Genomic DNA, 60,948 nt, shown 5'->3' with positions numbered 1-60,948 from the left:
CCCTGAGAGAGACAAAAGGCGGGACTCCATGACCCAACCCCCTTGCCTGAATCCGCCACTCTGGCCATGGACACGCTAGCAGGGAGTGCGGGGGATGCAGCACAGTGTGCTTTTCCATGTGCACACAAGGAGGCAATTCCTTTTAAAAGAAGTAACGGAGCAGCCTTGCCTTGGAAATAAAATGCCACCATGGATCAGTCTTTTGCTGCTCGTGGTCAAGGCGCTTGACATGAAAATCGGTCTTCTGCTGTGAGCATCATCTGTTCATTGAAAGCGTGCCATATCCGTGAAGCTACAAAGGAAAGATTAAACCGGGTGGGTTTTTTCACTTGCCCCTTCACACATGGTACCAGCTTCATATTCTGTCAGCTTCATAATGTCAATGCTGTATTCTGACTGTCCAACTGCAAGTTCAGCCGATGGAAGGATGTTCCTTTAATCCAGAGAGAATGACTTTCTAGAATAAAATTGTTACCCACCCACAATGTGATCTTTTCGGTACCTTTGGGATTAGGACCAGTCCTTTGCAGATGTTGCATCTCTGCCAAAGTTATGTTTAATGAAACATTAATGTTCAAATGAATTATAATAATAAATCGGTATTGTCAGACTTTGACTGACAGTTCAACAAATTTCCTGCACTCACGTCTCTTGGGCTAAATGAAATGCCCCCTGTAACTAGGTTGAAACTCAGCATTACCCTTTGTCTAATTTGCCCCATGTGGACTTTCAGAGTCCATTGCATGTGGGCTGCTGCCCCGGACAGAGATCTCATCTTGGCAAGTGTGCCTTATTTGCAAAAATGAGCCTGCTGCTTGAGTCCCTCAACTATTTTGCATTTGCCTGCAGTGGCGCACACGCACATGCAACCCTGGGAGCAGAAGAAGGGGTGTTTGGTGGGATATGGAAAGGAACAGGTGGAGCCCCTCACTCAGCAGGGATCACTGGCTATAATGTGTGCTGGAATGTTATGGGGATTCTCTGGTGACAGGCAAACAATGTAGAGCCTCTGCCAATCTCTGCCTGACTGTACGAGCAGGATATTTCTCTACGAGTTCTTCACTGCTGGCCAGACAAGCTTCTGCTTGCCAGTTGCTTGGGACTGACAGCCCCTGGGTGGGATTAAGAATCACCACCCTCTTCCTTTCCACGCAGTCTTTGCCATTAGCTCCTGGAAGCTCCAATCTCTAGCAGCACCTCCTGGTTCAGAGCAGCACACAACTCTTTCGCCATGGCCATAGACAAGGTAAAAGGGTTCTGGACTGATGCCGAGGTGGACCGGCGCATCGTCACAGGCTTACTTTGTGGTTCGGTCACTGCCATCTTGGTGCTAAGATGGATGAAGCAAAGACAGGTCCAGAAGAAACTCGAGGAGGCCAAGAGGAGACGGGAGCTTGGCTTTCAACGGATGGAGAAGGCAGCGAGGCAGTTCCAACAGCAAGTAAGGCTCTCTTGCAGATTGCGTGCCACCATAAAGGAGGCAGCTTTTCTTCTTTGTTGTCTTCTTCTTTAGCTGTAGCAACAGCTGAGGCATGTTCATGTCAGACGTTTAGTGGGTCAATCCTGCAGTCTCTGCAATATGTTCTCTGTATTCTGCCTACAGCATTTCTCCCTGCACCTGCCCTTCAAGGCGTTAGCATTGTGAAATACTGCCGTTCTTTCCAGGTGATGACTGTAGACCCCGTTCCCCAAACATGGCCTTAACTTTTTAAAAAGCCTTTGAGGGCACTGCTTTGCTACAAATCTAGTAGGGCAGTACAATTTGTATCATCTAAGCCAAGATTATTTTGGAAGATTCCTCCTTTGCAGCTTTGCAGCCTAGTAACCAGCTTTAGGTGCTTGTTGACTTTGAGGCATACTTTGTGTCATGGGAAGAAAGAAAGTATAAAGTTGCTTTCTTCCCTTCAGCTGCATTTCACTGGCAATCTGAAGGCAGCTGTCTCTGCCCAAGGGATCAGCTGGCTAGTGACAAATCATCAGGGTTCAGAGATGAGATATCTGAGCTTACACTTCTCTGGCAATGCTGCAGTTTGATGCTGGATCTGGTCATCTGCATGAAAGGCCCAACCCCTCCATCTTTTCTCTTTCTTGAGTGCAGCATGCTCCCAGCAAGAACTTTCAATATCCGTTGCTCAGCTTGCCAGGCTTTGAGAGAACAGCCAGAGCCCTTCCAGGTGCTGCAAGAACTCAATTCTTCCATCCTCTAGAGTCCAGTGTAAACAAGATCCTAATTCTTGCTGAAGAATGCAGAAACAATTACTCCCTGGAAACAGTCTTTGTGGTATAGAATTGTTTCAGAAGGCAGGGCACTTCAGTGTATGGCAGAATAGGGATGAGTGTGTTTGGGGAAAGAGTGTGCAATGTGCAATTGACTGAGACGTCCACACTGCACACCTTGAAGTTTAACTGAATCTCCATCTCCATCTTTAAATCTCAAGTGTTCTTGTTTGAGGGCATCTGGTCAAAGTCATCCAGTGAGAACCATGGCTGAGTGGGGGGTAGAGCTTGCACCCCCCAGGTCCCAGCCCAACACTCCAACCACCTGGCCACACTGGCTCTCATAAACAGTTAAATATAAAATGGTTATATCAGCTTTCGGAAACATGCACACAGATCAGATGGTGAAAGCAAATATAGCCAGGGATTCATGAGTCGTGCAAACTGGGCATTTTCAGTGTTCAGGGCAAATGCTTGAAGTATAATACAAAAGTAGTGGGGGCTGGCTGGCTGGCTTGCATTGAAAATCCAATCTGATCATGGGGAAAGCCAAGCACTGCCCTGCTTAGGACGGCTACTTATGCAGTGGCAGAAAAAAGGACAAAATTTTGCAGAAAAAATGGAAGCTGCTATTTTAAATGCCTAAATACAAGTTAGAAACAATATGTCTAATTTAAATAGAAGTAAAGTGCAGCATTTGTAATGGGAAAGTTTGGGACAGGAGCATATGTGTCTGTCCAGGTGCTAAGTGCTGCTGGACTCAAGGCTCCTTCCTGCTCTCCTTTCTTAGGGCTTTAAAAGTCTTTCATCCTGACTTACTGAGCAGCTCTGCAAGGACTCTTCTCTGTGAAGAAGGACAACCTTGGCCGCCTTCCTGGCAGCCCCCTCGAAATGCAGCTTATTCCCCAACTTTGCCACTCCCCAACCATCTCTGCCAGTATTCTCACCTTTCCAAAGGAAAAAAAAATCTTACCTTGTTAAGGTGGAAGGGAAAGCTGTAATGGAGGGCTCCCCTGAGCAAAAGAGAGGCTGCAAACTACGGAGGAGGCACCTGTGATGACCAAAGATCTCGGAGCCAGGCCTCTCCTGTATCTCCTGCTTTTTACACCCATTTTCCCTGCTTGAGAAGGGATGTGTGTATTTTGGGACTGGCAGGGATGACAGAGCAGTTAGTTGGGGTGTAATGTGAGCCTCATTTCAAGTCAGTTCCAACTCAAATTAGACTGTACCTGTCTTGAAGCAGGGTAGTTTGCCTGCTCTTTGAGCTGTGTGCTTTAAAAAATTTCTTCCACACCTGAACACCACCTTACAGAGCAGCCTTTCCCAACCTGGTGCCCTCCAGCAAGCATGGTTAATGGTCCAGAATGCTGGGCTTTGTAATCCAAAGCCTCTGATGGGCATATTAGGTTGGGGAAGGTTGCTGTAGGCTGATCCAGAAACTGTGTTTTCTCTGAAGAGAGAAGGTGTAGGAGGCTGGAAATCAGAGATGGCCGTATCTGTGCAGTATGTTAAAAACATATTCATACATCAACGGGAAGCTTTTTATGGAACATACATGCCAGTATCACTTCATTATTTCTCACATCTTTACAGAGACTATTATAGTGACTACTGCACTTACAGCAGCCCAACCTTGAAATAACGGTGTGTGAAACTGCCCTGAAACTAGCGCTTGGGTGAGCCTCACAATAGAGCCAAGCCTCTGCTGCACATAATCTGGAAGCCCTAGGTTCTCCCACACAAAGTAGGGTGGAGATCAAGTTTGCTGCTAAAATCTAGAGCCTCTGTCTGTTTCTGCCCAACACCAAACTGTCGTTCTGCCACTGATCAACTATATAGCTGCTGAAGTCCCATGTGATGCTGCTTTGGTGTTGCTTCTGTCATGGCATGGCTGTAGCCTGCTTTGCATGTGTGAAAGTGTGTTGTGTCTGCAATGCAGAACAGATCAACATGACCTAACAGGAAGTACACGTCATGCAGTACCACGACAGCCCTGTGTTTGCTCCTTGCTGCAGAATCCAGGAGTGAAAGCTGCTCCAATCCTATCTCTTCCTCTTGTGGAACTGATTGGCAAGTTGAAAGATGGTTCCTTGACTCCAGAAAGTGTCCTGTACACCTACATGGAAAAGGTAAATCAACCTGCACTTTTAACTACTTATTTAAGGCATGCATTGTTTGTATGGGTCAGGCTCTTCTTCCCTGCAAACCTAAAAGCACTTTACACAATACAAAGCAGGGATACCTCACACTGTAGGTGTGCTCCCTGAAGGGAGTTGATATGGAAGCCAAACCATGGACAAAAGCTTTGTTGCGGGAAGGGCCTGAACAACACCAAACACTTAAGCACAGCTAGTAAGATATATGAAAATCAAGGTTATTTGATTTATTGTATACTTATAAATAAATAATATTTAAGTTTAAAGAAAAACCTGAAACTTAAATATTTAGTTGGGAATAAAACTCATGTCAAATCCCAAAGTCCTTGAATACTCTGTGTCACCCTTTTTCAACATGGTGCCCTCTCCATTTGTTGGGTTACAATTCCCATATTCCCCAGCCTGTATAAAAGGCGCCAGACAGGAAAAGGGACAGAGAGAGATTGTATTAAATCTCTCTCTCCCCCTCTCTCTCATTACAATTCTGCTCCAAAACACCCCGCTGCCCCAAGTTCTTCTGCCAGCACTCACACTCACACTTATCACGGTTACAGGGTTAATGGGAGTTTGACATCCTCTCCCTGCAGCCAGGGCATGCCGTGGACTTGGACCTTTCATGCACCATGTGGCCTGAAGAGTTATTTTAAGATGTGATAGATTTATTATGGCTTCTAACGGCTAAGCTACAAGGGATTTCCATTTTTGGAGCTGCTTGCATTTAAGACGTACAAGGAGGGGTGTTGGGGTTTGCTAGGGGACATGAGGAGCAAATGCAATGCTTACTTAAGATGCAGGCTTAAGTGTGCAAAAGTAAATGTGATTTTACTGATGCTGGGTTTAGGAAGGAGGCTCATTCACAGTAAAGAAGGTGGGTGGTGGGGAGGGAGGGAGGGAGGGAGGGAGGCTGGCCAATGATAATGTGATAAGGTCATGGTCTTCATCGTTCTCACTAAGGGAATCCTCCACTGGAATTCTGCCTTCATTTGGAACCTATCCATTCAACCAATTCACTTATAGACACAGTAAGCGTCTTTATTCACGCCTTATGTCACACAGTGCTAAGTGATGACACAAGCTGGTCCCTCCAAGAATTTGGAAGTCATTTGCAAAACTGGAAGAAAGCTCCCAGCTTTAATTCACAATCGTTAATAGTAATTGGACCCACCCAATGATCTCTCCAAATGATTTTTTTGTTTTTGTTTCACTGTTATGCGCTACAAGTGGTAAATATTGATGTATTTACTTAGGCTACCGAATTTGCACCCATGGCTTGCAAATTGCTTCTTGATAACCATTAGCCAAGGAGCCTGTTCAACTTTCTGCAGTCTAGGTTGACACACAGTGAACTGATAGATGGCCACAGAAATAGACCTTACATATCTTCCAACTGGGAGCCTCTAAGTATTTGTCTCGCATGTTTATCACAAGCGAACTCTAATACGTACTGTGTGGTATAGAGACCTCGGCAGTGTCCACACTGTTACAATGCTTTGAAATTCTTTCCAGTGGAGGCTGGAGTCTTCAGTATCAGGAGGATTGTGTATGCATTCTGGACTTCTGAAGTGCTATCTGTGGTGCCATTCTGGAGATAGGGTTCAGTGCTTTTAAAAAGTTTGGGATAAAATCTGGAGTGCATCTGCAGCTCCACGAACATTGGAGCCATCAGCCCACAGTGGTTCTTTGACCAACTCACCCTTCCTCCTCTGTTTTGTTTTTTGTTTTTTTGCATACACAAAAGGCCTTAGAAGTAACCCAGCAAATCAACTGTGTGACAGACTTCCTCCCAGAGTGTGAGGAACAGCTCTGCGAAGTGAAAAAAAGGGAGAAAGGATTGCTTTATGGAGTCCCTGTCAGCATCAAGGAAGATGTTGCTTGCAAGGTAATTTTTGCATTATTTCTGAATAACTGGGCTAGAGGAATGGGGATTGGATTATACAGTAAAGTGTATGAATTTAAAGCCAAGAAAAGAGGATATTTTATTTTAATATTTGTGTTTATTTAGATCAAATTCCTCCCATTTGTTCTCCTCCAGACTGGGGTGGCCCAACACATGGCCTGCAGGCTACAGGTGGTAGCCAAGGCCTTGTTCTGTGGCCTTCTGGCCACTTGGAGCCCCATGTGGCTCCTCCAGTCCAGACCCACGGATGGCACATGCATGGTTGTGATGGGTTCTCCTGAGGCCGCCAGCCCATCCTGCTCAGGAGGCTCAGGAATCACTCTTGTGAGGCTGTTGGCCTGACCCACTTGCTTCCTGAACCTTTCTGCAGAGATCACAGGCCCACAAAGCGTACTTTCTCATTCCATTAGTCCTACATTCCAAAAATCATCTTAAAATTAAGCAGCTGCCCCTGATCCTAACTCTGAGACCTCATATCGGTTTTCTCCTTCATTTACAGGTTAACTCAGTATATTAATTTTGTATATTAGATAAATATATTGCAAACACTTTATTATATGGAATTGTAATTAATTATGTGGCCCTCATTCTGTGTCGAAGTCCTAATGCAGCCCTTGAAGCATGAACAGTTGGACTGCCCTGCTCCAGCTGTTTTGGACTAACTCCCATTATGCCTGGCTATTGTTTTTACTGACTGAGGCTGATGGGAATAATAGTCCAAAACCGAAATGAAACGAAATGAAACGAGAGGAGACGAGACGAGATGAAATGAGACAAAACAAAACTGGGGTGCACCACATTGCGGAAGGATGGCTTAGACGATATGATGAAATTATAACTTTTGGGAGGACTGTTGCCCAGCCATCCCTGCATGCAATGACACTGCTCTCCTCTATAACCAGGCTTTCCCTTTCAGAGGGATTTCCCATGGAGAAGGACAATCATTAGACGTTGGCAAAAAGGAAGCCCAGGGACCTGGCCCTTGGTGTCAGATGGCAGAATAAAGTGGGGGGGGGGGTTGGCATCCACACATTTTAGTATGAGGTAGCAGGGATGGGTTGGGAATATAGAAGTTACCTGTATAAACACACACAATTTCCAGTGGGCTTTGACCTAATTACCTGTTAATAGATGGCTGGGCAACTTGATATGAAATTTAATATACTGTGATGAGGACTTTTTATTTTTCCTGCTGCAATAAAATTCTTCCCTATTTCTTATTCTAATGCCTTGGGTGGTTTTGTGAAAAATGAGAAACATTTCAAAAGCAAGGTGTCTCACTGACTTATTCACTTCTTTTAGGGTTACCCAAATACACTTGGCTTGGTGAAATTTCTGGACCACCCTGAGCATGATGACTCTGTAATAGTCAAGGTTTTAAAGAAACAAGGAGCAATTCCATTTGTAAGGACCAACATTTCACAGGCCATATTAAAGTAGGTGCTTGTTCCCTTATTTAAGACATTTCCTTTGTGCAGTTTTTGAAGGCAAAAACTGACTCGTGTCCATCCAAGGAGCTTTGCCATTTTGGGTGGCTCAGTTTTTGTACCCTTAATAGTAAACTGACATAAAGTAGGGAGGAGATAAAGTTTATGGGCAGTTTCCAATATTATTTGTTCTGCCGCACCTGTAGAACTTTAGTGTGCTTCAAATGTTAATGTGAACTTAGCTAATTCGCACTTTTCAAACCAATATGAAAACTGCAGTGCAGTTAAATTTTCATCTTTGCAATCTCCTAAATTTTGCAATGTACTCAACCATTTTAAAAATAAAACAAAATGGGTCTACTGGGGAAACAGGCTCACCAAATGCACACATTTATGGAAATAACATGAAAAAACATAAAACACATAATATTATGGTAAATTGCTTGAAAATTGCATATATGTAGAAAGTGTGTGAAAACAAGCAGACATTTTCATGCAATTTTTTAAAAAATGACAAACCAGTGTGTATCCACAACAAAATAAACTGAAGGGTGATTTGAGTGAAGCTGAATTTGACAGTCATCCAACCCTAGCAAAGATACATTTCATCAGTGAAAATCTGAGACTTGATCATTTTAAAGTATGCCATTCATTTTAGATTTAACTTCAAATGGCTAACACGCTAACTGCAAAGGGCGAGCATCTTGTGGTTCTCTATTTGTTTTGACCTACAGACTCCTATCAGCCTAGACTGCACAGCAAATGGTTAGGGATGATGGGAGCTGTAGGCCGCAGATTGCTCACCCCTGTTCTAGTAGGATGCAAGGACATTCCAACACTAGCCACCCAATCTATATTTTGCCATATGTTTGATCCACTATGGGGTTAGAAAAACCCTTGATGCAGTCCTTAATATCTATAAAGTTGATCACTTACTGTTCCTCCCTGAAGCTGATTCAACCAACTGCATACCTGACCTTCGTCCACACTTTACTGGTAAGATTTCAGTGCCTGCAGGCTTAACTTAGTAGTTGTTTTCCATCCATCTCAGCATTGACTGTGGCAATACTCTCTTCGGACAAACCTTGAATCCCTTCAACCACAAGAAAACCTCTGGAGGCTCCAGCGGAGGGGAAGCAGCCCTTATTGGAGGAGGAGGATCGATTCTGGGGATTGGGACAGATGTGGCTGCGAGTATTCGGGTGCCATGTGGCTTTTGTGGGATCTGTGGGTTCAAACCAACTGGCTATAGGCTGAGGTAAGTTTCACAGGTTGGAAACAAATTGCCAGCCATATATCATGAATACAAAGGCTAGTGAAGTGGCTAGTAGCTGCTTAAAAACAAACCTCATGCATTCAGAATTCTGAATGCAGAAATAATAGTTTCAGGAAGCCATAGAATTGTGGATGGATAGTACCCCTTCTACTTAGCATGACTGGGCATTTGCCGAGGCCCAGAAGGCATTAAGGCAAAGACAAAGAAGCTTTTAAAAGTCAAGGGCTCCATATCTTTGGCCTGGTTTGCAACCTGTTCCTCAGAGAGGTGTGTCTTGCACTGATGCTTTATTCATTTAGGTTCCAGGCTCAACCCTTTTTATTTCCCCTATGTTTTAATTTTAAAGGCAAGGGAGAAAGAGAAAGATACAAACAATTGAATGCAGAATTCCAGAGAATAGCTAGAAGAGATAAGAATGCCTTCTTAAATGAGCAGTGCAAAGAAATAGAAGAAAACAATAGAATAGGGAGGACCAGAGATCTATTCAAGAAAATTGGAGATATGAAGGGAACGTGTCATGCAAAGATGGGCATGATGAAGGACCAAAATGGCAGGGACCTAACAGAGGCAGAAGAAATTAAGAAGAGGTGGCAAGATTACACAGAAGAACTGTACAAGAAAGAGCTTAATGTCCCTGATAACCACGATGGCGTGGTCACTGACCTTGAGCCAGACATCCTGGAATGTGAAGTCAAATGGGCCTTAGGAAGTCTGAGCAACAACAAAGCTAGTGGAGGTGACAGTATTCCAGATGAGCTATTCAAAATCTTAAAAGACGATGCAGTAAAAGTACTACACTCAATATGCCAGCAAATCTGGAAAACTCAACAGTGGCTGCAGGATTGGAAAAGGTCAGTTTACATTCCGATCCCAAAGAAGGGCAATGCCAAAGAATGTTCAAGCTACCGCACCATTGCACTCATTTCACATGCAAGCAAAGTTATGCTCAGAATCCTACAAGCTAGGCTCCAGCAGTATGTGGACCGAGAACTACCAGAAGTACAGGCAGGATTTCGAAGAGGGAGAGGGACTAGAGATCAAATTGCCAATATATGCTGGATCATGGAGAAAGCTAGGGAGTTCCAGAAAAACATCTACTTCTGCTTCATTGACTATGCTAAAGCCTTTGATTGTGGGGATCACAACCAATTGTGGCAAGTTCTTAAAGAGATGGGAGTACCAGACCACCTTATTTGTCTCTTGAGAAACCTATATGCGGGTCAAGAAGCAACAGTGAGAACTTGGCATGGAACCACTGATTGGTTCAAAATTGAGAAAGGAGTTTGGCAAGGCTGCATACTGTCGCCCTGCCTATTTAACTTATATGCAGAGCACATCATGAGAAAGGTGGGGCTGGATGAATCACCAGTTGGAATTAAGATTGCTGGGAGAAATATCAACAACCTCAGATATGCAGATGATACCACTCTAATGGCAGAAAGTGAAGATGAACTAAAGAGCCTCTTGATGTGGGTGAAGGAGGAGAGGGCAAAAGTTGGCTTGAAACTCAACATTAAGAAAACTAAGATCATGGCATCTGGTCCTCTCACTTCCTGGCAAATAGATGGGGAAGAAATGGAGGTAGTGACAGATTTTATTTTCCTGGGCTCCAAGATCACCGCAGATGGGGACTGCAGCCAAGAAATTAAAAGACGCTTGCTCTTTGGGAGGAAAGCTATGGCAAATCTAGACAGCATACTAAAAAGCAGAGACATCACTCTGCCAACAAAAGTGCGTATAGTCAAGGCTATGGTTTTCCCAGTTGCAATGTATGGCTGTGAAAGCTGGACCATAAGGAAGGCTGAGTGCCAAAGGATTGAGGCCTTTGAATTGTGGTGCTGGAGGAGACTCCTGCGAGTCCCTTGGACCGCAAGGTGATCAAACCAGTCAGTCCTAGAGGAGATCAACCCTGACTGCTCTTTAGAAGGCCAGATACTGAAGATGAAACTCAAATACTTTGGCCACCAGATGAGAAGGAAGGACTCACTGGAGAACAGCCTAATGCTGGGAACAATAGAGGGCAAAAGAAGAAGGGGACGGCAGAGGATGAGGTGGCTAGATGGAGTCACTGAAACAGTTGGTGTGAGCTTAAGTGGACTTTGGGGGATGGTGGAGGACAGGAAGGCCGGGAGGAATGTTGTCCATGGGGTTGCGATGGGTCGGACACGACTTCGCAAGTAACAACAACAATGTTTTCATTCTTATTGCTAATTTTAGAATTGGGTTTTACTGTCCTATATTTCATTGTATGTTGCTGCTTTGTTTGGTTTTGTATTGCCATCCTGACACGCCTATAAAGGATGAGATAAAAATGCTATAAATAGATGATAGATAGATAGATAAATATCTCCCTCTCGCCTCCTCCCCACTCCTCTCTCCTCCTCCCTCCCTCTTTCATTTTGCTCAGTGAAACTGATGGTCACCATGAGGAGAATATGACTGAGGGAGCAGGAAGCCAGTGAGCAGATAAACATGAACTCAGAGACCCAAGTGCAGTGCCTAAAGCAATCTTCTGAAGGTTGCTGTGTTGTTCTAGTCTTCATCCTGCAAGGCTGTTCCTCCTTGCTCTGTCTCTGTCTCTGTCTTATGGCAGCTATGACTTCTGCTGTGGAGAATAAGAGAGGGAGAGGAAGACAGGCCCAGTCCTCTTCAACATGTGTATTAATAATTTGGATGAGGAGGTGCAGGGAATGCTCAACAAATTTGCAGATGGCACATAATTGGGTGGGAGAGCCAATACCCTAGAAAACAGGAACAAAATCCGTAGGTATTCTTGATAGGTTGGAGCACTGGACTGAAAACAGCAGCATGAAAATGGATAGGAATGAATCCCAAGTGCTCTTCCTAGGAAAAGGAAACCCAGTGGGAGATACTTGGCTCAACAATACAACAACTGAGAAGGGCTTTGGAATTGTTGTAGCTCACAAGCTGAATATGAGCTAACAATGTGATGTGCTACAAAAATGCAAATGCTATTTTGGGCTGTATTAATAGAATTATCACGTCCAAATCATGTGAAGTAGTAACCCACCTCTGCTTAGCACTGGATAGGCCTCATCTTAAGTACTGCATCCAGTTCTGGGCACTGCAATTTAAGCAAGATGCAGATGAATTGGAAAAGGTTCAGAGGAGGGCAACAAAGATGATCTGGGGACTGGAAACAAATCCCTGTGAGGAGAGACTGAAATAATTGGGCATGCTTAGCCTTAAGAGGAGAAGACTGAGGGGAGATATGATAGCACTCTTCAGGTACTTGAAAGGTTGTCACACAGAAGACGAAGATCTGTTCTTGAGCATCCCAGAATCACATGGAATAATGGGCACAAGTTACAGGAAGCCAGATTCTGGCTGAACATCTGGAAGAACTTCCTGATTGTTAGAACAATATGACAATGGATCCCGCTGTCTAGGGAGGTCATGAGATCTCCCACACTGGAGGCATTCAAGATGCAGCCACACAGGCCTCTGTTAGGGATGCTTTGGCTTGAATTCCTGCATGAAGCAGGCTGTTAGACCTGATGGCCTTCTTGGCCTTTTCCAATTCTACTTTTCACTGATACTGTGCCTCTTTAGGGAATGGGGCTTAGGTTGACAGAGGAGATGCTTACTGGGACAGATGCAAAGACTTACTGGATTGTGCACTGTCCAAAGTCTGGGTTCTCCAGATCTCTGTAACTAGAACCAACTGGGGAAGAAATAGTAGCTGAGTTTCTAAAAGAAACATACTGCTTTAGCAGAAAGGAAAGGAAAGGAAAGGAAAGGAAAGGAAAGGAAAGGAAAGGAAAGCCCCCCTTTTTTGAAAAAGCAAGAGACAGTGTTGCCCAAGATTGGCAACCTGCCAGTAGAGCCTCCAAAGTCAAGAGCCATTTGGGATCATCTCTAGATTGATTGTTCAATTCACTTACAACATGGTTGTGTTTAGTTACCTAATTCATTGGATGCGGATTGTGCATGCTCAGAAGCCTACTTGGGCATTCCGTGCACCCTCTCCTGCCCAGGTCCAATCATAAAAGAGGAAGAGTGGGGCTGCTCTTGCGGGTCAGCTCCTCTGTCACATGCCCAGACATGTTGCTTAGGAAAGACAGCTGCTCTGCATCATTGACAGTTTGGGACCCCAATTGGCTGGGGTTATAAATCACATGGGGAGTCTATGTGGAATCTCCACTGTAGACTTTCCCTTTCAAGTTACAGGACTGGACAAGGATGATGAAAAGAGGGGGAAGGCAACTGAGTGCATCGCTGCCCGCTCCCTAATTGTATATATCACTAACCATACAAACAAGACTAGGCATTCAACAAATGTTGCTCCTGCATGGAACTAGTGTTACTCCATCTTTCTTTATTAAGAAGCTATTTCCCTCCAAATCCTGCTGCATATGTGCTGTATGAAGGAGAACTGTAGTTTCTCATTTTCAAAGAAATGCATTACAGGTTTGTGTTCTGCCATTAAACACAGATCATCATCGCATTGCTGAGCCCTGTCTTAGATTTTTAGATCCAAACTCTACTCCACAAATAGAGTACAGTAAGTGTTGCTTGGCCATTTTTGTCTGAGCAAAGTTGAGTTATTAGAAAGTAATGCTAGCCCTGTATGAGTAAGAAGTTCTTTTATAGTCAGCTAAACTTTCCAAGTATTTGAGAACATCAATCTTCCAGGAAATCTGAGTATAAATCTGGAAGAAGATGTGTATGTGGGTGTGCGCATGTGAGTGTGTAGAACTGTATTAGTAGCATAACTCCTAACTTCTGGACTAAAAATGTGGGCTGTGCCAGTGAAAGTATTAAACACGGGGAAGGTCCAGAGCCTGTTTTCACTTAAAGCTGAAATCTCTCTGCAAATTGTTGTTAGTTCTGGTCTAAATTCTAAGAAGGGAAGTGAAATTGTTTGAATCCACAGTGTATGCAAGCTGCATAGTTAAAATATCCATGATCTGCTTCAGTGAGGGGTGGATGTCAGAAAGCTCACTTCTACAGGTAGATTTGCAAAGGCTAGCAAGTTAATTAGAGATAATCAAAGATGCCTGTAATATTTCTCTATCAAGGGGGGAAAACCCTGAAGAGGTTCTGTGCAGAATTTCCAATGGATTTCCAATAGCTTGGCGCTATTAGTAACATCCTTTGACACATGTCACTTGCATTTCATGGCTTGGGTCTGTTTGGCTCTCTCTGTCATTTGGCTTTTCTCCATCATTAATTTACTTTTCTCGTTTGCTCTTGTGTAGCGTCAAAGGTGCTACCACTCCTGTAGCTGGAATGAACTCAGGTGAGCCAGTCTATCACTGATAAAATATAAGCTAGAGTTTAAACCATTACTCAGCTCTTGGGGAAATTCAAAACAAGCACAAGCCTTTTGAGGAATACAGTGGTCTTTTGATAAGCAATCACCCATCCAAAACTGGGCTCAATATCATTAAAAAAAATCAAGGGTCCTTTTATCAGATGGCCAGCTGTCTGTCTCATTCTCTCTGTGATTTCTAATATTCTAATGAAAGTCTGACCCATTTTTAAAGCATTCAGTAGCCATGAAGATTTTGCAGGCTGGGTGGAAGCGGGGAAAAGCTGCTTCATTTATAGAGAAACTTAAGTATGCAGAGCACTTGAAAAGTTTGGTCTCATTTGTGCTGGAACTGCAAGCAGGTAAATCACTGAAATTTGCAAGATTCTGTGATGGAGTTAGAAAACAAGATCAAAGGATGTATGCCGGGTGTGCTTGCATATGCTAACACTTTAGCAAAGAGAGGTTAATATTAGGTATTACTATACCACTTTCCCCATATGTTCATGTTCATTAGTGGTTATTTCAGGACTTTTGCAGCAGCCCTCAAAGTCGTCCAGTATTATATGGGTCAGAGGCATGAGTGGGACTCACTAGGAGACCTCCTCACATACCTATGGCTACCTAGTGAGTTTAGATTTTTACTGTGGAATTTGAGGCCGGACCTCAAATTAATTTGTGGCCATTAACATTTATAGTGCAACACTCATGTTGTAAATACAAAGGAGTTCAGATGTTGAAGAAATGGAGCTTACAAGCACAGAATTAGGGATGAAGACCCCACCTTTGGAGTGACATATGAATATTGTTATAAAATATGTTGTTCAGTTCAGATGTAACACTAAAACATAATTATGCACCCCTTCCCCTTTGGCAAGCCAGTGGAGGATGATTACATTTTTGTTTGTTGTTGTGAACAAGTTCCCATTATATATACATTTGGTAAAGTCAGGATCAAAATATGGTTTACTACCCTGATTTGTGAACCAAATATAGTTGAACAAACCACAGTGTCCACTATTTAGACATTGGGAAACAGATCTGTTCCCCATGGAAAGAGAGTTAAATCTCCTTTCCTAAAGGGGGGACATGCAATCTCGAGGTCACATCTGGTTATCTTTGTACTGATGAACTGGTTATCTTAATACAAGGATTCAGTGGGTATGCTGCCACTTCCTTCACTATGTTCAGAGGTCTTCCTCCTTTGTTCCAGTCATCTCTGTGACAGGCCCCATGGCCAGAGATGTGGACAGTCTGGCTCTGTGCATGAGGGCTCTCCTGTGTGACGAGATGTTCAATCTGGATCTGGCTGTGCCCCCCCTTCCCTTCAATGAGGAGGTAACAGAACTGGGTTTTGGGATCGACTCATGCATGGGAGAGGTGCTTTGGCTGAGGATGCTTCTTCGGTCCTTTATATACACAGACACACACACAGACACAAATGGCCCAGCTGTGAGCAGGAGGGTACAATTTGTGTCAATGCTGAATTGTCCTGAGTGTGGCAAAATGTAAGCAGGGATCTACGGGGGCTGCATTGGGACTTTATGTTCTAATGCAGCTTCATTTCTGGCCTAGAGTGGGACTATCCAGAAAGAATCATTCTCAAAGTCTGGAGTCAAAATGGAGGCTCAAAGTCTGGAGCCAAAATGGAGGCTCAAAGCAAAACCTTTTTGACAATGTAATCCGAAATCCACTCAGAAGAAAAAAAAGAAAAAGACTAGCTCTCAGTTCCCCTGACAGACTTCAGAAATCTGAATTCAAATCCTCTGTCCAAGTCATGTTAATATCCATTTCCAAGAAAAATAAAATGAAACAGGAAGCTTTTGTAACTCCAGAACAACTAAGCACATTTCCACCTAGTGACTAAACTTTACAATGACATAATCCGTAGAACGACTGAGTGAAGAGACTTGGGTAAAAACGGGACAGGGCAGGAATGTGATAGTTTTAGACTAGATGAAAAGATTAAGGCAGAATCTGAATTGCTTGCTCTTCAGGTATTAGCTAAGCCCGTTGTTCGTCAGGATGTCATTTTCAGTCTCAAGAGTGCTTCATAGAAGCATCATTTGAATCAAAGTCACTCCTCCTTGCCCCTGGCAGTTGGAACACCCAGCTGCCTACCTGGGATACTAACAGAATGCACTGATATGCAAGCGCTTCAGTGTACATGTTGCTATGATAACTGATGTGGCCATGTCCGATGGCCAATCAATCAAACAAATAAAATAATAAAATAGGTTGGCTGCACAAATTACATCTTCTTGGAAATTTCAGGCTATTTCAGGAAGTGAAGCATGATTGCATGTGTGCGCAAACCAAGAAAGTACATTAAATCTTTGAATCGAGTCTTGATTCATTTTGTTGAATACTAGTGAACAGACCCAGGTGGATAGCCCTTATTTTGATCCTCCAAAGCTTTCAAGTACACTTGTGAGCTATCCAGGTTAAGCAGATTGGGCTCACCTGCTGTGAGTGCGGGTGTGTCTACTGGTACCCCATGGCATGGACACGGCTGTGATGGGAGGAGTCTGTTTGCACCACTTGTTGGTGGGGGAAGTGCCCCCAGCAGGCGAGGTGGCAAGTGTATAATTCTGTCTCTCGGCTTATTACTTTCTCCTGGTTTCAGATGGTATTTCCTGTGAAGCTGTATACTGTTTAGGGAATTCTGCCCCTACTGGTTGAAAATGTCACTGCAGGCTTCCAGAACATGGACACAGTTAAGGGCCAATGCACTGGCTGAGGAATGCTGGGAGTTGTAGGACTTTTTTTTGTCTCAGCAGGCATAGGATTGTGACCTTAAATGAATTAAATTGATGCACTTATAAACCAAAACAGGATAACCCCAAGATGTACACTGCTAGGGACCCCTTAGTGTGCATCTCCAATCTCAGGTGTCTTGGTGCTTGGAACTGATGGATGGACAGGCCAACAGGTACATAGACATGCACACACTTTTGCTATTAGCAGAAATGAAAATTAAGTAGGTGGGTTGTTACAGATGACAGATCCTATAATATAAGGTTTACTTGACCATCAGGCCGGTAGAGTATCCTCCACCTCTTTCCTTATTTCAGCTATGGCCTCACTGAGCCTATTTGTACTCAACCTTTTTGAGCATTAAAAATATCACTTAAGTTCACATGGGAAGGAACCTATATGGTCATGGAATTATTTAACTTACTTTCCCCCTGTAGGTTTGCTTATTATTTTTTTGTGGGCAGAAGGAGTTATATTCTGCCTTTCAAATGAATCTCCAGAGAGATTTACAAAAGTTAAGAAATAAATAAAATGAAAGACATGCCAACCATATACTAAAAGCAAGAAATCTAAGCAAAGGAAATCTAAACAAAAATAAAAGAACTGGGAAAACAGGAAGTTCTCTCTTGGGTGCCAAAGAGCTATCAAGGGAGGTATCAGGCTAGCTTTCCTAAAGAAAGCATTCCGGAATGGTGGGGTGTGTGGATGGAGAGGCATATGGGGGGACCCGTCAACTGTTTAGGATGCTGGATTGAAACTTACCCTTACCTGAGCTGTGAAACATCAGTTCATCTCAGGAATTTTTCATCTAAATAAAGTTTTATCTCTTTGCAGATTTACTCTAGTTCCAGACCCCTTAGGATTGGATACTATGATGATGATGGTTATTTCCAGCCATCTCCCAGCATGAAACGGGCTGTGCAGGAAACCAGAAAACTCCTACAGGATGCTGGGCATACAGTAAGCTCTGTGCTCTTGGAGAGAACTTTTCTCATATTACCTTATTTTTAATATATGAATGAATTTATTTAATTGAATCATATTGCTTTAATATCACTGGGGTTTTCTAGATTGTGTGCAACAGATAAATAGTAAGAAGCAGTGAATGTCATTTACAAACAATTGCATATTACTAGCAAGGATACTGGCTCTTGATCCTTGTAAATTATACTCTAAATTATACTCTAAAGAATTTAGAAGTAAAAGTTAAAATGGGAATAATACAAGAAAGATATAATGAAAAAATGAGGGGAAAATCAGGATAGAAAAGAATTAAATGACTGAAAATGCGCACTGAGAATTTGGGTAATATAGAATATAATTCTGCAGCCATGCTTGGCATGTCTGCACACCAGTGCAGTTTAACATTCATATATTTAATTTTGTAACATTAGATTCATTGCCACTACCGGATCTCTGCTTACCCAGAGCTTTCAGGTACTTGCTCAAGCTGGTTTTTGCATCTGCAGGTAGAAGACTGGGCTGCAGGATAAATTTTTAGGCAGAAATAGAATGCTGTGGAGATCAGATAAAAATGTTTTCCATCATAGATGGATTGCTAGTCCTTTCTGATCTGAGCTTTAGAATCTTTATATCAGTTAATTTGGTACAAACTATTTGTGTCAGTTTATTTGTCCAAAGAGATCTTTGGTGCTATAGTCAGACATCTGTTAAATGAACATTGAACAAAATGTAAAAAATAGTCAGGAAAAATGTATCACCAGACCATACATTTTAATTGGTTCAATGAAGAAATATACATATAAGGTCATAATTACATATGTCAATTTGTAACATATAATCTGAGTTGTCTTTATATATTGACTTTTATTTTTTCCACCTAGCTTATACCCTTTACTCCTCCTCGAATTGATTTTCTGGTAGATGAGCTGTTTACCAAAGGTCTCTATGCTGATGGAAGTTCCACTTTAGTGGAAAAGTTGTAAGTAGATATCAAAACTGTGGCTTGATTATATTTACATTAAGAATGGACAGTTCTTCTAGCTCTCTCTATCTTCTTACTGACTAAGGGCACAATCCTATACAAGTTCAGACAGGGGGGGGAAATCCTACAACTTCCAGCATTCCTCAGCCAGCTTATGTGTTTGTCCCTCAGATCCTAACAGCAGTAAGTTACAATGACCACCACTCCAAAATAGTTTTGGCAGACCTGAACACTGAAGAGAAATCATCTGCTTTTTTCCCCTCTTTCTACTTTCCCCCTTTATGCAATCATAAAACAGGAAGGAACAAAGGTCAGTAAAGTTAAAAGCAGGACCTTCAGCTGTAGGGGACCTGGTGGTTTTTCCTCCAACCTTCCATAAAACCCATATTTAAGCTGTTCTGAAAATCAGAAACTTTTTTTCATGGTAGCTGTTGCATGACAGACCTCAAAACATGCCTTTTCAATCCTCTGTGTATTTGCAATGCCAGTTGCTTAAATTATTCTCAAATATCTGATTATTAATGTAGTACACTATGATGTGAGCATTGAAACACAGCTTGGCTTATGGGTTAATCAAGGAATTGAAATACATTCATTAAATAGGACATTTCAGTTGCTTGGAATTCAAACATATATAGAAGGAATTTTTAACTATGGTTTAAAAAAGTGGTCCTAAGATAGCAGACAAGGCATGTATGCATGCATTTTTAAGGCTGCAATATTACATTTGTTTGCCTGGCTGGGGAGATATTCACTGAACAATTGGGCAGACATGCATAAAATAGTTCAAACTGTGCAAGTTAGAAGTCTACTTTTAGATCGAGGTTCTGCAGCCTGGAAGGGTCCAGAGTCTTCCTGAATGACAAAAAAGACACGCCCAGGAGAAGATGAAGTAGCAAGTTGCCTGTACTTTGATTTGGGTAGAGATAGGGGCAGTCAGGTGGAGAGGGGAGCACCTCTGAAGAAAGCAGAGCACAGGCTCACCACTGAGCACAAGCAAGCATGTTGAGCTTGTGCTCATGTTTGCTGTCCTTACATTTGCATGCAAAGACAGAATAAAACTATTTTACATCAGTAACTCAAGCAAAGAGGAAGGGGGCTGACCTCATCACAGCAACCTCCAAATGGTGGTTCCAAAACTGAACTGAATTCAAGCCTGAATCGTCTGAGCTTTAGAATTGGCTCTATTATTAACAGTGAGAACTTGCTGTTACGAGGGCAAAGGGTGTCCACCTCCTACTGTCCCAGAGCGAGGAGATGAGCTGATTGCCATGCAGTCAGAGTCTCTGTGGGATGACTGGCTTTCTTTTTCTTTCCTCCATGCCAGTGATGGAGAGCTGGTGGATGCCACTTGGACAAACCAGATACGCTGTTGCCGCATGCCAAACCTACTGAAGAGGATCTTGGCTCTCATTTTAATGCCTGTGGTGAGTCTCCTAGACATGTAAGGAAGTTCAGAGATAGACATTCTTCATGTATACCATGATCACAAGCAAAAGGTGCCACAACTTGGAAGTGCCACATGACTATTTCTCTCTTTCATTTTCCATACTAGGGGCAACTCAAGATAGCTGGCTTTCAGCTGTGCCAAAAACAAACCAAGTTAAATCTGCCTCTGTGTGGTGCTTATGTGCTCTTTCTCTGCCTAAAATCATCATCATTGGCTCTAGATTAAAGGAGATCAACAATAGGATGGTTCTGACCCAGCTCCTACTTCAAGGGATATACTTTCTAGTCCCTCCTCTGGAAAAATGTAGCAGAGTATGACAGAGAACAATTTAGAAATACTGTATCTGGCAATGCGCTTGCATGTGAGGCATTTTCACTAGTTTGTGTGACTGTGGAAAAATCACAGATGCTGTCGGATAGCTGAAAAGAGTTTGCAATAATCTCTGTCCGCTGAATCTCTGAAGTTTAGTTTCTTTGCTTAGGCAATCTTTGAGAGTAGTCTTACTACATAAGGTGATGTAGCAAAGTAGTCACTGGCTATCTCAGCACTGAGTCGTATTCTTTATATCCAAATATGTGATTTTGACCTGATGAAGAGAGAGGATCAAGATTCATGAGCTGAGAGTAACTCATTAGAGGCAAGAGGTGAGGAAGGTGTCTGACAAGCCTCATGACTAGGAATGCAAACTTAGACACATTTAATGGGAGGGGTAAGTTCTGTTAAACTCAATGGGACTTCCTCTGGGATAGAACTCAATAGGTTGTACTGTAGGTGGGATAGGGAGGGAGAGGACTAGACCAAGGATTTTCAAGATCCAATGCAGAAAAAGACACTATTTTAATATTTCAGCCAGTATTCCAAAATGCCTAAGCATTTAGACACATTGGTGTCGAGGGCTAAATCTGCAAGGCTGCTCCTTGGAAATATGCTGAAGCCTTTGTTGTGCATCTGAAAATGAGATTGCTCACACATTGCCGTAACTGTATGTTCTCACAGGAAGCTTATAGCTTTCTATTTGCATTGATTGCTACTGATATATTTAAATCAGAAAGTAGCTCTGGATCTTTAGAGAAAACCATGTTCCATTTTCTTTTGAGCCAAAGCTGAATTGTAATGTAAACTTGTATATTTGATTATTTCCCTTATGCGCTGTCTCAAAATGACTGTTTCATTTAGAGCTCGGTCACAGTCAATCTTGTTACCAGTCGCAGGTTTTCATATGCTGCTTTTTGATGATCCCATTCATGGCAAAATGATGGTGTTGGAAAGCAAAGTGGAGGCATGGGGGAAATAGTATTGCTACAGATCTTAATCTTCCGTACAACAACTTTGCAGGACTGTTTCATCCTAGAGTTAGCCCCATCCTATCTGCCAAATATAGTACAAACTCAAAACATATCCTTTAAAAAATCGTAAGAACTCACTATTAATAAGAATCCTTGACAGTGAGTAAAAAAAGGCACTCTCTAGCTATAGTCACAAACTTTCAAGCCCCATTGATTTCATTGAGAGAATTAAGTACATATATTAATCTCTTTTTCTGGAATCAGTGAAAGCATATACATTTTTTCCTGGGTTGAGGCCAGCTGTTTTGAATGGATCTCTATGAATGTCACAAAACGTGACAAAATCCAGTCTTAGAAATGAGTTACCATAAGACGAGCTTAACATAAGAAGAGCCCTGCTGGATCAGACCAAAGGTCAGCATTTTGTCCACACAGCAGCCGAGCGGATGGCCATGGAAGGTCCATGGACCTGAGTGCAAGAGCTTCCTCTCACAAGGGCTTCCCAGCAAGCAGCATACAGAGGAGTACAGAGGTTATATGTAGCCATCAAGATTAGCAGTCGTTGTCCTCAATGTTATGATGAAGAGTGGAATGGAATAGCAGAGAATATGGGAGAAGGCCAGCCTAGGATATTTTTCTGCCTGAGGAAAGGATGAGGGAGCCCACTGGATTGGCTGAGGAATCTTACTTTCATTCTGGTCATGGAGCAGCTACCTCCAGCACTCCTGAAAGCAAGGGACTTACTTATGGGCCCAGATCAAAGGGTGGGTGGCACATCCTGTTCGTCATTCAGTCACTCACTGCCACTCACTTATTGCTTTTCCAAGCAGCTGCTCGTATTCACCACTGGCACAAGCAGCAGCAGCAGCAGCACCTGTGCGACTCAAGGGAGCAAAGCCACGCACTGAGTGTTTGACAGTATGAGTGACCTGTGCTGACTGCCTCTTGGCCTTCTTGCTGATTTTGGCTGGGATCTCACCTAATGGTGCAGCCTGTGATGTCTTGGGAGAAGGTGACCAGACAGGACAGCCAGGAGGCGAAGCCAAGGAGACATCTCCACTTCCAGGGTCCTGGTTCAGGACAATGTGAACACTGGAAGGGGGAGAAGCTCAGATGGAAGATCCAGGGTGGCACTGCCACCTCCATTTATGGAAGCTGCTGCCGGTGTGACCTACTCATTGGGCCCTTCTCTCAACGACTACCCAACACTTCTTATGACTCCAACAGCCTCTCTGTGGTGTTCTCACCTCTTCTTTTTCTTCCTCCTCACTAAAAGCTGGAAGGTGCAATGGGGATCCACAAAAACATGGCTACCATCATGCCCAGCCAAGGAGAGGAAAAACATAGGAAAAAAGCGAGTCAGAAGGGCCTCCTGGGCTATCTAGTCTGACCCCCAGTTCCAACTGTCTCCACTCATGCAATCCCCCACACGTGCTTGTTCAAGGAATAGGAAGAGAGGGAGGAGGCTAAAGGAAACCTGCACCATAATTAAAACTTCCTTGAAAAATTGGTTTATTTCTATTGAAAAAAAAATCATTCTTTATATAATGTGACCTGGTGTTAGTTAGTGTGATAGCCAGAAAATCGCACCCTGGCAGCTTAAAGGAGGAAACTGGAATTTGAGGATGTACACTCTCAAGCCCAACTTTCTCCCCACTTCCCATGGAGTGTGTGTGTGTGTGAAATTACAAAATGGATCTGCACCTTTTAGTCTTAGTTCCAGCACTAAGTCGCTCCTTTCTAATAGACTGCACTTGCCCCTTCTCTTTCTCTTGAGAGGGGGAGAAAGGTGAGTGATTGTCATCCATCACCTATGCATTCGTGGGTCATCTTAGCTCCCACCGATACACTTCTACTGCGATCTTTCCTTTGTAAGGTCTTAAGAGGCATTCCTGCAGGATATTTACCTGGATGGCTCTTCTGACAGGAGTCTTGGAGTCAACAATTATAGAACTGCAAGTTATTCTCAATCTCTTCACACTCAGTGGCACTGCACTATAAGGGATTGGTGTCCTGCAACAGCAGGGGGTTGGACCTGATGGCCTTCTTGATCCCTTCCAACTCTACTATTCTACGATTCTATGATTTGGAGAAGGCATTCAGATTAACCCCAAACCAAACTCGATAAAAATCTGCATCTAAATACTATATTATTAATATGTTATTTTGTTTCAGCTTCCACGAATCTCCCGACATTTGCATGCCCTCCTTGGTGTAGGGTAAGTTGCTTTGATACGACTGATAATGAACTCATCATGCAGGCCTAAGTGTAACCATGATTGGGTTCAGAAGAGTATCAGTAATGTTATAACTTCAGGGCAATAGTCACGAACCTTTAAGAATGCATTGAGTAACAGGGCAGGGAGTAGCCACAAGATACTCCAGATCAACCTACTTCCATGTGGCACATCCCAGTTAGACTACTACATGGCCAATGTTCATGACGGCTGGGGAGGTGGGAGTTGTAGACCAAAGCACTGGCGCAGGTTGGGGGAGCTTGCTTTAAAGTCTGTCTATTCACAAAACTGTGAACTGTTCACTAAAATATCCGTGAAATGTGCTCTATGTTATGAAACCATATGTCACAACATATCTGTTTTTAAGTTTCTGTAAGAGTCTTTAAAAGTTTTTGGTAGGTGTTCACACTTTAGAGTAAAAGAACGGTTATGTTACAATGCATCCAGCAGGGGGCAGCAATAGCTTGACCAAATAATACATTTTTGCAGGACAGGGAAATATATTTGTAATATTTGTAATTGAACAATTGAGATGTTTTGATTTACAGAGGATTTAACTGGCATATTGCCATCATGTGTGTGTCTGGGGGTACAATTCTAGTGATCTGGAAAACTTAATTCAGATGCCATTGTCTGATCATCATGGTTGTGACACTGGGGCAGGTTCCATTTCATGGTTAACATCTTTGTTGAAGAGAGACAAACAGGGTTGAGAATATGAAGAGAGACATTTAAATGACCTGATTGTAAGAACAATACCTTCTCCGACATTCTGATAGACCTTTTAGCAGTATCCCATATTTAGGATGTGCTGTTAGGAGTCTCTGATGAAGAATCCAGGATAGAATTGTGTTTGACAGTTTATACAGACATGTTCCCATGATTATATGACTATAGCTATGCTGACGTGACTAATCATGTGGACATATAACCAAAATGACTGTTTTGATCAATTTTCTTTTTTTAAAAATAGCATTATTAATACTAAGTTGGATGTGTTCACCTAGGTCAGTGAAAAACTTCTGGAAGAACAATGTTGACCGAAGGGTAATTCTTTATTTTTTTTTCTCATTATGAGGCACAGAAAAGTAGCTAGGGATTCCTGCTCTACTTCAGTTCCGTCTCACCAGCAGAGTGACCTGGTTATAAACATCTGTTTCTTGGGAAACTTTGCACATGGTCTTCATATTTGGTTATATCATTAACCTGAGGGAAGTGCAAAGAAAATTAGGAACATGCCTAGCATTTCACAAACCTTTGATTTGATTTGATTTGATTTGGGACATGAATTCCAATCAAGAGTTTACACAGATGGCAACTCCAGTATCAGCCAGGACAGTGATGAGGATTCAGATTCCATGGATCTGTGGCACTTCACCATCTAATAGATGGTGCCAACACAGGCAAACAGTTGATTTGGAAGTGGCCAGAAGAGATGGCCAAGAGGTATTGGATTATTGATGGGGGCAGCTGCAATGGCTAGTACTGCTTGGTTTTATTCATACACCCTCTTACCAGACTGGGTGCATTAACCACAGGAAGTGCCCTATATTGAAACCGATTGGGCCCATCTAGCCAGGGGTTTGGACTGGCCTGTTTGCTGGCCCTGCCTGGAGACTGCAGAGGTTGAACCTAAGGGCTTACCATGCAAAGCAGGTGCTCTGCCACTGGTCTACAGGTCAGTTCCAGGCTGGCTGAGGCAGGAGCGGGGCCTCGCAGCTTGGAGGCTGTTTCTAAAGCAAGAGCTTGGTGTGCGTAGCTGCTGCATTGTTCCTGTAATGCAGTGGCACAGACTTTCATAGCAATCTAATCTCGCCTGACTTCTTCTTTCCCCACTACCCTTTTCATACCCTTTTGAGCTATAATAGGATTACAAAGAACTCAGCCTCTGCCTTCATTATGATATTATTCTGATCGTGTGCAAAGTTGCTTAAGTAAGCAGAAATAAACATGCCACTTAAATCACATTACTGCATCCTGAAGTTGGTTGGCTTTAAGTTTTCAGTGAAATACCCATGACCAGCTTTCCCTCAACCTGGCTTGGCCATGCTGGCTGGGAATGATGGGAGTTGCACTCCAACTCATCTGGAAGGCAGCAGGCTGGGGAAGGCAGCTCAAAATGTTCTTTATGCCCATTTTGGCACCAGACAAAGACCTTTTTATTTCAATGGTATTTTAATTGTTAGTTTGTTTTTAATGACATTTTAACAATGGGGGTATGCCTTTTAATGAAATTACTAGTTCTGTCAGTGGGTGCATTTTAATTTTATATATTTTATTGATCTAATGTTTTATTGTAAATGGTGGTTATGTTTTTCTATTGCATGTATGGGTTTATTGTCATAACCTGCTCAGGTAGCTCTGTGGCAAATGAGGTGGGTTAGAAATCCATTAAATAAATAAATATTTCTTCATTAACCCCTTAATAGACTATATAGTACTTGTAAATACCAAATGGGTAGATCCTGATCCATTTGCATCTGCCAAAAGCCAACATCTTTTCAATTTAGTCACTCACTCACCATCTCAGCCTTCTAGTTTCATTCCCCGCATCTCGTATTATTAGAGTCAGAGCCAGGCTGCTGAAGCAAGCAGCTTCACATCCAACTTCAGGCATGTTACTTTCTCTCTCACCCTTACCTTAGTTGACAAGTAGCCCTACAGACAGAACCTGTATGATAACATTTATGCTCCTGGAAACTACTCTGTTTAAAGCATGGCATGCCTATCTTGCTATGGACTTCCCCGATCTTGGGCCCTCCACATGTACTGGATTCAAAGTCTGTAATCACTTTGAGCTGGTCAAGTCATTATGAATATGACAGCTATTAGCATCTCTTTTTATTTATCTCCAGGCTTACTGTGATGAATTCATTGCTGAATGGAGGAAGCTGAAGCTGGATGTTGTGCTTTGCCCTGCCTTGGGACCAGCCTTTAATCTAGGATACGCAGGCAAACTATTTGGTACCAGTTGATCATTCCATTGGTTTCTGGCTTTGTGCTCACCCTGCTCTTGCACTGTTGCAGAATGGGATGGGTTGCCTGGGTGAGAAGGAAGTGTCTTTCCTCTTCCTTTCTTCTCTGCCACTGCCCTTCTGCTCATCTTAGCTTTGGGGTTGCAGGGAGCCCCCAAACCCACAGAGTCCCCTTACTGGGGACAAGGACACTTGTAGCTGAACTCCCAAATGTCACCAAGTGTTTCCTAGACCTCCCAAAGCATGTGGTATAAACCGAGTACTCAGCAGTGTGGGAGAATATTCCTTGAGGGATTGATGTATGGAGTTGGAAACACAGGCCATCACTGTGGGGAAAACCAGTCATTGTTGCTTCCTCTCCCTCATCTTTCCTTCCAAGTCTTACAGGAGGCAAATGGTAGTTTAGACTCTATGCATTCACTCCTTGATCATTCTAAAAGTATTCTGCATGGAGACTTACTTTAAACTTTATATGAGTGAACCAGTATGAAATTAAAAACAACAAAAATGATTATTAATAGTAAACCAAAACAAGTAGGCTGGATAATCAGGGCTATCTTGTCTTAGAAATGTTGAGGAAAGAAGAGTCTTGAAGTTTGCCTTGAGGGCAAAAAATCTCCAATAGTTGCTTGTACAGAATGTGTTTGCATGCATATCCCCATGCATATTTTGGTGATAATGAAAGCACCCGAAGTAAGTAGCTTTTAAAAATGCCATTTTAGATTACTTGATAGTGCAATATGACCCATTCTTTCGGCAAAGCCCTGTCATTTCATTCATCCATTAAAATATGCTCCTCCCACCCCAAACAGAGCGTGGTTGTCCTTTCTTTACTTGGAAATCCCATGTTTCAAAGCTGCAGAGTCTTTCCCTGCTAGAGTCATGCCCCTGAAGCAAAGTTCTCAGTCCCATTACTTCAATAAAAACCATCATGGGGTACTGTATAGAGAAAGCCTTGGTTCTGCTCATCTAATGAGTTCTGCCCCATGTTTGTCATTCTGTGACTCTTCAGATTAAAATGGGCACATGTTGCATTTGTACAGGTGTGTGTTGTTTTCTAATAACATTTGCCTGTTGGTTGTCACACAAAGATTTAATATACCGAAGTCAGTAATATCATGTGCTGCACATGGTCTCTTTCAGTTGCCACAACTTATACCCATCTGTACAACGTCTTGAATTTTCCTGCTGGAGTCGTACCAGTGACTACAGTCACTCAGGCAGATGAGGAGGAGTTGAAACTTTACAAAGGACATTATGGAGACCCCTGGGATAAAAGAATGAAGGAGGTCAGTTGATAGAAACAAATGTATCTGCTGTGGATGGAAGCCTGAATGTGTTCTGCAAAACCTCTGCAGAGTTATCTTTCCTTGCAACCTCTCGAACATCGGGCATCTGAGTGGGGTGGGGTGGTTTGGTGTGCTGTACTAGCAGAGAGTCGGACCCAACAGTCTTCTAGGTCTCTTCCAACTCTACTATTCTGTGATTCTGTGATCAGTGACATTTTGTTTCATCTTGAATATGGTCCCTTTGGAGGCAAAATTGAAGTTATTTTAGGCCTAATTCCTTGGTTGCTTCTGTGCTGGGCAGGATCCTATTTATTGATAGTGAAAACTATAGTTTGGGAGTTATGTGTACAGCCTGACACCAAATGGATTTTTTCAGAGTCCCTTTGTGATAAGGCAGGGCAGTGGCATGGTAACAGGTGCATCTGGAAGAGCCGCTACTTCTTATAAGAACATTTAGGATTATAACCCTTATGTTAATATAGAAAGGGACATGATATCTGGGAAAGGGACGTGATGATTAGCATCCTTTGGGCACAATGCCTTCTACCTAGAGTTCCATTTTTTATGGACAACTGTGCAATTCAGCTCAAAGTCCAAAATACTTCAGAGTTTTGCAAACATGTGTTCAGAAGCAAAATGTCTATTCGTTTTGTAAATGTATCCTAAACATTTTCCATTATCCAGTGGAAGGCAGGTCTCTTTACTTCCCTGGTGGTCTTGAAGAGAAAATTGCAAGCAGTTCACAAAGGGGCGTGTGGGTCTGAAGTGGACTTCTGGAGAACTACGGGCTCACTCTGGCTTCTTCCCCCGTAATATCCTACCACTTTGTGTTTCTCATGCAGGCTGTGGAGGGTGCAGTGGGGCTCCCAGTGGCCGTCCAATGTGTGGCCTTGCCGTGGCAGGAGGAACTGTGCCTGCGGTTCATGAAGGAAGTAGAGACACTCTCCCGTGAGAGGAGGGGGAGGAGGAAGATCTGAGCCTCCCCGAAAGGTGTCTGCAAGGCATACCTTGTATCTGCTAATAAACACTTTTGGTTGGCAGCTTTGGCTTATTTCTGCACTTGTTTTCACGTTGCTGGGTTTACATTTTCAGCAAGAGAGACTTGGAGAGAATGGGCTAATGAGTTACAAATGGAACTTGAGGGCAATGGAGGGTTGTAACTGGAATGTGATGACTTCTTGACTTATCTACATTTCTGCAAATGGGGCAGTGCAGTGACATGATAAAAGCCTCCCTGGGAAGCATCCCAGCCTTTGAGTATGCTCAGGCCATGCTGTAGGTTGGGGTGCAGAACCAAAAAATGGGTGGGGGCCACTGACATCGCCTTCCTCACACCCATTTTGCCCTTCTCCTGCAAGAGAGGGAAAGCGTTCCATGTTTCTCTCAGCAGAGGGAAAGGGCTTCCCCTACACTGGGAACAGCAACAAGAAGACTTGGCCAGCACAGGAAGGAGAAGGTGCTCTTACTGCTGCTGGCTGAATCCATCAGCACCTACATTCCCACTGCTATAATGGATCTCAGAATGGAGATAAGAGCGGGGAGTCCTTCTGGGAGTGGGGCTTGGGGGGAAAGTCCTGCCCCCTGGAGGAATCCAAGAAAGCTCCATGGGCCACATTCCTGATGTAGACATGAAGCTTACTCCTCTTCTATTTGCATTTTGATTGAGATGCTACACATCCATATAGCCCAAAGTGCCTGACCCTGCCTAATTTTGGAAGCTAAACAGGATCAGGCCTGGTTGAAATCTGGATGAGTGACTTAATGCTGTGAACTGCCCAGGGAGCTTTGACTAAGGGCAGTATAGAAATGCAATGGGTGATGATGATGATGATGATGATGATGCAACAATGCACTACCTGGTCTTTTCCAGAATGTGATTGTCTGTCATCACCCATACAGGAAATATTAATTTCCAATATTATTAAGAATTTCTGCAGACCTTTTCAGTTTATGAAGTGCATTATAACTCTTGTGTTGGATGAACTCTGCAGAGAGCCATTTAGGGTGAAAGAATGGAGCTTGCCTAGGGCCACCCTGTGACATTCGTAGCCGAATCTGAACCTGGATTGCCCAAGTCCACATCAGCACTCCAAATTCATCAATGGCTTGCAACTGTAGAAAGCCAGGATATAACAGTCGCTTTTTCCTGCACTGTCCTTCATACCTCAATTTTTCTAACAGTGATCTTCCACTAATATCACACATCATGATCAGACACTATATTCGATTGAAAAAATATTGTTTTCACCAAAATTGGGTCCCCTCACCGTTTACATAGAGGATAATGTGGCCTGATTTAAAGATGATCAATATCCGCTCATTCATTCGTCCTTCACAGCCTTCCGCTATAGAAGCTCCAGATAAAAGCTTGCATGGGTAAGTCACGGGCAGTAAAATCCTGTGGTTGTTAAGCTGGAAGTAAATCTGATTGCATTCAGCTGAGTTTGTTTCTATAGCAGGTGGCCTGTAATTCTGCCAAACTCAACCATCAGCCAGCAATTACACAGTGCAAATCTGTGGACTGTGCTTCTTCAGTGAAAACGACATACTTATTTTTAAAAGACACTTGAAAGCGGCAACTAACCCAGAGACAGACTCTGCAACAGCCTGGCTCAGAACACATTGCTTGCTTCTGTTCCTTCTATCGTTTTGGGCCCACACCGTCCTGCTAGGGTGCGACTCTTTATTTTATTTATTGACTAGATTTACATCCCACCATTTTTCCTGCCAAGGAAGTCCAGGTGGCTTACATCATTCTCCTCCTCCTCACAAGCTTATCTTCACAACAACAATCCTGCGAGGTAGTTTGGGTGGAGATTCTGTGATTGGCTCAAAGTCACCCAGTGAACTCTGTGGCTGAGTGAGGACTGGGACCTGAATCTATTTCAGGTCCCAGTCCCACACTCTCAATCACTACACCACTCTGGCTTATGTGTGAGAAACAGATCTCACAAGTTCAATAAGGATCACTCCTAGGTAAGCATATATAGAATTGACACCTCAAGCCTTTTATGGAGTCTTTTACATGTCAGAATCCCTGGCCGCTCCCCAGCTTCACCTTCCACAGAGCAAGTTGGGTAACAGCTCTTCCTCAGCTACATAAAACAGATTCAGCAGCCGACCTGACCCCTGAACGATGGGTTGTCAGTCCAAAAAATCGCCATCTTTTCCATGGAACTTTGCCCCTATATTAGGGTTAGGGGTGTGCACCAGGGTAGGGTTAGAGTTAGAAAAATGAGGCATCCTGGCATGATTTTGATGGCTGGAATGTGTTTAGAATGGGCAGGAATGATGAACTGTGCAGAAAAAGCTACGCAAGAAAGACTTTTTCAAAATCGCCCTCTTTTCTATGGAACTTTACTGCTATATTAGGGTTAGGGGTGTACCCCAGGGTAGGGTTAGAGCAGGGGTTGGCAACCTTAAACACTCAAAGAACCATTTGGATCCATATCCCACAGAAAACACTGGGAGCCTCAAAATCCTTTAGACATCTAAAATGAAGATAACACTGCATATATTGTTTTTTATCTTTCTGCTATGTATAAAAAAACTATAGTGTGTTGCATTTATGAAATCAATGAACTGCTACAGAGAAAACAAATTTTTATTTCTGCATGCAACAAAAACATTTTGAACTCTGAAAAAAATATGCTGGGTTGAAGGCTACTTTCAAATAAAATACTCAATGTCTATTTGAGTCCTCCTTGTATTTATGAAATAAAAAGCCGAACTTTATTTTTCAGCAAAGCCTGTATGTTTATTCTGGAAATGTCTTGCAACATTTGACTTTTTGTTGTTTGCCAATTTCTCAGCCCATATTAAGCATACTGGTAAACCAGTCTCGTCAGCAGTGAAAGCAAATGAATCCGCCCATGTACCATTAAATGTTCTGTTTTCTTCTGAAACTTTTTTTTTCTTGGATTTATCCATGGTTGGCCTATTGGGGGTGAAAAAGCTCAATAAATCATGTGCCGGCCGGTGTTGCACATTGGCGTTTGTGGGTTAGAGCAATTGTGGTGAACCTATGACACGCATGCCACAGTCGCCTCAGCAGCCGAGCATCGGATAACAGCGCACATAGGGGACATTTGCATACTCGGAATGGAGTAGCGGTGCCAGGCGATGACATCACGAGCCATGACTCATTCGCTATGACACATGCAAGCTTTTGCATGGCCGTTCAGAGAGATATTTATATATATTTGCTTAGACTGGCTGTGAGTGGTTTTTTCTAAACTAAAACCCCAGTATTCAGGTTTCATTGCAGTGTTGGCACTTTGCAATAAATATATGGGTTTTGGATTTGGTTTGGGCACTTGGTCTTTAAAGGTTCGCCATCACTGGTCTAGAGTATAAGCTCATTCCCAAGGCAAAGGGATCTGAGCAACTCCTGCAATTCTTCCTGTGCTTTTGCCTTCACCTTTTGTTTCATACTATTTCTGGCACCTTTTTCTCCTTCCTGCATTTCCTCTGTCTCTCTTTCCCCTCCTGCATTTAGTTGAGACCAGCTAGAGACAAACTTTTGACATAGAAGCTGGGAAGATATTGCAGATATAAAGATATAATACTGGGCATTAAGATCTTTATTTGAGACTCTTCTTTGAATCACCTTCTCTTCAAGTATGCTGCTTGGAATATGGTGGTAAAGTTATAATGGTTGCATCTTAGGTGGTTTCTGTGAAATTGCTACGACCAGTGACACAACTGCCTACTTGTATTTTTTAAACAAGTAATGTTCCATTTTTTCTAAATCTTTTAAATGTATTTTCAAAAAGTACAATAAAAAGAAAAAAAGTACATTGGAAAGAAGGCGCCAAGGGCCATTTTAGAAATTTAGCAAGCAACTCCTCATTTAAGTACATTCATAATAAACAAAAGTCTCTTTCAATCACCATCCTATCCAATCCATTCAATTTTCAGTCAGAAATTTGTCCAGTCTATAGTTATAGATCACAGCATTGCTTTGGTATAGAAAGGTAATCATAAACATTTGTAAAAAAATATTTTCTTTAACAATTATTTGAATTGCTCATAGTAAGCTTTCCATCTTTGAGTAAATTCTTTAACTGGTCTTCTGTTGACATATTTAGTTAGCTTTGCCACTGTTGCATACTCAGTGAGCCTGTTTGTCCAGTGTTTGACAACTGAGAAATCTTCAGCTTTCCACTTTGAAGCAATTATTACTCTTGCCACTGTTGTCATATATTTGTATAAATCTGTCACAACCTTTGGAAAAGTCTATGGGAGAATAATCATATGTTCTTAGCATTCATTGGAAAGTCAATGTTAAGCATTTTCTGCATCTCAGCATGTATCTGCTCCCAAAAATCTTTTAATTCTATCACATGTCTACCACATATGGCAAAATGTTCCATCTATCTCTTTGCTTTTCTAACATTTTCCATTATAATTCTGGAAAATTATAAGTTCAATTAAAATTGATTTATCTGGAGACTTCTAATGAAAGTCCTCTAATATTTGAATTGTTTCAAGAGCTTTGTGGTTTGTTCTAGTTTTTCTTTTTTTTCTTCTTTGAGGACATTGCTATTACATTTCTTCTCATATATGCTTTACATTTCTTTTTCATGTTTCTTCAATATATCATCTTGCAATAGAAGGTTGTCATTCAGTCTCCATCTTCTAGCTCCCAGTTGCTCATCTTGTGCGATAATTTCTGAGTGGTAGTCCAAGAGTATCTTAGACTGAATCCTTATAGTCTTTAAGTATCTATCTATCTTTGAATATGCCTGATGTCCATTGAAAAAGAATGTGTAGTCCTTAGTATTTGGATTTTGAAATCTCTATGAATCTTCTGGTTGCAACATTTCTATATAGCTGAAAACATTTTTGGGAAGTTCACCCCTTTCCTTCCCTTTTAAGCTTGTCTTTCTTGAGGTCTGATACTCTATTCATATCACCACAGATCAGTATTTTACCTTCCTGAAAATCCATAACCAATTGGATTTTTTTCCATAAAATTTCTCTTTTGCAACATTTGGGGCATGTATTGTTGCTAAAGTATGTATCTTTTCTTATTTTATTTTTTTTTAAATGATGAATTGTCCAGCTGGATCCCTCAGTTCTTCTGTAATATTCAAATTTGATTGTTAACATAAATTGCAACCCTCCTTTTTTTTTAGCATCAGCCAAAACTTCATATATTCTGCCCAGTTCTTGCATTTTAAAATATGAGCATTTTTTTTAATATGGACTTCTTGAATACATATTACATCTGTTTTTTGCTATTTTAGACAATTAAAAACTTTGGTACGTTTAGAGTGGGGGTTCAGCTGATTAACATTTATTGAAAGGATTTTCATTTTGGCTTTTTATTCTAAACTATTAATATTATTTCTTCTTAACTGCAATGTTGGGTTCTTTCCACCCAATCTGGGGGGTAGGATTCATCACCTTCTTTGCAGGTTTCACACCTCTTCATCTTGTCCCTGGAAGTCTCTAGTGTCAATGTATATTTCTTCCTTTGCTTCTTTATCTTACAACAATTTAGCAGTATGATTCTGAAATTACAAGAAAGCTAACTCTTCCAAAATTCTCTAGCATTGTTAAGATAAATATTAGCTCATTTGAGAGAAACAGAGGAAGGAATAGGCCATGAATAGTACATTTTCAAAAGCTAAGAAAGAGTAGAGGAAGCGGGGAGAAGAAAGAAAAGGCAAAATTAGTATAGTTTGGATATGTTAAACTCCTAAGAGAGTGTTAGATTAATTAATTCCTTTTTATACTATTGTTAATCATTGTTGATCCAATATTAGTATGAATTAATTTATCCAGAAAGAGATTTTTTTTCTGGTGAATCTAACCAATTGTGAGTGACTGTCAGCTGGTTAGACAAATGCTCTTCTAATTTTCCATTCTCTTGTAAGTGAGCCTTTTCAAGTCTGATTTTTCCAAAGACCAACAGATGGCACCAATAGTACAATAGCACAGTCTTCAAATTAGAGAGAACTCAACTGCGCCATTGCTTTTATTATTAGAAGGAAATGAGTAACCAAAACAAAGATAACAAATCCAAAGTTCTCTATTCCCTCTTTGCCCAAAAATGGGACTACCCCAGAATTACAAATCCCCTTTCATGGTAGATTCTACAGGTTGGTTCTCTGCCAATCCTTAAGAACAATAGCTTTTTTGCTTTGTTGTCACACTTCTTTCCGCTCAGAGAGAAAAAGAAGAATAGTGCCTGAAAAATCATGCCCCACCTCCACTGGCAAGTTACGATCGTCACAAACTGCTCAGATTAACAACCATCAACATCCAGTCAGTCATTCTTAGCCTCCTAATATAATCAAATACCTTTATAGCTGTACAGCCCAGTTGGGAGTTAGATGGAAAGCAGGCATCGGTTCTATTTGGATGAGTAAAAAGTTGTTTTCAAAGTCCTTTTCACTGAAGATTGCAAGTTAAAGTCCCTTGGCTTGTGGAGGTAGGAGAGAAAAGGAAAGAAAAAAACTTTGCAGGAAAAAGAAAAAATCTAGAAGGTGATTTTAAAACATTTCCTTGTTTACCTTGTTTGTTTGTCTTGATGGTAACAGAACCGATCAGATTTCTGAAAAAACTGACCTGATCATTGGTCACCAGATCTTCATCTTGAGGTGAAATGAAGATTAGCTTCATTGGCAAAACAAGGCAGGGAAACATTCAGAGGTGTCTTAACAAATCACCATCTTTCCCGGAAGTCAAGTAATGTTTCAGTTTCAAGTTACTGAAGGGCCCTAGTGTTTTCCCAACAGCAATGGTGGAAAGTTTATCTGTTCCTTCAAATCTCCACCCAATGTTGAGGTGCAGCAACTTGACCTCCTCTCCTTCCAGTGGGTTTCTCTGCTTCCGCACTTTTTTGGCACAGATTTTAATTTCTTTATGTGCATCCTAAAGCAGCAAACAGCACCTTAATTCAGAGAAACCAAAGCAATGAACCCAGTGAGCAAGAGTATAACTTCTCCACATGTCAGCAAGGTTTCCTGCCAGCTGGCTTAGAGGGAATACAAACGAGCCTAGTGGAAAAACTGTTGTCTCAGTCTTGAGCGGTTGTATCTAGTTTTAGTAGACCTTTTGGAATCAAGGGGACTGAAGTGAGCCACAACTTGTCTGCTACTTGTAACTTAATGTATGCAAAGGAGCATTTTTTTTAAGAAAAAGGAGAGGAGAGGAGAGGAGAGGAGAGGAGAGGAGAGGGAAGATGGAGGGAAGTTAGGTTATTCTTCCCTCTAACCTGTGGGTTTTACTTCCAAAAAGCTGGAGAGTGATGCTTTTCAACATTGCTTTCATGTCTGGCAAAAACCAATTTCAGGTCAAATAGCAGCTGGGCAATGTTCTGCAGGAAACCAATGTGGGATCAGAGCCTTATGGATGCTTTTTCTTCAAAAGAAAATTGATCCATTTAAGTTTACTTTTTAGAAAGTGTATTCATCATAAGGTGTAGTTTTTAGGTAATAATCTAGTTGGCAACCTTCATCATGAAGCTGTTTGCAAATGCTGTTAGATTTATTTATTCATTCGTTCGTTCGTTCGCTCGCCCGCTCGCTCGCTCGTTCATTCAGCAACATGTTTTTACATTTCTCTGTGCTCTAGTATTTCAGGATTAATGAGCCCTATTGAAGGTATGCATTCAGGTAAATTATTTCCCCTTTTTTCCATCCAGCATGGGAAAGAAATGAGAGATTAACTTTGACTGAATGCAAAAGGTTCCTTGTCTGCACTGTAGCAGAATGGACAATGGATGGTGGCTAAAAGGCAGACTTCAGTAGAAATTTGGCAGGAGGAAGACCTGACTTTTCAGAAGAGATGGACATAGGATAACCTTTAAACCTCTGTCACCTTGAGGGCCAATTTCAGTTTCAGAAAAGCTCTTGACATCTGTATTCCAGTTGTTGTGGGGGTGGGCAAAGGCATAGGGACCAAATACCAAAAATACCAGCATGCCATACCATGAAGCTTTTTGTGCCTGTAGTCAAGCCTTAAGAGAGCAATTTCACCTTTTTGGAAAGGGGTGGGGGTGGGAAGGTTTGAACCCTCAGAAACCTCAAAATGTTTGGAAGGTTGGGAAAGGAGCAGGGTCAGGGGAAAGGGGCACAGCCACCTTAAAAATCCCAGAAAGTCAGATTTGACACATGGGCCTGAATTTCTGCAGGGCTTAACTGCTGGACTGAACAGGGAGGAACCACCATATGGGCTCAGCTTGAAACATAGCATGCTTTCAAACACACTCATTTCCCCTGCTAAGGGAGCATCAGTTGGGTTCTCCACCCAGCTCTTTGTTTGTTTGTTTGTTTAAAGCTACTGGTGTCTCAGGACAGTTTACAACAAGCAACAGATAAAAATGCTATAATATAAAACCACATTAAAACCAATTAAACATTAAAATAACAGGAAAATAAAAAGGTTTTCACCTGGCCCTGAAAAGAAAAAAAGCGTTGGCACCAGGCAAACCTCTCTAGGGGGCGTATTCCATAGTCAGGGTGCCACTGCAGAGAAGGCCCTCCTCTGGGTAGCCACCCTCCTAATCTCTTTCAAGGAGGGCTCCCGGAGAAGGACCTGCCTCAGATCTCAAGGGGCAGCGAGGCGGGGGGGGGGCATATAGAGAAGGAGGTGCTCCTTCAGGTATCCTGGACCCAAGCTGTTTAGGACTTTATAGGTAATCACCAGCACCTTAAATTGTTGTGCATGTACATGTAGATGTTTGGTCGTTCATTCATCTTGCCTTAAAAAATGGAAACTTTTAAAAAACTGCTATGAAAGCTGTTTGGGGATCAGGACATCCTCTGTGTTAGGTCTTCGCTCATTGTATGCTTGACAACACCAGATTCCGTGGGTTCTGTTGTGTGTGCACAGGCCTGCCCATCTTCTCCCTTCCATTAAAGTTGCAGGAATGTTGGGGCCACTGGCAAGGGATGTGGAGAGTCTGGCTCTGTGCATGAAGGCGCTCCTGTGTGGTGATATGTTCCAGCTGGACCCCACAGTGACGCCGATGCCGTTCAACAAGGAGGTGGACTGAAGCTGATGGCGCAGTGTTTTCTGATTCTATCGCTGCAGATATTGGAACCGAATCTGGCTGCTGAGACCCAGTCTCATTTGTTCTCATTATTTGGCTTGACCTACTTTTGCTGGTTTTGTGCTGAGTTGTAGCTTTTTGTTGTAGTTTTGTTATTTTTCAGTCACTGTTTGCATTGGCTTCCTCTCATCCTGAGAACTGATATGGGGGGAGGGGGGTTTAAAATAGTTTGATACATTAAGGCTTCGGCGAATGGGGCGGCATAAAAATGTTTTAATAAATAAATCAAAATAAATAAATAAAATTAAATAGACAGACCAACAAATGAAATAACTCAGGTGCTGAAAAGGCATAATGCTGCCATCACGACGGTGTCCCTTTCCAACCCCACTTCTCTTCCTTATACTGTGTACCCTGTTGTGAGATGCTGCCTGCAATGGCTGCTTTCTTTGATCCCTGAAGAACAAATGAGAGAGGGCATCTGGCTTACAAGTAAAGAATTTGCACAGAGAAAGTGGAAAGAGACATGGATGGGCAACGTGGGGTGGCAACTGAAGGGGGAGAGCCTCTTGTCCAGCCACATATTTCCTCACCTGCAATATGGAGTGACACAGACTATCATTCTTTTCAACATTGCATGGGTTGTGTGAGTGTGTGTGTGTGGGGGGGGGGGCAGGTGGAGCACAATGCGATCACATTGCACATGTGCTTGTTGTGACATGTCACAAAGCAGAGAAGGAGACACTTGCTGACGTTTGTTGTTAAATTTGCATCCCACTCTTCATGCAAGGAGTTTAGGATGCATGCAGGGCTCTCTCCAAATTTGTCCTGCAACATCCCTCTGAAATAGGTTAGGAACAGTGACTGGCCAATGGCCGTCTAGTAGGCTCCATGTCTTTGCAGGTGGGTGGTGGTATTTGAACCTGCATCTCCGCAGGCCTAATCTGGCATTGAAACCACTGCATCAATTGCACTTTTTAGTAGCGGCTCCGTGATGCTTAGCAGAACTAGTTCCATCTACAGTGTAAGTGCAAAATCTTCATTGATCTGAATGTCACAGAGTGGTTCCATAGCAAGTCACCCACTGATGGTAGTAATTCAAGGTTCCCACCCCTCTCTCTAGATATATTGCAGCCGAACACCACTTCGGATAGGCTCTTATGACACTGATGGCTATTTCTTGCTCCCGCCTTGCATGAGGAGAGCTGTGCATCAAACCAAGAAGCTCCTCCAAGAAGCTGGTCTTCAGGTGGGTACATCGTGATGCATTTTCTCTACAGAGCCCACGTAACAGACAGACAGGCAGACAACAAGAAGGTTGATTATATTTGTACTGTACAGCACATTCAGTGAAATGTCAGAAACACTGTTTGAGAAACAAAGAGTGTAAACAGAAGCTAGGAGATATCTGGATTGATGATATTTACCCTAGTTTTAGAGGTAGAATGCTCTGCCCACTGAGAAGGATCGAACTGAATAGCCTTCGGTAAAAATCAGGAAAAGTTATTTGCTGGCTTAATCTCGGCAGTTACAGCTAATAGCAGCTTTGAAGAGGGGCAATTTTTATTGGGGCGGCAGCGCAAGTGGAAACAGTTAATCTCCCCTCCCTGCTCTGTGGCACTAATCTTGATCATGCACACTCTCTGTCACACGTGCGCATGCACACACACATGCACAGAGGCTTGGTTCAGACATAATAGCAAGTCATGGTGGAAACCACACAATGGTTTCCACATTTCACCATGGCCTGCTTCCATGTCGAGACCCGGAAAGCATGCTTCTGTGTGGTTTTCATGCTTCCTCAATCAAGTTCTGCACACACAGGGGCCACAGGGGATTGGCAGCCAGCAGCACTCTGACTGGTCTCTCTGTGCTCCTTCCCCGCCCCTTTTCCCACATGCTGCCTTGGGATGTTGGCAGCAGCCTCCAGCAGCAGTGACCTCGGGGACAGCCATTCCTGGCATTCTGCTCTGGTTGCTGCAGATGGCTTGGGTGGTGCCTGGCAACTGCCTGGTGTGGAGTTTGCTCCTGCAGCCACGCATTGCCTGCACAAGAGGAGCATGCAGGCTGCACACAGTCATTGCCAACTGCATGATGTTCTTGAAAGCCCATGTCTCCCACTCTGTTTCCCACCCTCTGCTTCATGCCCATCTTGTCCCTGGCATTCCTCAGGACTGCCAACAAGCCCACTGTCCCATACCCCCTTCAGCCACAGCTGCATGACAAATGCTGTTCCAACGGTGCCCATGCCCTCCCTCAGGGAATTCTAGCTCATGGCATGCTCCTTCTCCATCCTTAGCATGCATGCCCCTGCCGATGCCCTCCACTCGCTTGGCTGCGAGGGGGATGTGGCCTGTGGCAGTGTGTATAAGTCCTTGCGCATGGGGAAGCATGGACACATGTGCAGCAACGGACAGAGAGAGCTGGGGGTGTGGATGGAGAAGCCTGTACAGTAGCACAGAGCAAAGCAGCAGTGGAAAGTGCTACTCTAGGGCTACTCTACTGAGTAGGCAGTTGCTTCACTGAGCAGCAGGGGGAAAAGCCTCCAGAAGCAGCTGGCTGAGGCCACGCCCATGGGAGCAAGTGGACCAATGAGGGAGAGGTAGGTGAAGCTGGCAGGAATGGGGACTGATGGGAAACCAACCACCAGTGGAAGGTCAGCTGGAGGAGGGTGGAAACCATGCATGGATGGGAGCCACACATCTGCCTGAACCCAGCACCCAAGGCATCATGCGCATGCGCTCAGAAGAGTCTGTCACGCGCGCACAAGGGAGTGGAGGTTCTCATGAGAACCAGAGATCCAGAGAAGAAGGAGAAGAGGAATTAATCGTTGTCCCAACAACAGTACAAAGCTCTCACCCTCCTTCCCCAGATGTTTTGACTAGGGTAGAAACAGATGGTGTTTTGCTGCCAGGGTAAGAGGCTAAGGCACAGGAACAAGACTCTTCCAGGGCAGATACAGGATTGGACACTGATATGAAGTGTGAGAACAAAGCTGATAAGGAGCAGGCTGAGATGGAGGATGTTCGTTCCTGCAGGCGCACTCAAAGACTGGGGCAGATGGAGTCCTGATTAGAAGAATGGCGACGAGTGCGCATTCAGAACGCCCTGCCTCCGGGGGTGCGCCCCTGGTGGTTCATAAGCAAAATGTGGGGTGAAGTTAGAGCGTGAGGTCAACTTTCTTTCCTGTGTATGTTAACAGTGGTGAATAGTTTGTAGCTGTTGGTTTCAAGATCCTTTTGTAGTTGTTTGGAATAAAGGCCTTGGCAGCATCTGCTGGAGTGATTGCTTTCGTTGGGAAGGGGCGCCTGGCTCACGGCACAAGGTGAGAGGCCATGCCACGTGGTTACTATGCAGCATGGTTTCCAGTAATGTGTGGATGCAGCTGCATAGTAGTTCTTAAAACCAAAATGAAATGACCTTAGCCCTGGGCAAAAGACTGGAACCCTACTGCAGTGAAAAAGGGATGCTAGTGCATCTCTCCTGAAACCTGGAGGAGGGGGGTCTTTTCAACATTTCTCCCACTTGCTTTTTGTCTGTTCAAAATTGCTTTCTCTGCTGAAAGTTAACAGAAGGGGGTTCCTGCATCTTTACCTCTCATGGAGAAGTGTGTGTGTGTGTGTCATGAATGGACAAGCTGCAAGCAGGCAAGGTGTTAATCCACACCATCGTTTGGGAGCAGACACTTGGGAAGTACTTGTGAAATGACACTTCCAGTCTATTAGTTGGCAACCCGGCGGCTCACTCAGTAACCCTTTCTTTGCAGCTACTCCCCTTTACCCCACCTTCAGTGGACCACGTCATCAATGGACTTTTTTCAAAGGTTGTTTTGCTGATGGCGGCTCAATCCTGTTGGCCAAACTGTAAGTAAAGGTGAACTTTAAAGGGACATTCAAGGAAGGAGCAGGGATGGAGCATGAACATCTTTATCCAGCTGTGCAAACAGTCAAAGCAACTTCTGAAATGACTGCATTGCTTTCCTTGCTAGTCAGGGAGCTCTGGCCCAGTTCAAAAGGGAATCGGAAGGTTCCTGCAGTGAAGGATCCACATGCACGTACCTTCCCTCTATCGATATACCTAGAGCAATGTGTGACATGGATGAACATTCACTTGATTTTCCCTTCTCTATATTTTTGAGGGGGTGACTAATGTTTATTGGGTATGCAAGTGCTCTTCACATAAAGCACCTGTTTCATGCATTGTTTTCCTCTGTGTGGAGCAGAAGGGCAATTGTACAACACCTGTTAGCCCCTGTCCCCCGAAAATATGTCATGAAAGTGCTGTTGAAATGATCTGCCTGCTGAAACAATTATAGGACTAAAACATATTTTAGTAGACAAAACTTCTTTGAATGATGAGATAATAAGCATAGACCTTCCAGACAGACTGAAAGTTTCTGGAGTCCTGCATTCAGTTTCCCACAGTTAACCAGGCATACTGTAGTAATTTCACAAATGTATATACTACTTTCCAGCAAAATCATTGAATAAGTTCATATAATGACACATCAATACTAAAACCTAGCAATAACACACAACAATAAAATAAATTATGCCTTTGGAAATTACACATACAGAACTTCAGGATAATATCCGTCTCCCACTGATTTTTCTGTGCAACTTGGACGCTGCATATAATTGTCATAACCACAAATTGACCAATCTCCTTTTCAAGCTAAATAACTTTGCGGCAGCAAATTTCACAGGTTATGTTAGACTTCTTGTGAGACATGGTTCTTGCTAAGTAGAGAAGGGTATCATATCTTCTTCCTTCGCTGCTTCTCAGAAAAAAAGACATTGTGGATCCAAGTTTGAAGCCCCTGGTAGATTACCTTAGGGTCCCATGTTTGCTGAAGAAAGTTTTTGCTATGATCACCATGGCCTGGGTAAGTCTTACACCTCTTTAATTTCATAATTTATACTACTCTCAGCATGTTTGCCTCCTCCTGATAGAAGTTTTGAAAATACATTGGAAAGATGCTTGTATTATAACATTTGGGTAAAAAGGGAAATGAACTGTATGTATTATTTATAGATGTTTATTCTGCTATAGGAACCACTTCCCTGACTGGGAGTTTAACAGGTCCCAGCATTTCTCAGAATGCACTGTTTATTTAAGTGCTCGTTCAGTTTCTCATTAGTAAATAAATGCTTTGGGGTACAAATTCCTTCCAATAATAAGAGTGCCAACTTTTGGTAGATTAGGAAATGGTAGGTTATGAGGGCAGACTAAGCTGCAAAGATAGAGGGAGACAGGTGCAAGGTGCAGGCATATAAGCTAGAAACGGCTTGTACAGGATGTGTCATTAGTATCTTCAGGGCCAATAGAATGTCACCAAGTACAGGCAAGGAGGCAGACCTTCCTGTGAGCAGCATCCATCTGGAAACCCTCCCATGTGTGTTGGTTCAAGAGGTGGAAACTGGGGTGCCCTGTAGGTGCTTCTTCAAGATACATTTATTTACACAACTTTCTGTGGCTTGGAATGAATTATGGCATCACTCCATTTTTATTTATTGTTGCATTGAGATCTTCATTATAATGTTTTCATTCTGATTTTATATTCTAATACTGGTTTTATATTGTTACTATACTAAATTCTTTAGAGGTTTTAGCATATTGAGTGGTTTATAAGTAGCAGGCATTAGTGAATGAACAAATGAATGAGAAAAAGGGGCCCTGTAGCAGTTGTGGGTGGAGGAAACTGGACCAGAGATATACCAAGTAAAGGATCTTTATCAAGTAAAGATTTTGAAATGAAGATGCATGCTTGTAGGGAAATCTGGACATCAGATCTCATCTTCTCCAGGGCATTCCATGTTCGTCTTCTGCCATAAGTACCACTGAAGCTCACTGGTAAACCTCATAATGTAGATTTATGTTTCTATCCCACCTTTTTTCTTCCAAGGAACCTAAGGAGCTTACTCCTCTCCATTTTATCCCCACAACAACACTGTGAGGCAGGTTAGGCTGAGAGTCCATGGCTGGCCCAAAGTCACCCACTGAGCTTGGTGGATGAACACTTAATTACTACATTACTTTTGGGGGCCAAATACAAGGCCTCTTCATCTGGTAGACCAGCTTCCCAGGAGTCTGTACACAGCCTGTGAACAAAGATGAAGCTGCCTCATATGGATATATTTGCAAACAGCCATGCTGGTTAAAATAAGGTTTTACAGCTTCACCAGTTTGCAAAGGTTGGAAATACAGCTCTTCTCCATACCAATTATTATCTCTAGCCAAAATCTAATAGACCTGTTGAATGTGGATGCTCACCAACATTTAGCTTTCTTCTAGGTTCCACGACTGGCAAGCCATCTGAATGCACTCTGTGGAATAAGGTAAGAATGACAGTGTATTCATACAAGTGCACAGAAATGAGCCCTTCGCTAGATGCAAGAGTTGGTGGCTGCTGCCCCCAGTCCCTCACGGAGCTGGATTTTCCGCTGTTGTATTTGCTCAAAGTCAATCAGCAGTGTTAACATGATTAAGGGTGCAATCCCATTATGAGGATCATAAGCCCCCAAACTTGGAAGCTTACAAGCATCCTATTGCAGGGCAAGAAGAGCAGTGGAAGAGATCTTTGCCTCTCTGTCCTCCTCCACTGCAATTTTGCCTGTCCAGTGACAGTATTTCAAGAGAGCAGTGAAGGAGGCCGAGGAGGTTCCTGTCCTTTCCTCCAATCTCCTTCTCCTTCTGTCTGTTGAAACACCCCCTTTTCTTCCTCATTGAGGTTACTTTCCCTGCACCGTTCCTTTTGCACTGGCTGACAAAGGTGGGCACTGGTGTTGCAATTCCCTCCTCTGAGATCAGAGACCTGTCCACAGTTTCAGATCTGGGATTCTAATGTATCCTTTGGCCCTTTAGATGCTATGTAGAGGTCATAGGATCACTCCCTCCAGTGCCTACTGAGCCCCTGGGTATTAATGTTGCCAGATAACATTCTGTAATTCAGGTTGCCTTTAGAGGATTAGTGGAAGGGAAAGGGAGAGACTTAAGGTGTCTAGTGGGGAAGGGGAAGTTTTTGTTAAATGTGTTATGTTCTAGCTAGTGTATGGAATCCTCTCTAAAATAAGTGGTGAGCTGGCCAGCGTCAAGTTTGTCCTGTTCTGAATGCATATTGTCTTTTCCCAGGATGGCAGTCCTCTGGGTTGATAATATGCTCAACTATTAATGCTATTTTAATTACTATTTTTAACTTTCTTGGGAAGCAATACTGGGGTCCCTGGGAGAGCTACTCCAGAAACTATAAACACTCCTGTGACTGTGGTCCCTCCCCGTTCCTTCCTCCTCACAGTCACAAAAATAAGAGGTTGCAAAATTGACTTTGCATGGCTTCTGAGAGGTCGAAAGGGAGTACAGTGGTGGGAGGGGAGAGGAGATGCTAGGATGCACTTTATCCTGTGGCTTTCCCAGCCTTGACCCCAGGAGTGTGACTCTTCTAGATGGGCTCAGAGGTCCATCAAGGAGAAGCATTTAAAAAGAAAGAGAGGCAGAGAACATAGCTAGTGCTGCTTCTATTTGGTGCTAATAGTCCAGCAGGATATTTAGGAAGTCTCTAAGATCAGCAACTTCTGTCTAGCAGGTGACAGTCCCCTAGGTTTGTACCCTTTATCTCAGACTCAACATTTTACAACAAAAGTTAAAACATTCGGAATTTAGAACACTTTAAAGCAACTTGAACCAATTAACAGTAAAATACCAAAACTAATAAAACATCTGTATGTTGTGTGTTTCAGGTCTGTGAAGTGCATGTGGGAACACAACAACAAAGTGATGGTAAAAAGTGTTTAGGGACTGCAAATAAAAGGCAAGGCTTAATCTGTTCTAAGAAATCAGTTTTCTCAGTTCCTTTTGGAACTGAGGTATGTGCATTTCTCTCCAATGGCTGCAACAAATTTTAAGGGCAGTTCTGTTACTCTTCCTTGGGGCAAATAACTATGGCTAGAATATGCATTTCAGAGCTGTGTGAATGTTGTGCCATAAAGCCCTAAAATGGTGCAAAATAAGCACCAAAAGTGCAAGAAAATAAACGTTCTGTGAAAAACAATGAATTTCTAAGCATACTTCAAACAGATAATTGTGGCTGTAGTTGGACCCCATTGGAAGCATTTCTTAAAGAAGGAAATGGACTGCACAGCTGGAGTACTTGAATTGGTTGATTGCTTTCATGAAGCATGTGGGACTCTACCTTCAGGAGTCTACCGCAGTCTTTCCCAGCCTGCTGTCCTCCAAAGAGTGGCAAAGCTGGCTTGGAATGATGGGAACTGTATTCCAATCCATCTGGAGGGTAGCAGATCAATTCATCACTTCAAGTTAGGTTTGCAGTCTAGGACTGGGCAATGTGTGGCCTTTCAGATGTTTTAGCCAGTGATTGTCCTCATCCCTCACCTTTGACTCTACTGGCTGGGGCTGATGGGAGTTGTAGACCAAAATATATGGACTGCTGCAGGCTTTCCACTCCAGGTTCATGCTGTCTGGTAACTAAGTCTATGGGTATGTTTTACCAGAACTGACTTTGTGTTTCCTAAAGCTGATTAGCTGCGTTAAGTATTTTTTTCCCAAAGGCGGGATATACATGTCCAAAATAAATAATAAATAGGATGCATATTACTGCCTGAAGGACTATCTATACCCATATATACCTACCTGCAGCCTCAGCTAAGTTCAGGAAGCCCTTCTGTGAAAGCCACCCCTCAGGGAGGTGAGAGGGACGGCAGCCAGGTGAAGGGCCTTCTCCACTGCTGCTCCCCATCTTTGGAACTCCCTCCCTAGGGAAATTTGTCTGGTGCCAAAAAGAAAATAAAGATGGTGCCAGGTGAAGACATATCTTTTTGGAGTTTTTTTAATGCTTAGCCCCTGCATGCTGTGGCCCTTTTTTATACTGTTATTATAGATGTTTGAATTTGTTACTGTTTTAATAGGGTTTTAATGTGTTTTAATATGTTTAATGTATTGTAAGCCACCTAGGAAGGCCTCAGCAGTTATAGGTGGCTTATAAATACATGTATATAAATAAATATGTGAAATCTCAAAGAAGAAAGTGCAACAAATTCTTAAATGAGTGGGGATGGAAGGGGTCTCAGATGGAATGAATTGTCTTAGCTCCAGGGTTTAAAAGAAAAGTGGTGGTTTATTCCCACATAAATCCTTAAAGGACCATCTGGTGCTACCAATACATTGAACCTCAAGATATTGAACCTTTTTTTTTTTTACTCCGTGCTTCCTCGTGTCTGGCAGTGGCTGAGGGCTTGATCACACAGTCCAGCCCAGAGAGAAACCTAATTTGGATAACACAGAAATAGGGAGCAGGAGGCCTTGAAATATCCGGGTTCTGACAGTAGCCAGAGGGTACTTTTTACCAATTTTGTTCAATTAGAAGAAAGCCTAAGTCATCATTTCTGTGCATGGTCCATCTTGAAAACAGTTCTGTAACTGCGGCCCACCTTCTGGTAGGGAAGTCCTGACAAGTCCAAAATATACCAACACACAGTTACAAATGCCATTTAGTGGCTCTATGTAGCTTATTGCGGTGTGCTGATTATGACCGAGAGGCTGCAATCCTTTCTCTACTTATCCAGGAGAAAGTCCTATTAAATTCAGAAGGATTTTCTTTTGAGTAGACAGTTACGGGGTTTTTCTGATAATAGTTAGGAAAAGATCAAAACAAAATTAACTGATGTGGCTCCTTTCCCCCTCCCCACATGTGCTATTCACATGCTGCAGAGCTTGTCTAATTACCTTTGAGGTGCATGGGTTATGTGTCACGCAAAACCAGCAGGGCGCATGGTGGGGATGGCTTCACATCCACACAGCACCCATGGTTGTTGTAGGGTTTTTCAGGCGGCACAGCAACCTGCGGCAAATTGTGCCATGTGCCCCAGCATGCTTTGGGTGCGAAAGGGAGGCAACTGTCCAGACTTGGTCAGATGACTTTCTAATTGCTGTTGCACTGCACACTCAGGCTTATCATAAGAAGTTTGTTGACCAGTGGAGGAAATTGGAGTGTGATGTTGTTCTGTGTCCAGTCCTGGGTCCTGCCTTCACTCTTGGGTATCCTGGAAAAATACTAGGTAAGCATTGCATTGTCAGGATATCCCTTTCACTCATATAAAAAGCATTAGACTGTGTCAAGACGATCTCAGAGAACTAGTCCTTGAGCTAGCATTGCTGCCGAAGCAGAACCTGCAGGGGTTAAACAACTTCTCTCCAGTTGTGTCGTGCTACAGTTCTGGTAGGCTGCAGTCAGTGTGGCCCATACCATGGCCATTTAGGAAATGGAAATTGATCCATTTGAAACATGGTACTGGAGAAGAGCTTTGTGAAGACCCTGCACTGATGAAAAGACACACACTTTGTCTTTGTGTGGGTCCTCCATCAAATCAAGCCAGAGCTTTCCATAGAAGCAAAAATGACCAAATTGGGGTGTCATACTTTAGTCACATTGTGAGAAACACCTTGGAGAAGGCAATCATGCTAGAGAAAGTTGAAGGCAGAAGAAGAGGAAGACCAACTATGAGATAGATTGACTTTATAAAGGAAGCCTCAGACTTGAATTTACAAGAACTGAATGGGGCTGTCATGGATAAGACATTTTTGAGTGTTGTCATTGACTGGGTTGTCATAAGTCTGAGGTGACTTGGAAGCTCATACTCGTAACAACAGTCCAAAACATCTGAAGGGTACTGGACTGCTCTGTTGCAAGCCAAACAGAGAAAAGCAATAATCAGATGGAGCAGTAATCCAGTGAGACTGGACCCCCAGAAAGGATGGGAACTACTTTAAAAGCATATTTTGAAAGGAGCAGTCTCAGCAGGTGGTGCTGGGGACTTTTGTTTCTCCCCACGACTGTTAGTGGCATGATTCCCTCCTGAATCTTTCCTTACCTTCCCATCATGCCTTTTAAAGTCAACATGCAACCACAGGGAGAAGTCATCAGGAAGTCTGAGCTTAAGTGTCACCAATATACAAATGATATGTAGCCATACCTCGCATTTCCATTAATGCATCTCAGGGAACCTGTCAACTTATGACCCAGTATCTGGAGGATGCTTTGAGGAGCATGAGAGTAAACAAGCTGAAATGCATTCCAGGCAAGGTGGAAAGTACTATGGATTGGGAAGCCAACTACTCTGGTTGGAGGTTTACCAGGTGGTCTTAGATGGGGTTGCACTGCCCCTAAGTGAATAAGTGCATAGTCAGGAAGCCCTCCTGGAAAATGTAGTGATAACTGGGAAGCCTAGTTGGCTGCATTATCCAGCAATGAGTTTGGCTAGTACACCAGTTTTGGCCCCCTTCTGAAGAGGGCAGACCTCAGCTCAGTCTTCCACGCCCTAATGATGTTCAGGATGGACAACTGTGATGCGCTGTTCATGCAGCTGCCTTTGAAGATTGCTGAGAGACTTACACTGGTGCAAAATGTGGCTGTCTGAGCATTAGTAGAGGGGTGAGCTGATTTGAGCATCCAATGCCTAACTGCAGTAGGTGCGCTGGGTTACCAGCTTCTTTCCAATTTAAGGTGCCTCCATCAGCCTCAGCCAGGTGGCCAGTGATCAAGAATGCTGGGAGCTATGAGCCCAAATTTCTGAAGGCCACCAAACTGGGGAAGGCTGGAATCAGGCAGTAGCCTTTGCATAATAAGGGGCGGTGCCTTATTGAAAAATATCAGGCTAAGCTAGGCATCTATGGAGGATGCAGACAGAGATGGTGGGGGACTCTGGACCATTACTTAGATTGTACCATTTCCACCTGCACTGGAAGGATACACAGAAAAAATGTATGCCTTGTCATTAATTATGTGAGTAACTATACTGGAGAGCTGGTTCTGGATTTCTATCATTTCTCCTCCAACATATTCTCCTCCCAGCTGCTGACTCATCTACCATGTTGTACAATGTTTTGGACTTCCCCGCTGGAGTTGTACCAGTCACCACAGTTATGGAAGCCGATGAAGAAGAGCTGCAGCAGTACCAAGGACACTATGGTGACCCTGGGATAAAACACTGAAAGAGGTTTGCCGAAACTGAAGTGGAATTACAACTGAAATAGCAATGCATTTCAAAATTTGGTTTCTGATGTCAAATGTCTCTAAAATGTGGCATTTGATTTCAGAATCAAATACTGACATTTGAAAATGGCCTGCTTTTACTGGATACATGAGTGCAGTTAATGTAAAATAGTCCCACTCTAATCTACTGATGCCCTCAAAAACTGATGGCTATTATATATCTGGGCTTTGCTCTAGCAATGTCATCATATGCCTCCTCCTTACCTCCCAGAAAAATTTAGTTTAGTTGCATGCATATTGTTATATCATCTTGTTCTGCCTTTTCCTGTTCCTCATCAGTAGCATCCAGTCAAGTGGATAGGAATGGAGAAAACTGAGCATGATGACATCATATCATGTTCTATAACCAATTGTTACTGGGAGGCATGGAGAGGAAATGCACACTTTTAAAAGCATGCATTTAAGTCATGTCTAGTTTGGGCTGTAACATCAGTTACTGTAAAATATTTACTGCAAAATGATTGAATGTGGAATGTTGGTGCAGAATAGCAAATATTCATAAACCCAGAGGACATTTGGAAAAGAAATGTCATGAAATTTTGCAAAAGAATATTCCAAAAGATTACTTTATGGAGGAAACTCGTTTAGCTTTGGGTGGAATATTGTGAATGTGAAATATTAAGAATAAAATACACAATGGTGTGTATCCATGTACTGTATATCTCTGTGTACACTTGCTACCTTAGGGACTATTGGTCAAAAGAGGGAGAAAGGGTAGGAGAAATAATAAACTCTTTCCTCTAGGTGTCAAACCAGCTAAGAAAAACTTAGGGGAAAAAACAAACAAACAAGGAAACCTGTCTTATAGGCCTCATGGTTCGTAATAGTGTCAAGTGTATGTCACCCCTACACATACTTACTTGGGAGTAATCTCCATCGAACACGGGATCAGGCTGAGGGGGTCAAACAGGCTTGACATCCTGGGGCAGAGTGTTCTCAATCGGCCTGCTTCTGCACTTCTCTTGCAGGAGGCGTTGTGGGACTCCCTGTGGCAGTGCAGTGTGTGGCTTTACCATGGCAAGAGGAATTATGTCTTCAGTTCATGAGAGAGGTGGAGCAACTGTCCCACAAGGCAAGCAGAAGAAGGCTGTGTGGTCCTAACAGAGTGAGGCCCTTTGCCTTAGAAGGTGGCAGTCGTATGGGGGAAAGCATGGAACAGCAAGAAATCTCTGTTATGAAGGGAAGCACACGCACTTGTTTCCAGCATTTACTTTGTCCCTGTGGAAGAGAAACAGCAAAGAATTCTGTTTGCTGTAAACCAGCTTGGTGAAGTCGGGCCTACTAGTTTTGGATTCGAGTGTTTCATAAGGCACTGTTCAGGCATCTCCCCCCATGGGTGCATTGCAAGTGCAATGAGAGATGGTCCTGTATCATCTCCATTGCTGGTGCCTTCTATGTGTTAGGCAAGAGAGACTGACCTCAAGAGGCTTCTCCACTCAAGGAGGCACCCTGAGTGATTTGGGAGATGATTGCGCAAGGGGTTGCTATAGGAGATACTACCTAAGTTGAGTGTGCTCCCTGTTGCAGATTTTAACTGCAGGGAAGGCAATGGGGACAAAAACCACGAACCTCTCCATCCTTCTCTACACAATTGTAAACAAGTGAGAGAGAGCACTTGAATAAGCTACAGCAGCTTTTCCCAACCTGACACCCTCCCAATATTTTGGGCTACAGTTCCCAGCATTCATGACCACAGGCCATGTTGGCTGGGATGATGGGAGCTGAAGTTCAGTTCTTTGGGCATATGAAATTGGGAAACCTGGGCTACAGCGTGTGGTCTTATCTAGTGTCTCAATATTGTTGTTCTCCCTGCCTCTATGAATGCATTCCAAATTAAAATCAATGACACTTTTTTTCTAAGTAACTGCCCTGGATCCAGAATGTGGGTTGAATGTAGGTTGTCATTGAGTTGTGGGTTGTGCTGAGTCATGGATTGTTGTGTTGGATGAACCCAGCTGCACTGGCAAAGCATGGTTTGGTAGCCACATAGCCACAGTTCACCACCCAACAACTAGCCCAAGAACTAGGGTTCTTTTAGTTAACAAACTATGGGATTCATGCAACACAAAAACGTGTGATTCGACAACAACCCATGCTTCCTGTATTATGGCTTATGGCATAATACACTTCCTGTATTATGGCTTATTGCGTTTTATGGAATTTGAATCCTAAGATATCTGAACAAAGAAAGTCTCTTGAGCATGTCTACCCCCTGTGAAAAGCCTCACTGGGAGCAACTCTTGAACAATATACGGTGGAGAAACTGCTACTGAAAATGTCATTGAATTGGGCAGAGGTCCATCAGAATTTGAATAATTCACCCATATCTCCCCACCTGCCATCCTACATTATCCAAGAGGCCTTCCTACCTTTTGCTGCTGCTTTTCTCAGGTACAGGAAAAAAGAAGTAAGGAAGTGTCTTTCTGTTCCTTTATCCTTACATCCAAACCTGTGTTTTTAGCATTCTATGTAGTCCTACAGTGGAGGACAGGAGGGTCTGGCATGCTGTGCTCCATGGGGTTGCAAAAAGTAGGGCACGTCTGGCTGATTGAACAACAACTTTGCATGGATCCTTATTTCTTTCTTGTGTCCCTCCAGATGATTTGGCCTACAACTCCCATCAGGCCTGCCCTTCCTTGCCAATGGTAAGGGATCATTACAGTTATAGGCCAATACTTCTGGAGGTTATTTAGCTATATTTTACCTATTAAGCAACTTTTAGATCTACAACCAGGGAGACAGTTTCCTCTTTCATGGTGTGGGATACCAAGGCACAGCATAAGTGAGACTAAAGGCACAAAGGGAAGGACGGAGGCTAAATTGGGTGGAGAGGGAGACAAGCAAAAAGCAAGAGATGGTAAGAGCAAGGTATGTGTATCACATCAGATGTCCAGGCAGGGCTGGTTGCAGGCTGGACAAGGGGTCCAAGGGTGAATAGCTCTGCCAGAACAACTCTGCCAGGTAGCTGGCTCTACTCACCTTTCTAGTTCTTCGGAATGACTCAGAACAACATTATGTTGGGCCTGCAGTGTGAAAGTAAAAAGCTGGCTGAATCCTGCCTCCTGGTGCAACTTGCGATGCTGTGTCACTGTATGTGTGCACAGCCCAACTGTAAAATCATATTAGAGTTTCCAACCACAAAATACTGGAGGAATCTTTAAAAGAAATTTTACCAGTGGGAAAAATGCAATTCCCTTTAATGAAACTCACCAAAAGAAGGCAGTGCAAGAACAAAAAGCACAGTGTGAAAACAAAGAAAAGAATTAAAGTCACAAATAAAAGTGTTAGTTAAACTACATGGCTAAATATTAAGTGTAGGATTTCCTGAAAAGATGAGAACTGTTGTGGACTCCCCAGATTCTTACATTTATTGTCATTAAAAATTGCATTGGCTGTGTAGCTTCAGAACTTATAAAATTTTATCATGGAATTAGATAAGATTAGAATTTTGTTACATGATTCACAACATTTCCTGGAATTGTAGCATTTCCTGGCACCCTAAACATTCCAGAGGGTGGTTTCCCTAGGAGGAAAAGAGACCTACTCAGAGGAGTAAGCAAAACTATTAGTCATATCTTATTAAGAAGTTTCTTCCATATCCTTAGGAATATTTGAATTATAACAGGTCCTAGTTAATATCTCAGAACCCACAGAAATCTTATCACCTTCAATGAGGGAAGGCCTCTCTTCAAATGCAGGCAGAAATAAAGGGTTTAGCTCTTCAAAATAGAATAGCAGTAGATTTTTTTTTGTTAGGAGCCAAGACCATGTGTACCATGATAAATCAAACCTGCTGTACCTTTGTGAACAAAGACAGAGAGATAGAAACTGATCTAGGAAAATTAAGAAAAATAATAGCCACTGATCACACTGTTAACACATAGGCCACTGGCTGGGATCTTTTGTTCTGGAATTCTGAACTCTGTTAGCAGCTACAGGCAGACAAATTCTTAAAGGAATTATGATGGCTTTATTGAGTTTTGTACTAATTTATGCTGGATTCCTGCTAATTAAATGTGGCATATTTGTAACAGCTTCAAGGCTTAAGAAAAAGTGAAAAATGAACATACTGTAGTAATAATGCAACTAGCACAAATTGTAACTGATCAACCTATTCAAAACACGCAAACATATGAACACAATGATAGAGCTGGATCTGATGGAGAACATGCAATAATTGATTAAAAATATGTAGATGAAATAGCGACAGAGACAGATGAGATTGATTGTTCAAGATTCAAGTGATAAAAAGTGTGATGCTAAAAGCCTTGGAGGGGGGAGTGTGAAAACAAATTTGCAAATCACAGGTAATTAATAGAAGTGAGTGGATAGACTAAATGAGGCAGCACCATGCACACACTGGAGAATGGCTAGTTAGAGGAACTAAGGCAATGGGCAAAAAGTGTAGGGGTTAAGGATGGGGATGTTTTTGTGCTTAGCTATATAGACATCAGTAGAAATAACTTCTAACATGATCATGGGATGAAGAGTAACTGGCTATTAAATCAGCTTTTATATTTTATAAGAACCTCTCCTTTTTGTGCCTGCAAATAACCTTTGTATGTCTCTAAACTTTGATCTTTTATTCTCAACTATGAAAAGTTTGTATAAAATGCAGGAGTACAGACTGGTCCACAGGAGATCCCTCCCACAGCATGGTCAGGTACTTTTCAGTAAAGAACTGGTGATCTCAATCTCAGTTATTTGTTTGGGTTTCTATTACTGTGAAACGGTTTCCTTCCACATCCTGAAGCTGATGCTTAATCCTTCCACTAACATTGTGGGAGCATCCACATCCATCTTTGATTCTTAGGCAACAGTAGAAACACCATCTCTGTTGACAGCATGCTTTTTCTTGCCCAGCTGAGTTACTTCCAGGTTGTTGGGCATGCAAGGGAACTGGCATTTGTTTAACACTTGCTCTATCAAGGTGGGTTTCCACTGCTGGACAAATCTCACACATCCCTAGGTGACAGCTTGCTATTTCTACCTCATCTGAGCCACTTTCAGGTCCTTAGACATGCACACCTCCTGATGTTTTCCAAACCAGAACCCTGACCTGAAGTGCAACCCTGAACTTAATAAAGGGGTATATTGCCCATGCATTCTGAATGCTGCAGTAAAGGGAGTACACCCATCGTTTTTGTTCACAGCTCACTTTTTCTGCCTCTTTTGATCTAGATGTAGGCCCTGGAAAATGCAGAAGGATCGTCATTTTCCTAAGCCTAACCCGAAGCTTAAACTTAAGCATAACCACGTGGAATACCCTCCATGCATTTGACTGCTGCAGTGAATGCAATGCAATGAACTTATCATTTTTGTTGCTAGCTAGCATTTTCTGCCTCATTTGACCTAGTTCCAGGCTCTTAGACAGGCACAGGGACTGATGCTTCCCTAATTCTAATCATAACATGAAGCATATCCACAGCCCCAATAATGTGGTATACTCCCTGTGTGTTTTGAAAGCTCCTGCGAAGGCAATACAGCCATGGTTTTTGTTCACAACTCACTTAGGGTTAGTGTTAAAAAGTATCAGTCCCTGTGCAAGTCGAATAGCCTAGAAGTAAGTCAGATGAGGCCGAAAAAGCAAGCTGTCAGCATAAATCCTGAGTAAGTGTCCTTTGGAGTTAATGCCAGGCCCTAACACATTCACAGGGACCATTTTCCTAAACGTGGCCCTCACCTGAAGATTGGCCTGAACCAAGCCAATGCGCTCTGCCTCCCATGCATTTCAAATGCTGTGACAAAGAAAGCGCTCACAAGGACCTTGCTGGCAGCTCACTTTTCCTGCATCATTTGAAGTAGAAATGATGGAGGTAGAAAAAGCAGTGCTACCACTGAAATGTTGCTACCACTAACACCAACCTGCAGGTAGACCCTACTCCTAACAACATGCTACATGCCATGTGCATTTGGAAGACGTCAGCAAAAGCAGGGCACTCTGGGCCTTGTCCACATCTTGCTTTGTTTCCTGATCTGAACTACATCCAGGACTTCAGACATGCACAGGAACTGATATTTTCCGAAGCCTAACCTGAAACTTTACCTTACCCATGACAATATGTTATGGTTGCCATGCATTTCAACAAGGGAAGTGCACTGAGGGATATATATATCTTCCTTTTTTTGATCCATCTGAGCTACTTCTAGGCCTTTAGACATGCACAGGACTGGATACTTTCCTAAAACTAACCCTAACTTGAAGCTTCAACCTAATTCTCATAATTTGGTACACACATTTGGAAAGCTTCAGCAAGGGAAGTGAAAAGATACAGAAGTATTCTTATATCTGGAGAAGTTCCTTAATCTGGTTTACTTGGGCATGACAAGCAAAGTTTGCTGAGCTTCACAGTGTATTTTTATATTCTATTTTTCTTTATAAAATAAACAAAGCAGCTTATCAAAAGATGATAAAATGCATAACACAATCTAGCAGTTTGGTACAATAAAAACAGTTCACATTACTAAAATCCATTTTATTTATTAAAAACCAAGAGTAGGATAAAACCATTCAGCACAATAATATGGAGACTGTGCATTAACGCTCACTGGAGATTAACTTGCTCTTCCCTGCTTTTGGTTTCCTTGCAGAACTGAGATCTGAACACTACATGAATATTTCCGTTCCTGCTTTTCCACAACATAATCTTTAGGTGGCACTGTGGTACAGCAGCATAGTACAACTGCAGAAGTGAAAAAAGTAGTTTCTGTCACTGCAAATGCTGAATTTCCCCTGATTTTTATAACAAATGGAAGTCCATCCTCCTAAGTGCACTCATTAGACAAACAGGCGGAACTAGGACGTTACAATGTCATCTAAAGAAGCTATGAAGAACCATGAGTAGGCAGTGACAAGTATATGATAAATGCTCATTGATCCACTTCACGTAATGTATAGAGTTGTTTGAATGAACCTGCAAGGGGACATCATATCACAGAATGAACCCTTTCATGCCCTAGGAATACATGAGGGGCCCTGATACTCCATGCAGTCAAGGAGTATCAGGGCCCCTCTGTTCAAGTCCAAAGTCATGCTGCTCGTTCCAGCAATAACCCCATCATCCACATGCTACATTAAGTGATTTTTAAAGTAGCACTTGTCAAATTTCAAAAAGAATTCAAAGCAGGTTATGGAAATGCAATCAATAACTGAAATAAACTTATTTACAATGCCTAAGCTTCATTTTGTGATTGTGACAGCACACTGAACTGATATTCCCTATTTGAAGATCAGCTGGTAGCTGGTTGAGTTAGGCTTCTGTGAAGATTTGCATTTAATGCGAATGTTAAAGACTGTTCCCCCCCCCCCTTTCCTTTTTCTTTTTAAGTGGCTAAGAAACACATTCTGGTCGTTGTTTTACACAGCTGAATGCCGATAACTGTATTGGCAATTGTGAGTGATTACTGCATTATCTGCACTCAGAGAAAGTTATTGTTTTGAATGTGAGGGGAATTAATGATACATAAAACTATGTTATTATTGGTTGCATTCATCAGCAGAAATGCTCTGCCCAGCATCAGTGCACTGTGATTACCCCAGTCTCCTCCTTCCAAAGAGAGATGGGGCGGAGATGGTTTATTGCTGAAGATTTACATACATTTACATTCCAAAAGTCTGATTGGTGCAATAGCTGATTATGTTGCAAGGCAAGGCATGCTTATCTCTTGCCTTGGAACCTTTCAACCAGGGAGAATTTGACTACTTCCCTCTAGGTGGAACAAAATCTATTTTGTATACCAAAATAAAACATGAGTAAAAAGGAAAGCCTAATTTAGGACTCTTAATTGTGAAGCTGACAGAGATGCAAAGAGCAGATTGTTCAGTGAGATGTCTATATTATGGAGTAATCCCCAGCACTGCGGTTGAGCTATGGAAGGGTGTTTTGCTTACATGAACTGTAAGATGCATTTCAGCATGTTTTCAACAGCAACTTGAAGCACAACCATTGAAAATTAAATTCTGTGAGGGAAAGATGGGGAAGCTTACCTGTACCTTCATCTGTTGGGACTCTGGATGAAGAGGTGGTAAGCCTCTGCATGCCAGCTGCTCAGGACACAGAACAACAGCAAAAGAAGCCTGTGGGAGCATCCCATAAGCATCTGGTTGGCCATTGTGAGAAGCAGGATGTTGGACCAGTTCGGCCTCCCTGCAGGGATCCTCACAGCTGACAGCATCACAATCTGGCCACAGTGAGCCATGCTTTGGTAATATCCTGCTTGGATTACTGTAATGTGGAGCTGCCCTTGAAAATGACTCAGACATATCTGCCAGGGCAGAATGCAGCTGGCAGAGTTCTAACAGGTACCGGCAACTTTAATGGAAAGTCACTGGGTGCCGCTTCATTGTGCACACTCAATAGAAAGTCAGGGATTTCTTAATTAGTGAAGACACAAATTCATCTCAGAATGTAGGACATGGAACAATCAACTTAAACTACAGTACACCAGATGCAGCCAAGAGACAAGGGAGAACTTCCTAACTGACAGTGGAACCAGTTGCCAAGAGAGGTTGTGTGCTCTTCCACACTAGAGGCATTCAAGAAGGTAGACAGTTGGGTTGGTGTAACTGACGTCCTGAACCACCACGGGGTTGGATCTGATGGCCTTTTGGCCCCTGCCAACCCTACTGTTCTATGATTGTATGATTTGCTTTTGCATTCAGATGAACAAGAGTGAGATCTGTTTGTTTGGGTTTTTTAACATTAGATCACTAGGGGGCGAACTTGAATTTCTGACTTGAAGTGCAGGTCGCACCAACTGCAGTTTTACATAGTATTGCTTAACTTCCTAATTGTTGCCTGCTGAAGTTGCAGTGAACAAAAGAAGCTATCAGGACTAAAAATGTTTTTTGGGCTTTTTGCTTTTTTGTTTAGCTTGTGTGTGTTTCAGAAGAGGAGAAGAATATGAATGAAGGAATTTGGTACATACGGGAAAGGATAGAGAGGTACAGTGTGAATATTTTTTACAGACTTATATTTATTATTTTATAAATATAATCAGGTAGCAGTATCATGTAGTTGCACCATTTCAGGTTGGAATGGACTTGGGAAGGGATAGGCTGGCGAAGTAATTTATTTATTAGATTTATGTCACACCTTTTTTTCTTTTGAAGAACTCAAAGCAACTTATATCATTCTCCTCCTCCTGCTCACAATCTTATCCCCACACCAACCCTTTGGGGTAGGTTGGACTGAGAGTCTGCGACTGGATCAAAGTCACCCAGTGAACTCCATGGTTGAGTGAAAGCTAGAACCCAGTTCTCCTAAGTCCTGGTCCCACACTCTTATCCACTCACTGATATCAAAATGGTTATCCCTGTGGAAGGTTAGTAGAACGATATCACTTTGGCTGGAAATATGGTGTATTCTGTGAGAAGCAGATAGCTGAGGCTGTTTGGCTGCTCTCTGCTCCAGGTATTTAAGATGAGTATTTGAGCAGAGGTCAGATTCTTGGCATTCTGAAGAGGGCAGGCTCTGCAAGCGGAACATTACTGGTTGAGGGGAATGGTCTATTTTCTGTCACCTAAACTTGGCTGCCAACAGTAAGGTAGAGAAGAATTAGAGAGGTGACTGGTAGCCCTACCCTGTAGTGGCTGTGTCCAGGGGCTGAATAGTTTGAGGCCCTTCATGAGAGGGCTGGAATCTTTGTCCCCAGAGTTGACGAGGCCCCTGTATGCAGCAAGCGCACCAGTCTCAGCGCAGCATGTCAGCTGGGAGAGCAGAGAAGGGGCTGGGACTATCTTAGTCAGCTTCCTCCTAGGCAAGACAACAAGAAGGGCCAGTAGCAACTTGGCCTGCAGAGAGCCTGCCTCCCATTGTCAATCATCATTCATCTGGGACCCAAGGCTAGATGGATACCTCCCAGATCCAGTGAGCACTTTCTATTGGAGCTATTGATTGATGCCAAGGATACCTTGAGAGAAGGGAGTAAGGAATGGCACTGGCGTTGAGTGATCAGGAATCGTATGCCGAATTGACAGTTTCCTGGTTGCCTTATCAGCTTGCTATTGGGTCTACTATTGCTGCTGTTGAATACCAGATAAGTCCTAAATAAAATATCGCCCACACACATTTTAACTGTGGTTGAGCGGGCTTGTGGGGTCTATTATCAAGATGTGGGATGGGTTAGCCTTTCAACGTGCACCCTTGCACTGTAACATCAGGTTGCGTTTGATGATTTTGATTTCTTCACTCAGAAACCACTCAGAGAACTGGGCAGTATATTAACACTGTTAGAAAACAGAGGGACAATAATGTCCTCTTTTACAGAGGATAGTCCTCTATTTGAAGAGTTGCCAGAGGATCATCCTTTACATAGAATAGTAGGGCTGGAAGAGGTCAAGGAGGCCATTGGGTCTAATTCCCCCTGCTGTTGCGGGTCACCAATCTATACCATCCATCTCAGATGACTGACTGGTTTATTTTTGAATGTCTCTAGTGTGGGAGAGCCCACAACCACTCTAGGCAATTGGTTCCACTGTCGTATTGCTCTGACAGTGAGAAGCTTTTCCTGATATCTAGCCTGATTCTGGGTTGTCACAACTTGAACTGATTCTTCTGTGTCCTACGCTCTGGTATCAGAGAGGAGAGATCTTGTCCTTCTTTACTTCTTTCAGGCACTTGTCATGTTCCACTTCAGTCTTCCCTTTTCAAGGCTGAACATGCCCAGTTCTCTCAGTCTCTCCTCACAGG

At 42.8% G+C, this 60,948-nt stretch overlaps 1 protein-coding gene across 1 annotated transcript; it reads left to right on the top strand.

Moving 5' to 3' along the window:
* The first annotated feature begins 1,231 nt into the window (after nucleotides 1-1,231).
* LOC123033850 (vitamin D3 hydroxylase-associated protein-like) lies at nucleotides 1,232-29,164 on the top strand. The gene is made up of 15 exons (XM_044450733.1): nucleotides 1,232-1,441; nucleotides 4,233-4,346; nucleotides 6,112-6,252; nucleotides 7,573-7,706; nucleotides 8,749-8,955; nucleotides 14,196-14,236; nucleotides 15,462-15,586; nucleotides 17,840-17,965; nucleotides 18,850-18,947; nucleotides 20,278-20,377; nucleotides 23,862-23,905; nucleotides 24,931-24,970; nucleotides 26,779-26,887; nucleotides 28,042-28,187; nucleotides 29,030-29,164. The coding sequence occupies exons 1-15, from the start codon at nucleotides 1,232-1,234 to the stop codon at nucleotides 29,162-29,164; spliced, it is 1,770 nt and encodes a 589-aa protein (XP_044306668.1).
* The last annotated feature ends 31,784 nt before the right edge of the window (nucleotides 29,165-60,948 follow it).

This window comes from Varanus komodoensis, unplaced genomic scaffold (assembly GCF_004798865.1).
Source record: "Varanus komodoensis strain SLA01 unplaced genomic scaffold, ASM479886v1 scaffold1, whole genome shotgun sequence".
Taxonomy (NCBI): Eukaryota; Metazoa; Chordata; class Lepidosauria; order Squamata; family Varanidae; genus Varanus; species Varanus komodoensis.
This window is presented reverse-complemented; position numbering and strand designations above follow the sequence as displayed.

Excerpts from the sequence above, each read along its gene's own strand:
- LOC123033850 (XM_044450733.1), top strand. The coding sequence starts at position 1,232 with ATGGCCATAGACAAGGTAAAAGGGTTCTGGACTGATGCCGAGGTGGAC. Across the intron at positions 4,347-6,111 it reads TGTACACCTACATGGAAAAG|GCCTTAGAAGTAACCCAGCA; the intron begins GTAAATCAACCT and ends CATACACAAAAG. Across the intron at positions 17,966-18,849 it reads TACAGGATGCTGGGCATACA|CTTATACCCTTTACTCCTCC; the intron begins GTAAGCTCTGTG and ends TTTTCCACCTAG.